Genomic DNA, 72,089 nt, shown 5'->3' with positions numbered 1-72,089 from the left:
CTCAGCCATGTTAAAGGGGCATGATCAGAAATCAGCCTAAACTTCCTCCCCAAAAGGTAATATCTGAGGGATTCCAGAGCCCACTTAATGGCCAGACACTCTCGTTCAATTATAGCGTAGTTTTTCTGGTGTTAACCTCCTACTGAGGAAGACGACCGGGTGCTCCTCTCCACAAACCACCTGTGACAGCACTGCTCCCAATCCTACATCGGAAGCATCAGTTTGGACAACAAACTCTTTTGAAAAATTGGGTGCTACCAGGACAGGGTGTTGGCACAGTGCCGACTTGAGCTCCAAAAAGGCCTTCTCAGCATCTGCATTCCACTCCACCATGACCGATTTCCGACCCTTAGTCAGATCGGTCAATGGAGCCGCCACTGTGGCAAAGTTGGGTACAAACCTCCTGTAGTATCCCACCATGCCCAGGAATGCACGTACCTGCTTTTTTGTGAGGGGATGGGGCCAACTCTGTATAGCCACTACCTTGCTGACCTGAGGTTTCACCACCCCTCTACCCACGATATAGCCCAGGTATTTCACCTCCTCCATTCCCAAAGCACATTTTTCAGGGTTTATTGTAAACCCCTCCTTCCAAAGAGAGTCCAGCACTGCCTGGACTTTGGGCAAGTGTGATTCCCAGTCTCTGATAAAAAATGACTATGTCGTCCAAGTACACTGAGGCATACTTCCAGTGAGGTCGTAAAATCCTATCCATTGCTCGCATACTTTTGTACTGAAAATCTGTCCAGGGCTTTAACAAGTTTACATGATATATTTGATAGGGTTTCCTCTTACCTGGTTGGTGGACTCTATAATTTACCTCTCCCACTTTTTCTACAACTTCAAAGGGGCCTTGCCACCTGGCCAAGAATTTACTTTCCACAGTGGAAATCAACACCGCTACTCGATCCCCCACTTGGAAGTTCCTTATTTTAGCAGCCCTATTATAGACTCATCGTTGAGCCTCCTGGGCTTTTTGTAAATGTTCCTTGACTAGTGGCATCACAGTTCGGATTCTCTCCTGCATTTGGGAAACATATTCAAGAACACTCTTATGCTGAATAGATTCACTTTCCCATTCCTTTTTAACAAAATCCAGTAGTCTGCGAGGTCTTCGCCCATATACCAACTCAAAGGCCAAAACCCAGTGGAGGCCTGGGACACTTCCCAGATAGCAAACAGGAGAGCTGGTAACAGGCAGTCCCAGTCTTTCCCATCCCTTTGTACAACTCTCTTGAGCATAGATTAAAGGGTCTTATTAAAGCGTTCTACCAACCCATCCGTTTGGGGATGGTAGACCGATGTGCGCAGCTGTTTAATCTAGAAGAGCTTGCACACATCGGCCATAACCCTCGACATAAACAGGGTTAAAAAAGAAAGCAACTCCTGCGCACAGGTGGATCACCATATGTAGTAGGCTGAGCACTGGCCTTGCTGCCCTCAAGGATGGGGATCCTAGTGAAAACCGAAATAAAAAGAAGACAAAAGCGCACCAGCCTAGTGCATTAACTTTTAAAACATTTATTTGATAAAAAATAATAAAGGAAATAACTCACAGGCGATTGGTGGAGGAGGCACAACATAAAATCGCACCGGTATACAGTCTGCGATTTGGAATGAGCGGAACCTTCCAGGGGTCGTGGAGGAACGCACAGACGCTGCAATCCGCTAACGCGTTTCGAGGGGAATGTCCCCTCTTCCTCAGAGCTATGCAGTGCAACCTCACTCAGCGAACCTCACTTATAAATGCCTGCAAGCCAATAAGACAGGGGTGGGGTGCGGGGCTCCTCCCCCTTAAGAAATCCCTCCCTCCTAAGTCCTCTGATCAGGCATACCCTATACACATAAGTGCATATGCAGACGTATGCACACACCATATGTACATGTGCATGCATACACACACACACATATATATACACACAAAAAAGCAGCTAGTAAATGACCAATTGATAAATGAAATAGAAAGTAAACAGCAATGTACTGTGCATACGGACTGAAGGGCAACATGTGGTATCTAGACATAGCAGATATACATCACAGTAAACATAACCAGTCGTACTGCCAAATAAAAATGACAGTAAACAATGCACATCGTAATGGGTGAGAGTCACACTTCAAAACATCATACTACACATCTCAGGATGTACACAGTGAATGGACGTGCGCATGTACTTACACTTAGTATTGTGGGGGTCAGTGCCTGTAAAGAGCCTCCACAACAGCTGCACCACGGGCTGGTACATGCAGCGTGTCTGCGATCAGAGAGGAACGCACACCGATGTGCTTGCGTTCCAAGCTACAGGAAGAGAAGGTGGAGTGTGCATGTCACGCTGGAGGAGGGAGGTGGGGTAGACATCTCCCCCTCCGCAGGAAGCACAGCACATTGGCCGTGCGGGCGGCGTGAGAAAGCCTAGTGATGTGCAGCTAGGGGCGGGGCCAACATGTGAAGAGCCCTCCGCCCACCAGAAACATCCTGGTGTCTAGCAAAACGACCAGCTGTCACACAGACCATGAGCCAGGCTACATCTAGACTATAGATTGCCACAATACACAGCCAGCATGTATAAAGATGAAAAAATGCTGAAAAGACTGGAGATGAGAATACAAATACCACTAGAAGAAAATAGACTGTGTAGTAGGAGGAGGAATGATGATGAAATCATTAATAATAATAATAGTAATAATAAGAAGTGTGTTATCTGGTAATAAAAATAGTAGGAATAATAATAATGAAAAATAATAAAAATAATAAAAAATATATATTGTAGTAGATGATAAATCATCCAACCATCAGCGCGACTAGCGCACTGTACATGTAGCTCTTATGCGTATATGGGTGCCCACAGACTCACATGCCACTATTCGGCTACTGATCAGCTCCCATAATAATGGTGGTGCCAATAGTGAATAAAATGAATTTAATTAAATTAAATAAAATTAAGAATTAGGATCACGCTGAGTGAGGTATGCGCATGCAACAACATATTGCGACTGCTATACTTTACGTATTATATAATAACAATACAAATGGTAAATGTAGCATCTTCAGTCGCTATGTGCAAACGATAGTTGTGACAATAACTGTGCAAGCAAAATGATATCTATACTTAACCACTAGATATATATCATGAATGATATCTCAAGTAAAACACTATATTGGTATAAGACCATAAGTGATCCACTAATAATCAACAAAACAGGAAATCGGCTACAACAGATAGATTGGGAAGTACATTGACGCTGTCCTGTGCGTGCGGGACAGCGTAAATGTATACAACCGGGAAAAGGCAGAGAACACAGGGGGGGGGTTTTGGGGCGGGGGGGGTTTTGGGTTGGTTTGGCAGATGAATACTCATCGAAATCTACACGGTCAGACAATTTTATGAACCTCGGGATCCTCATTCAACCCCCCAGGGGCCATACTGCCTAAGGTGAAGATCCAATAGGCCTCGCGTTTGCAGAGTCTCTGGTGTCTTCTACCTCTGTCAACATCACCCCTGATAGATTCGATCCCGAACACTTTCATACCCATGGGGTCTCCATGGTGGACATCTTGAAAGTGCCGAGGGACAGGGTATTTGACCCGTGTGTTAATAATGTCACATTTATGCTCGCCAATGCGCACTCTCATGGGACGGGAGGTGCGGCCAACGTAAAGGCGCCCACACGGACAAATAATGCCATAAACTACATGGTCAGTACCGCAGTTGATGAATTGCTTCAGGTGGTGAGACCTGCCATCTATACCAGTGACAGACTTCTTCCTGTGCCACATGTATTGACAGGTACCGCAGTTCCTAACGCCACACTTGTAACTGCCCTTCTGATCAAAAATAGTCGACCAGACATTGATGGACTTGTTTAAAGGTTTTTTCACCATGCTGGGGGCTATCAGGCTTCTTAGGTCACAAGGTTTTCTATAGACTATATTAGGTCTATCAGGAAGGTGTTTACTCAAAATGGGGTCATGTTTGAGGATACTCCAGTTCTTCCGTAGAATACTTTGTATTTCGAAAGCTCTGTTGGTATATTGGGTGGAGAACCGAGTCTGTATAGTGTCTTCATCACTCGCAGGGGTAGGCTGTGAATCATGTACCAAGGGCTCCTCATATAGATGGACATATTTATTGCAGGCCGTATCAATAAGGGTGGAGTCGTATCCTTTATCAATGAATTTGTTACGGAGGATCCTACTCTGTTCCAGATAGTCGCTTTTTGTTGTGCAAGTGCGCTTAAGGCGACAAAACTGGCCATACGGGACATTCCTGATCCATCTAGGATGATGGTTACTCTCAGCATGTAGAAAAGAATTACCACTGCTGGGTTTGAAATGTGTTTTGGAAATAATTTTCCCATCAAAACCATTCCTGAGCTCCAGATCTAGGAATACGAGATTGTCACTACTGATGACATGCGTGAACTCAATCCCAAACGGATTGCTTCTACAGTGCTCAAGGAATTGTCCTAGCTCCTGGTCGGATCCATCCCAAATGATAAGGATATCGTCTATATTCGCCCCAAAGGGGTTGTTGTTCCAAATGAACAATTCCTCCCAATAACCCATGAAGATGTTAGCATAGCTGGGGGCGAACCTGGCCCCCATCGCGGTGTACTTAATCTGCAAATAGTGTTCTCCAAGGAAGGAAAAATGATTGTGTTTGAGGGAGAATTCGACACAGTCAAGTATAAGCTTAGCCTGTACAGAGTTAAGGCCACCTTCCTTAGACAAATAGTGATTAACAGCTCTAAGGCCATAGACATGATCAATCGACGTGTAGAGCGAAGCTACATCTAAGGAGAGCCATCTATATCTAGGCTGCCATACGTAGTGTGATAAAATATCTAACATGTGGCTCGAGTCCCTAACGAAAGATGGAAGATTCGTAACTATTCCCTGCAGAAAATGATCAATGTAGCACCCTACATTGCTGGTGATGCTATCAACACCCGCAATGATGGGTCTATCAGGGGGGTTCACCTCGCTTTTATGAACCTTCGGGATGTGGTAAAAGTGTGGGGTCAAGGCATGTCTGTTGTAGAGAAATTGAAGCTCATTTTTAGTTAGGACCATGTTCAATAATGCTTGATCCAAAAGTGATTTTAGATCTTTCGTATACTCTACAACAGGGTCACCTTTCAATTTGGTATAAGTGTCTGTGTCCCCCAATAACCTCATAGCTTCGGCTACATAGTCTTCCCTGTTTTGAATCACTAGACTCCCACCTTTATCAGCTTTCCTGATGATAACATCTTGGTTCTGCCTAAGGCTAGTGATGGATAGCCCCAGGGGGTCAAGATGCTTATTGAACTTGTTCCCTTTTTTGTTAGTATGGTGAAAACTGTTTTTGAAAGATTCAAAAACCACATCGTAGAATGTCGAGATGTATTTCCCCTTAGCCCAATGTGGGTAAAAGGAGGATTTGGGGGCAAAGGAGGTGTGGACTATCGCTGTGTCGCTAAGAGGTGCACAAGAAGAGGATGGTGCATCACTATGCTCTGCCTCTATGTAAAGCTCCTCCAAAATGTTCAGGGCAGAGTCATCGTCAAAGCTCTTGTCCGAGAGCGGGGTAGACGGTGGTTCCGCATTACTGATAGTTACCGAGGATTTATCGGTATCTTTTAGTATGTAATACCGCTGCAAAGTAAGTTTACGCACATATTTGTTGAGATCAACAAATAGTTCGAAAGAGGTTAGGGACACTGGGAGGGGCGTAATTAAGACCTTTTCTAAGTAGATCCAGGTCAGTGTCCGTGAACACGGAACTGGATAGGTTAAAGATCCTAATGGTTTCAAGAGTGTGATTCAAACTCTGCCTCTTTTTGTGTCTCTTACCACCTCTTCTACCTCTTCTAGTTCTTCTTCCCTTTTCCTTGACTTCTTTGTTGACATAGTGCATGGCTGAGGGTTCAACGTCTCGTACTCCGTTGCAATCCCCTCTATCCTTGCAACTTCTGTCTCTAAAAAAATCAATGGAGGTGTTATGTTGGCAATGCTGCCATTGTTACAGTAAGATCAGATTCTAGGTTCTCCAAGATAGTAAAAGGATTGTGGGTGACTATGGAGGGGTCAAATGTGATCTCAGGATCAGAGGTGGAAGGGAAGACCGTGGACCTGACAGTGGGGGGCTGTGGTGAGGCTGCATGGGCGGTGGAAGCTCGCCTCACACGAGGTGAGGGGCTGACCGAGCCTCCACCCCCAGCATCCGTCACCATAGTAACAACAGCATTAGATGGTGGGGTAGGATTAGAAACACTTTTCCCATACATACGATCCTCGACAGGGGGTCGCTGTCTGTGAAGTGTGCTCTTACTGTACACTTTGGAAAATGGTTTACGATCTTATTATGTGATCGACCGTTCCTATTGTGACTAAGATCCTCAGGGTACTTAGTACATTGTGGCTGAGATGGATATGCAGCCTGAGATGAATCGGTGGAGTGTTTGTGCTCATTAGTGGTGTTATTCTTCCTGTTTATTTTGTTACGTTAATAGGTATTGTTGTTGTTACTTTTGGACCTATTGTAAGAGACTTTCGCCCCTTTCACCGAATCAGTAGGAGATCTGGGCTTCTTCCAGTTGAATTCCCTATTGTTAAGGTAGTCCAACCGATCACGCTCAAATTTCCCTGATTTTTTGCTGATGAGGTTAGTCTCATACGCCATCATTTGTTCATTGATCTTACGATCCCAACTTTCAAATGTTGCAACATCTAGATATGTGGACAAACTCTCATGTAGAGTGTTAATGTCCACACGAATTCTATCAAGGTTACGTTCTCTCTGAACAATGATGTATTGCAGCCATAGTTGGTTGCAATCATACAAACAGGAGATCCACTTGTCATTAAGATCATCATCAAGGAATGAGCATAGTTTGGTGATTCTTAAGCCCCTGGGGACTCGTTTGAATTCAACATACTTTTGTAGAAGTAAAATGTCCCACCATTGTAACATCTCCTTCTCCAATAAGTCTCTTAGGTTGTGAAACAGAGATATCATTCTGTCCTCTCTCGATGGGGTCGGCTCATCAACTGTATGTGCTGTAACCTCTTCATTGGTGGGGTTCTGTATCTCAAATGAGTCAATGCTGGTAGTGAATCCCTTCGCCAATGAGGATCTTCTTAACTGTCTTTCCTCAATAGATAAAACCATTGTCAGTGAGTCAATATATAAAAAAAGATGATGAAGACCACCCTGCTGCAGGAGACCCCACACCCCACCCCTGTCTTATTGGCTTGCAGGCATTTATAAGTGAGGTTCGCTGAGTGAGGTTGCACTGCATAGCTCTGAGGAAGAGGGGACATTCCCCTCGAAACGCGTTAGCGGATTGCAGCGTCTGTGCGTTCCTCCACGACCCCTGGAAGGTTCCGCTCATTCCAAATCGCAGACTGTATACCGGTGCAATTTTATGTTGTGCCTCCTCCACCAATCGCCTGTGAGTTATTTCCTTTATTATTTTTTATCAAATAAATGTTTTAAAAGTTAATGCACTAGGCTGGTGCGCTTTTGTCTTCTTTTTATTTCGACATAAACAGGGTTCCCTGGTCCGTGAGTATTTCCTTGGGAAAACCAGTCCATGTAAACAACTGGAATAATTCCCAGGCAATAGCCTTAAAGGAGGTATTCCGCAGGGGTAGCCCCTCAGGATATCGGGTGGCATAGTTGAGGATCACCAGTATGTAGGAGTCACCTCGAGCCGACTTTACCAAGGGACCCACTATATCCATGGCTATCCTCTCGAATGGGACCTCAATTATGGGCAGAGGGACCAAAAGACTGCGGAAGTGGGGCACCGGAGCGGTCAACTGACAGGTGGGACAAGAGGTACAGTATCCCCTTACCTCTGCTTTCAGACCTGGCCAGCAAAACTGGTCGGAGATCCGTGCCTCTGTCTTTTCAACTCCCAGGTGTCCCCCTAAAACATCGTCATGGGCCAGGTCCAGGACCTTGCGTCTATACTGTTGGGGTACCAATAATTGCTCTACCACATTTTCTCTCACTTTGGTAACCTGATAAAGCAATTCATTACATATTGCAAAGTGTGGCCACCGCTCATTCCCACCTGGCTCTTGGGGGACCCCATTTACTACTACAACCTATTCCCGTGCATGGGCCAAAGTGGGGTCCTGCATCTGGGCAGTACCAAATGCCCCCTGAGGAACACCCGAATCCGGCCACTTCCTCATCCTCTTCCCCCAGCATTACCTGAAGTGGGGAAGGTTTCCTCCCCTCTTCAGTGTTCAGGTAGGTCTGTGAACCACACATTTTGACATCCTTAACAGTATCAACACTACTTTCATCACCATTAACCAAATCATCAGCATTTTCATCAACTGGATCCACATTAAGAACATTCGGCATTTCAGGGTTATTCCTCTCAACAGCAGGAACAGAGGGACTAGTTTCTCCCCAGTCTCTGGACCGTTCAGGTAGTTCTCCTTGTCCCCACAGTTTTGCAAATAATGGACAGTCTCGTCCTATGATAACATCATGTACCAAGTTCTTTACCACCCCCACCTCTTGAGTACCAGTGCCACATGCTGTGGAGATGGACACCGAGATGAGAGGGTACTCTCTAGTGTCCCCATGAATGCACACAACCCGTAAAGTTTTGCTTACCGGACCGATCTTACCAATTACTCTAGGATGAACCAGGGTTACCATGCTTCTGGAGTCCAGCAAAGCCCCGGGAGGGAGATGGTTCACTTGGACTTCACACTCAAATTTCTCTTCTCCAAGGTCAAGATGTGTTGTACATGCTTCATGGGCATAAAAAGACCCCCTCCGAAAAACCCCGGATTCCATGGGCTCCTCTTGCAGTGGGCCCGGGTATGGCCCCAGGAATGACATCACCAACATTGTACATCCCCTCCTCTCCAAACAGGAACAGATCACTGAGGAGGTATCAGGAGTGACTCTTGACCTTCCGGGGTGTTGGTTTCAGGGCTCCAGGGGACATCCTTTCGAAGGGCAGCAGTCAATCGAATAGGCCGTGGCAGACTGGGTCCTTCGTGATTGGTAGGACCAAGCAGATCCTCCACCACTGTATATCGTTCCACCATCTCGACAAGGAGGTTCACTGTTTTGGGGTTTCCATGGCTGACCCACCGTTGAAGGTCGCCTGACAGTGACCTTAGGTATCGGTCCAGCACGACCCGCTCCACGATTTGGGAGCCAGACAAAACTTCGGATTGCAGACATTTTTTTACCAGTTGCACCAGGTCATGCATTTGAGACCGTGGTGGACGATCTGGATACTTTCATTGGTGCACTCGTTGGGCCCGAACAGCTGTAGTCACCCCTAAACGAGCCAGTATTTCTGCCTTTAATTTTTGATACTCTTTAGCTTCATCCGGTGGCAGGTCAAAGTAGGCTTTTTGAGGATCTCCGGTTAGGAAAGGATCAATTAGGCCGGCCCACTGGTCCTGGGGCCACCCTTTTCTCTCTGCGTCCTCTCAAATGTAGCAAGAAATGCCTCTACATCACCACTCAAGGACAACTTCTGCAAAAAATGGCTTGCCCTCACGGTCACCTGGTTGCCAGGGGCAAAAGCCACTTGCTCACGACCCTGAGAAAGCTGCTGCACTACTTCTTTTAAGGCAGTCACCTGAGCCTGCATAACCCCTTGCTGGGTCGCTTGCTGGGCTGCCAACTGGGCCACCAACAGGCGAGTATTTTCTTGCTGTACCTCCAGCTGGGTTGCTAAGCGCTGATTAGCTTCCTCATGGAGAGTCTGCACTTGTATATTAGCCAAGGACAGCTGTTTAATTAGCTCCTCCATTGCTTCAGCTTTCAGGGTTTGTGCGGCTTTAACCCAGGACACTGTACTGTCCCTTTAAATGTCAGTTTTAGGTCCAATGCAAAAAAAAAACAGCAAGAAAAATGCCTGTTACTCTGTCTTGCCCGCTTTCGAGCACCACTTGTAAAGTTCGGGGAACCATCTAGATCGCAGGACACAGGCTTTTCACTCAGCAAAAACAAAAGAAAGAGATTTCAGTCTCAACAACTTGTAAAGTCCAGAACTGCTATCGCAGATTAAACAGTCCTTGGTTTCTGTTGCAGGTAGCTTCCCCTGCCAGGAGGCTTCCAGGCAGGACACTGCTGTTCACTTCTGTTGCTGCACATCCAAAACACCATCCACCATCCACCATCCACATTCTCCTCTACACTCCTCCACACCCATCTATAACTTCCTGTCTTGTTTTAAACCCACTTCCTCTGACAGGTGAGTTAACCCTTTTTGTTCCCTTAAAGGGACCACAGTCCAAACAGGGGGGAAACATAGCGCCCTTCCAGGACCCAGCTATCGCGTCCTGTACAGTACTCATCGTAAAGTTTATGCTGTGCGGGGGCTTGGTGTTGGGGTTCTTACTTTGACACAAGCCCAGTCCATGAACAGGGCGAGGAGGAGTTCATGGACCAAGAATTGGTTGCTCCAGCGTGACCAATTCTGTCACATGCCTTTGCTCCATGAAATACGTGAGAATAATCCTGACGAATCAAGAAATTTCTCCAGATGGTGGACCCCGTATTTCACCGTTTGTTGGCTTTGCTGACCCCTTATATCAGAAGGTAGGATACCTGCATGAGGCAAGCCATCACTCCGGAGCAGAGGCTAGTCACCACCCTGTGGTACTTGGCAGCGGGGAGAAGCCTACTGGACCTCAAGTTCTCGACAGGCATCTCCCCCCAGGCTCTGGGGATCATTATCCCAGAGACCTGTTCTGCCACCATCCAGGTCCTGCAGAAGGACTATATTAAGGTAACATTTTTATCCTTTAACATCACATTTTATTGTATTTAATGTTTGATAATATATTGTATGTCTTTCCTCATTCCCTAATTACCATGATTGTAATATGCTGTGAATGTCCCCTTTGTCCTCATGCATGCTGGATTTTTTTCAAAAATGTTTTTGTCCTTCATACATATTTGCCTTCACTTACCTCCCCAACATGCTCTCCTGGGCCTAAATCCACCTCGTCTAGTCACTTAATAATGTATTTTGTCAGCTCCATAGTGGTGCTTTACCCTAAATACCCCCTAAAATGTGAAAAATTTGATTTGTGCTTTAAATTCAGGCAGAGTGCCAGAGGTTTTTTTTTTGGGTCCCAAAATCATTTGGAACCCTCCCTCCCCCCCAACTGCTAACTCAGCTGATACCAATTCTCTATCTGCTGACTTTGCCAAACCCATACACACTATATACCTACCTCTTTTGTGGTCAGATTTATGGATGAATTCCCCAAAGCATGTAGTGCAAGGGTCTGCCTGAATACTTTCAAATGGTACTGTTTAAAGTTTTTGTATCCTATTATTATCTTGATAGGTAATAGCAGAATGTGAAAATGTGCTAAAATGTGTACAGTGTGTATTTATATCTTTGTATTATGACACTTCTTACCTGTCCAGTGGGCTGCCAATAGTGTAAGTAAGGAGGGGCTGCTCAAAGTAATACACATTATTTAGGCATTCATCTCTCAATGAAGTGGAGAGGGTTACCTGTCCAGAAAATCCCCCCCCTAAAATTTTGAAAATGGCCCATGAGAGGGGGGAGGAATCTGATAAGTGGCCTATATACCTTTGTCTTTAAATACTCCCTAAAATAAATGTTATACTGATGTTGGCCAAGAATGTTTGTGTCTAATCTGCTTTCCATGTTTTTGTGCAAAATGATTAATTGTCCCAACTGCGTTGGGACAATTGATGAGAAACACGTCCACATAGTCCCACCCCCCAACTCGGGGTCATACTATTATAATTACAAGGGGTTCAATAGTATTGTGATAAAATCGAAATAATGGAAAACTAATGCGCACAACCACGTTCTCAAAAGATCAAGGGTACACAGATTAGAGAAGCTGCCAACATAAGAGGTGGTCTCACCCACCCAAAGGAGTAGCGTAATAAAAGATAGAAATATGTGGCGCTAGTCTAAATTAGCCAATCATCATACCTCTCCGTAGAAATCTCAATGTTTCCTTGATGCACAACAACCAATAATATCTTCTCTCATTAAGGGGCAGCTAAATCAGCCAAAATAATAAATACCATAATCCTCACATTAAATCATCCTAATAAATAATGGGTTCCTCAATCAAACTAAGTATAACAAAAAATGTGGCCAAAATTATTAAGTGATACTAGTGGGAATTCAACAAAGGTTCCTCAAGCTGTGTCATAAATAGTGCTAGATTTCCCTCACCTTGATCCAAAAAAATAAAATTACAAAATACATAAATGATTAATGCTGATAAATAAATAACATGCAATAATAAATATAAAGTGCAACTCAATATCACATATGTGATGCAATAATAAATATAAAGTGCAACTTAATATCACATGTGTGAACAAAAGTGATCAGATGCAAAAAAGTGATGGTAGTGCAAAGCTGTGCATAATATAAAAAATCAGATTCCGAACTGCACTCCAATAATCTATATATAGAACACCTCTTCCGCCTGAAAATTAATTCTTAAAATCTGAAAAACTGTGACATAATCTGTGATCAAGTCCAAAAGTAGTAATGCTTCATGCAGTGTATTTTTAAAATGTCCAACCCAGTGGTTAATAATCAAGTGCCAGTATCGTGACTTTGTGCTGGATTCATTCACTTGACGAAAGCTGGTGCAGCACACAGGTGTTTCCCCCAGCCTCTCACCTTAAGCAGCGGCCCCCATTGGGCCAAGTCAGGCAGATAGTAAATGTTTAGCCGTGAGGGATGATGATCCAGCAGCCGTCCCCTTCCTCCAACGAATGTGCGTGGGTCAGATTTTCACTAACTAATCACCAACACTCTCACCGACCCCAAAATGAAGAAGGAGATGCTTCCATAGTGCAGTAATTTCAATAACGTTTATTGTAAAAACATAGTAACTTACATGTATAAAATGGAACTGTCAGCAGCAGTAAACCACAGAGACAATACAAGCTTCCGGGTACGGCCGTCCCCTGGAAGCGTCGGCACCTGGCTCCTCCTACCCTGACGCGTTGCGTCACACCACGTGACTTTATCAAAGGGTTTGATAAAGTCACGTGGTGTGACGCAATAAACGTTATTGAAATTACTGCACTATGGAAGCATCTCCTTCTTCATTTTGGGGTCGGTGAGAGTGTTGGTGATTAGTTAGTGAAAATCTGACCCACGCACATTCGTTGGAGGAAGGGGACGGCTGCTGGATCATCATCCCTCACGGCTAAACATTTACTATCTGCCTGACTTGGCCCAATGGGGGCCGCTGCTTAAGGTGAGAGGCTGGGGGAAACACCTGTGTGCTGCACCAGCTTTCGTCAAGTGAATGAATCCAGCACAAAGTCACGATACTGGCACTTGATTATTAACCACTGGGTTGGACATTTTAAAAATACACTGCATGAAGCATTACTACTTTTGGACTTGATCACAGATTATGTCACAGTTTTTCAGATTTTAAGAATTAATTTTCAGGCGGAAGAGGTGTTCTATATATAGATTATTGGAGTGCAGTTCGGAATCTGATTTTTTATATTATGCACAGCTTTGCACTACCATCACTTTTTTGCATCTGATCACTTTTGTTCACACATGTGATATTAAGTTGCACTTTATATTTATTATTGCATCACATATGTGATATTGAGTTGCACTTTATATTTATTATTGCATGTTATTTATTTATCAGCATTAATCATTTATGTATTTTGTAATTTTATTTTTATGGATCAAGGTGAGGGAAATCTAGCACTATTTATGACACAGCTTGAGGAACCTTTGTTGAATTCCCACTAGTATCACTTAATAATTTTGGCCACATTTTTTGTTATACTTAGTTTGATTGAGGAACCCATTATTTATTAGGATGATTTAATGTGAGGATTATGGTATTTATTATTTTGGCTGATTTAGCTGCCCCTTAATGAGAGAAGATATTATTGGTTGTTGTGCATCAAGGAAACATTGAGATTTCTACGGAGAGGTATGATGATTGGCTAATTTAGACTAGCGCCACATATTTCTATCTTTTAATAGTATTGTGATGTTGGCGAGTAAGCCAATCACGCAAGCAGGAAATTACATATCTGGGGGGCGCTCTGTACACCATCTGTGTACAGGATGCCTCCAGGTAGTCATATTGCACTGCATTTTACAGAAAAGTACAGCACTGCAGATTGAAAAGGAAAGGTAATGTTTAATAACATTTAATTACAATATGGCTTGTGTCGCAATTGTATAGGCCAGTGGTTCTCAACCCCGTCCTCAAGTACCCCAACAGGCCATGTTTGCTGGTTTTCCTTTATCTTGCACAGGAGCTTTAAATCAGAGTCAATGGCTTGGTATTTTAAACAGCTATTTTATCTAAAAGAAATGACCAAAACATGGCCTGTTGGGGGTACTTGAGGACCCTTTAAAAAATATTTATAATGTTCTTGATGCAAATACCTTTATTCCATAAAAATCAGGGTACAGCAAGCAGATGGAAACTCTAATGCATTTAACACCTGTTAGCACTAATAGGCATGAAACTCAGTAGAGTTTCCATCTGCTTGCTGTACCCTGTTTGCACCGAAAGCTTGGAGTGCTGTCAACCTGACATTTGTTTGGTCTGTATACACAGTAATGGCCTGGATGTGCACCCAAGAAAACTTTTTGCGGACAAGAGTGGACGGCTTAGGGTGGTAACATTTACTTGGTATGCAGCTTTTGGAAAATATGATCCGGTAAAGCACTTTGTCAGCACTTTTGGAAACACTCTTTGCCACATGCATAATGGAATTATTTACATGGCTGCACCCACTGCACTATCATGTAGAATAAACACTTTGCTTTTTTGGGTCGGATGTAATGACATGCACATGCCTTCAATTTAAAAAATCATACTTAACCTTGAATACACCACATTTCTTTAATATACTAGAGAGAGTAGTTAGGAAAAGAATGGGTCATTTGCTATACTGTATTCATCAGCCCACAAATTTCACAATAATATTCCTTTAACCATAACAGAAAAGCACTGACTTAATCCAATTGGTTTTACCTAAACTATGTTACTGACAAGGTCCAACATTAGGATACAGCACAAGTTCATTTGTAATAAAACAGCAACATCGTTCAGACTACTAGTGTAAGAAAAAAAGAGTTAGGTCAAATAACCTGTTCTTGCTGGAAATGGATCCAGAACACCATTCATTCTTCAGAAAACAAAATCCTGTCCTAACTGCTCATAAAATGTCCCCTACAAGTGTTTATAATAGCTATTAAATAGAGCAGCAATGTGTTTCTGTGTAAACAAATCCAAATGGTAAGACATGCACTCAGTTTATCATAAAACCAAAAGGTATGCATAAAAGACTAACTTCAAGCTTTGGTTAACAAAGCATGTTAATTAAAAAGCCATGATAACCACATATTGACTTTTCATAGTAAAAACATGATTTTTATTTTATAGTGGTAAAAAATGTACTCAGTCCAAGCAAATGTCAAGTCTTACTTTAAAATATGGATATTTAAAGAGAGCATAATACCAAGAAGTCACAAACTATTACTGTTTTGTGGTGAAAACATACAGGATTGTTTTATGTAGCATTTGACAGAGGATTTAAATTAGACTTGTAACATGTATGGTGTAACTACTGCCTGGTTAACTAGAAAGGGGAGAGGCTGCAAAGCTTTCACTTACAGCGATGACACTTTGTAGCAGATTAATAAAATATTTGAGGCCATGGCTGTTTCAGCAGTCCTTACGTTTTCCAGGGAAACGTTGAAGTCTTTATAAAGCTTTGTTCTGCTTTTTCTTTGTCAGCCCATTAGATGAGAACTATTATTACTACCATATTGAACTCTTTTATATTGGTTTATTCAGCAAATTATAATCATACACTGGAAGACACAGAATGACTGCAATGCTTCACAATTAACAATTGGCTATACAGGCACTGAATTTGCAGGAACAGGGGATTTTGCAGCTGAAACAGAATGCCAATGTTGGGGCCACAGAGGGCCTTCCTGTTACTAGCTGTGTACAGTTATGTTATTACTTACTAGGGATGGGCAAACGGTTCATCTAGAGCATGAGTTCGGGCCGAACTTTGGCTGTTGAGCCCGAACTTCTAAACCCAAAAAAAAAGAAATTAGTAATTGGTGAAGGGCTGAAAATCCCCAGTCCAGCGGCCTTGTTGGGGGTCTCACTGTCCACCATGCTGCTGTGGTGGATGGGGTGGCTGCAGGGGTGGTGGAGGTGGGGCCTCAAAATCAGAAAAGTGTAATTTTTCAGAAATTTGGCCCCTTCCCCCCTTGTGGAGGAGCTGCAGGATGAGTTCCTCACACCTTCTCCTTTGCTCAACATCCATCTCCCTTAATTTGTTTGCCGTCAGACACCCAAATGCCTCAGCCACATTTGGGTCTGTCCGTATGGCAGTAGTGGCCTGGCTGAGGAAGGCAGCTGTGGCCTCATCCAGATTCCTGCTCTTCCTGGCCCTTTTAGCAGGAGGGTGTAGGGGAGGGATCTGGCTGCTGGCCATGGGCTCCTCCTGACTGACACTTTCCTGTGTATGAAAATGGGACATAATTAGAATCTTTTTTAGGGTTTGGTCATCAATCACACACAATTTTGATCTTCTCACTGTTGCAAATTGAATGTGGACAAATAGAAAAGACTATCATTCTGACCCCAGCATTTTTTATTCTTGTACAAATCATTTTTAGTCACTACTGTCTATTAATATGGAAACCACTTTGTTAAGGCAGAAATATTTTTCCAATAACGTCTAGTTAACATCATTGTATTTTTGGATACAAGTGTGTTCAACAATGCTATACCTGGGTCAAGCTGGGCTCCTCCACATCTTCATCCTGTGCAGCAGGACCTGTGTGGACCTCTGGAGCTGTGGCCTCAACAGATGTCGAAGGGAGTGTAGACAGCGATAGCCTGGGTTCTGTCTGGTTGGACTAAAAACTGCAGGCTGTGGTAATACCACAGCCTGGGGACATACATGTCATCTGCTGATGCTCCAGATCTCTGTGAGTCCATCACCTTGTTGAGTTCCCTTTTAAAAGTACTCCTCAGGTTTGATATTTTTGTCTTGACATAGTTGATATCTGCCCTGGGGTACACTGGCTTCACCAACTCAAGCAGTTTCTCCAACACTGCCTTCCTTAAGATTTTATTTGAGTAGTCTCGATTCTTTCTTGACCTTCTAGAGACAGGGCAGCTCCCGTTACAGGTCCATGAATTGGGGCAAAAAATCAGGCGCAGTAAATGATATGATGCCTGCAAGACAGAACACAAGACAAAACATAATGTCTGGCTTAGTTAATAAGCTGAATCCAATCTAGGCCTCAATCTAAGCAGTAAATGCGACTAACCACCTATGCCCCAATCTCCAATTGTTCCTTCGTTTTCTAGCTCCTTTTGTGTGTTGGTGATGGCGATCGTTCGCCCTCCACTCCTAGATCGTTCCTACGGCCGTTCCATCGACCGTGCATTATGGCTTTATATACACTGCGCATGCGTGAAACTCCTCTCTCAGTGCGTCATGATGCTGGGGCGTGACCATCTCTCTTCTGCATGTGACACACATGGCGGAACATTCGGGAGGGACAACATGGCGGATTCGGTGGATTCCAGGCAGCCCCGCAGTGGTGGAGCTCATAGCAGGCATAAAGCAACCCCCATGAGCAAGGATGATATGGTGCGCATCCTAGAGAAGCATGACTACGACTGCAAGCTGCGCAATTATGAAAGGCCCAACAGCTGAAAGGACAGCATTTTGGAGAAGGTCATCGCCACTTTGCAGAGTGATTTTTCGGTGGAACGATCAAAGGACCAAATCAGAGAACAATGGTCTGATCTCAAACACCATGAGCAAGACCAGATGGAGTACATACATCAGATCATAAAAAAAGTAAGCAAGATTTGTATGTAACCAATATGTATATGTGTAAATTAGCTTTCTGTATAGGTTCTTTCTCCAAGTAGCTCTAGAGAATATATAAGGTCTAAAATCTTTGTATGACTTGGTATTCGAAAGATAAGGGTAAAAATAAAGCAGATAAGAACATTCTTATTTGGTCATGTTTTTGGACATTTCTTTATTTGTGTAACAAATTTTTTTATCTTCTTTCAACAGGGAGGGACCAAAAAAGGAGACACCAGCCAAGCCACCACAGCGCACGAAGGGAGACTACCCTTGCTCTGGCCCCAACAGGGGAGGCAACAAGGGCATCTTCCCCCCAAAAATATAAGTGACAACTTAAAACACACTCATTTAGCCACCGACAGGGGTGCTTTTTGGTGGGCCAAAGGCCATGGGCTTAGGTCAGAACTTAAGGAGTGCCATTCTGGAGCCGCTTGTAGAACTCTGTCTGCATAATCACTCCTCCATCAGAGTTGCGGCCGTTCTTTCCAACATCCAGATACAAAAACTCATAGTTGGCAGACATTACAGCTAGCATTACTATGTTGCAAAAGCCCTTATAATTAAAATAATATGAGCCAGAGTTGGGTGGTGGGACAATCCGGACGTGCTTGCCATCAATAGTAGGGATGAGCCGAACACCCCCCGGTTCGGTTCGCACCAGAACCCGCGAACGGACCGAAAGTTCGCACGAACGTTAGAACCCCATTGACGTCTATGGGACTCGAACGTTCGAAATCAAAAGTGCTCATTTTAAAGGCTAATTTGCATGGTATTGTCCTAAAAAGGGTTTGGGGACCCGGGTCCTACCCCAGGGGACATGTATCAATGCAAAAAAAACTTTTAAAAACGGCCGTTTTTTCGGGAGCAGTGATTTTAATGATGCTTAAAGTAAAAAAAAAAAAGTGAAATATTCCTTTAAATATCGTACCTGGGGGGTGTCTATAGTATGCCTGTAAAGTGACGCGTGTTTCCCATGTTTAGAACAGTCCCTGCACCAAATGTCATTTTTAAAGGAAAAAATCTCATTTAAAACTGCTTGCGGGTTTAATGTCATGTCGGGTCATGGCAATATGGATGAAAATCAGTGAGACAAACGGCATGGGTACCCCCCAGTCCATTACCAGTCCCTTTGGGTCTTGTATGGATATTAAGGGGAACCCCGCACCCAAATTAAAATAAGGAAAGGTGTGGGGCCACCAGGCCCTATATACTCTGAACAGCAGTATACAGGCGGTGCAAACAAGACAGGGACTGTAGGTTTGTTGTTAAGTAGAATCTGTTTGTAATTTTGAACATTTTTAACGTGTTTAGCTCCAGCCAAAAAATCTTTTCTAAGCTTTTTGGAAAACATAGGGAAGGGTTATCACCCCTGTGACATTTGTTTTGCTGTCTTTCCTCCTCTTCAGAAGATTTCACCTCACTTTTTTGTCCCAATGAAAAATGTTTTTTGAAAATTTGGGTTTTTTTGTGGAACAAGGATTGGAAAGCATCAGTGGAAAGGAGAACTTGTTTTCCCATATTAACTCTTACAGGAGAGAATTTCCCTTCCTAGGGGTAGATTTCATCTCACTTCCTGTTGTCTCCTTCCGTTTGCAAGTAGGAGTCGTTTGTAAGTTAGATGTTTGAAAGTAGGGTCCTGCCCTATATACTCAGCAGAAATTTGGGCCTTAGGTGTTGCTGTGGCCACAACACTGTAAGCCCTCACAGGGCCCTGCTGTGAAATATTAGATCAAGAATTGTAATTACATGCCCCTGTTGAACAGCAGCTGAAAAATTAGGCCTTAGGCACTGGTGCTGGTGCCACAACACTGCAACCCCTCACAGACACTCTAGTTGGAACGCAGGAACGAGCCCTGCTGCAAAGTATTGCATCAAAAATTGTAATTACACGCCCCTGTTAGACAGGGGCAGAAAAATTGGGCCCTAGGCACTGGTGCTGGTGCCACAACACTGCAACCCCTCACAGACACTCTAGTTGGAATGCAGGAACGAGCCCTGCTGCAAAGTATTACATCAAAAATTGTAATTACACGCCCCTGTTAAACAGGGGCTGAAAAATTGTGCCTTAGGCACTGGTGGTGGCGCCCAGAACCAAAAATGTTCTTACAAGCTATCAGCGTGATGATTGAGGAGGAAGAGGATAATTACTCAGGGATAGTCACTCAGCATCAGCATAGGCAGTCTTTGAAGGGATCTGAGATTTCAAAAAAAATTATTCGGTTACATCAGCATCAGGTGCTTGGTAGCTGGTGGTGATCCAAGACTCATTCATTTTTATGAAGGTCAGCCGATCGACCGAGTCGGTGGACAGACGCACCCTGTGATCGGTTACCACGCCTCCAGCAGCACTGAATGTGCGTTCCGAAAGAACGCTGGATGCAGGACAGGCCAGTAGCTCAATTGCATACTGTGCAAGCTCTGGCCAGTGATCCATCCTCAAGACCCAGTAACCCAGAGGATTTTCGGTGGGAAAGGTGTCCAAGTCTGATCTTGCCCCTAGGTATTCCTGCACCATGTAAAACAGACGCTGGCGATGGTTGCTGGAACCGATCATACCTTGGGGCTGCGGACCAAAAAATTGTCTGAACGCATCGGTCAGACGGCCACCTTCTCCACCGCTCCTTCTTTGACTGACCGAAGCCTCAGCAACACGTTGTCCAGAAACAGGAGTTTGTAACCTCCCAGTCTCTGGGAACGCGTTGCACAGACCTTTCTGCAAGGCCTCCCGAAGATGTTTCATCCTCTGCTCCCTCTGCGATGGCAAGATAAGGTCCGCAACCTTACCCTTGTAACGTGGATCAAGGAGGGTTGCCAGCCAGTATTGGTCCTTCTCCTTGATACCACGAATACGAGGATCCTTACGCAGGCTTTGCAGGATCAGGGAGGCCATGCAGCGTAGGTTTGCTGAGGCATTCGGTCCGGAGTCCTCTGGGTCACTAAGAACGACATGGTCCGCAGCCACCTCCTCCCAGCCACGTACAAGTCCATGTGTTTCTTGGGACTGATCCCTTAAAGACTGCTGCTGATGCTGAGTGCCAGGCTCCACCTCCATACTGACACAATCTTCCTCCTCCTCCTCTTCCTCCTCGTCCTCTTCCTGTGTGATCGGCGGGCACGCAGGAACACTGTCTGGATAAAGGGGGCCTTGAGAGCTAAGGAAGTCCTCCTCTTCCTGCCTCTGTTCTGCCTCAAGTGCCCTGTCCATTATTCCACGCAGCGTGTGCTCCAACAGGTGGACAAGGGGGACAGTGTCACTGATGCATGCACTGTCACTGCTCACCATCCTCGTGGCCTCCTCGAATGGTGACAGGACAGTGCATGCATCCCTGATCATGGCCCACTGGCGTGGGGAAAAAAAACCAAGCTCCCCTGACCCTGTCCTGGTGCCATAGTCGCACAGGTACTCATTGATGGCCCTCTGCTGCGTGTGCAGCCGCTGCAGCATGGCCAACGTTGAGTTCCACCTGGTGGGCATGTCACAGATTAGGCGGTTCTTGGGCAGGTTAAACTCCTTTTGGAGGTCCGTCAGCCGAGCACTGGCATTATATGACCGGCGGAAATGCACACAGACTTTCCTGGCCTGCCTCAGGACATCCTGTAAGCCCGGGTACCTGCCCAAGAACCGCTGCACCACCAAGTTAAGGACGTGAGCCAAACAGGGCACATGGGTCATTTGTCCCTGTCGGAGGGCAGAGAGGAGGTTGGTGCCATTGTCGCAAACCACCATTCCTGCCTTAAGTTGGCGTGGCGTCAACCACCTCTGAACCTGCCCCTGCAGAGCTGACAGAACCTCTGCCCCAGTGTGGCTCCTGTCCCCCAAGCACACCAGCTCAAGCACCGCATGGCATCTTTTGGCCTGCGTACTTGCGTAGCCCCTTGAACGCCTACGGAGCACCGCTGGTTCCGAGGAAGAGGCCATGGAGGAAGAAGAAGAGGAGGGGGTGGAGGAGAGAGGTGTGTCACAATCAGCATTTTGGAGGCGTGGTGGCGGAACAACCTCCAACACTACTGCACCTTGTCCTGCATCCTTCCCAGCTGCCAGCAGAGTCACCCAATGCGCCGTGAAACTTAGGTAACGTCCCTGTCCATGCCTGCTGGACCATGAGTCAGCGGTAATATGCACCTTACCGCTGACCGCCCTGTCCAGCGAGGCATGGACATTGCCTTCCACATGCCGGTAGAGAGCCGGAATCGCCTTCCGTGAGAAAAAGTGGCGTTTGGGTACCTGCCACTGAGGAACCGCACATTCCACAAACTCACGGAAGGGGGCAGAGTCTACCAACTGAAAAGGCAGCAGTTGAAGTGCTAGCAATTTTGCCAAGCTAGCATTCAACCGCTGGGCATGTGGATGGCTGGGAGCAAACTTCTTTCGGCGGTGCAGCAGCTGGGGCAGGGAAATTTGCCTGGTACAATCTGACGTCGGTGTACCAAAAGCAGATTGCCCACAAGTACTTGGCTGTGACACACCTAATTCTACACCTTCATTCCTCTCACTGTAGGTCTCAGAGAGGACTGAAGGTCTAGTGGGGTTGGAAATCTCAGCTGATGAGGAGCAAGGAGAGATCCTCTTTGTTCTTTGGTGTGGGTCTTTTAGATACGCTTGCCAACGAACTGCATGGCAGGTCAACATATGTCTGGTCAAGCATGTGGTACCCAAGCGGGAGATATTTTGGCCACGCGAGATACGCTTGAGACATATGTTGCAAATAGCAGCGGTGCGATCTGATGCACTCGTCTCAAAAAAGGCCCACACCAAAGAACTTTTTGAATAACGCGCAGAGACTGCAGCGCCCTGCACATGTGGAGCTTTGGGGTGTGATGCAGTCAATGTGCTGCCCTTAGGCTGGCCCCTGGAGGGCATCCTGCCTCGTTGGTGATGTGCTGCCGCCTCCTCCTCCTCCTCCTCCTCCTCCTCCTCCTCCTCCTCCTCCTCCTCCTCTCTCCTATCAGGCACCCACGTTGAGTCAGTGACCTCATCATCCCCTCCCTCCTCATCACTGGAGCAAACCTGGCAGTATGCTGCAGCAGGGGGAGCATGACTGCCAGATTGCTGTCCTTCTTGGGCACCCCCTCTGTCCGCGCTCATGTTACTGCCTTCATCGAGCTCAGTATCGTCATCAGAGCCTTCCAAACGCTGGGCATCCTCCTGGAGCATGTACCCAACACTGTGGTCAAACAGTTCGAGGGAATCCTCATGAGGACATGGTGGAGCTAGGGAAGGAGTCACTGATGACATTGAGCTGAGGGAAGAGGCCGCTGCTTTGCCAGACAAAGCACCCTGGGCATGGGTGAGAGAGGATGAGGAGGATGAGGACGGCTTGGTCATCCACTCGACCAAGTCTTCCGCATGTTGCGGCTCAACATGGCCAGCTGCCGAAAAAAAGGCCAAGCGTGTCCCATGGCCACGTGCTGATGAGGATGCACCGTCTCCACGACCAGCACTAGACACAGAGCCTGCTTGCCCTCTCTTATTGGCTTGTGACTGTCTGCCTCTCCTTCTTGGCCTTCCAGACATACTAATGGCCTGTAGCTGCACTAAGCTGGGATAGAACACCTGTAATTTTCTTCAAGTAGCTTTATATACTGTAACCAGACAAGCCTGCCTGTCAGTAGGAAGATAACAGGAACGGATCTAGCTGAACACTGTGAGCAGGACGCACTGTACTAAATGTAAATAGTCTAGCTGCCTGACCGTGGTACTAATAGGATCAAATAGAACACCTGTAATTTTCTTCAGGTAGCTTTATATACTGTAACCAGACAAGCCTGCCTGTCAGTAGGAAGATAACAGGAACGGATCTAGCTGTACACTGTGAGCAGGACGCACTGTACTAAATGTAAATAGTCTAGCTGCCTGACCGTGGTACTAATAGGATCAAATAGAACACCTGTAATTTTCTTCAGGTAGCTTTATATACTGTAACCAGACAAGCCTGCCTGTCAGTAGGAAGATAACAGGAACGGATCTAGCTGAACACTGTGAGCAGGACACACTGTACTAAATGTAAATAGTCTAGCTGCCTGACCGTGGTACTAATAGGATCAAATAGAACACCTGTAATTTTCTTCAGGTAGCTTTATATACTGTAACCAGACAAGCCTGCCGGTCAGTAGGAATTTAACAGGAACGGATCTAGCTGAACACTGTGAGCAGGACACACTGTACTAAATGTAAATAGTCTAGCTGCCTGACCGTGGTACTAATAGGATCAAATAGAACACCTGTAATTTTCTTCAGGTAGCTTTATATACTGTAACCAGACAAGCCTGCCTGTCAGTAGGAAGATAACAGGAACGGATCTAGCTGAACACTGTGAGCAGGACACACTGTACTAAATGTAAATAGTCTAGCTGCCTGACCGTGGTACTAATAGGATCAAATAGAACACCTGTAATTTTCTTCAGGTAGCTTTATATACTGTAACCAGACAAGCCTGCCGGTCAGTAGGAATTTAACAGGAACGGATCTAGCTGAACACTGTGAGCAGGACACACTGTACTAAATGTAAATAGTCTAGCTGCCTGACCGTGGTACTAATAGGATCAAATAGAACACCTGTAATTTTCTTCAGGTAGCTTTATATACTGTAACCAGACAAGCCTGCCGGTCAGTAGGAATTTAACAGGAACGGATCTAGCTGAACACTGTGAGCAGGACGCACTGCACTAAATGTAAATAGCAGGAACGGATCTAGCTGAACACTGTGAGCAGGACGCACTGCACTAAATGTAAATAGTCTAGAAGATAACAGGAACGGATCTAGCTGAACACTGTGAGCAGGACGCACTGCATTAAATGTAAATAGTCTAGATAGAAGATAACAGGAACGGATCTAGCTAAACTGAATACAGTGTATATATATATATGCAACACCTGGGATGCATATATATACACAATACACTGTAAGTGCAGCTAACTGACTGACTGTTCTGCCTAATCTATCTAACTCAAATCAAATGACACTGTCTCTCTCTCTCTCTATCTCTCAGCACACCGGAACACACACTACACAGGGCCGCCGTGCAGGCGGCCTTATATAGTGTGGGGTGTGTACTAAATGCCCTGAGCCGTAATTGGCCAAAGCCACCCTGGCTTTGGCCAATTACAGCTCTCTCTACTGACAGCGCTGTGATTGGCCAAGCATGCGGGTCATAGTGCATGCTTGGCCAATCATCAGCCAGCAATGCACTGCGATGCCGCAGTGAATTATGGGCCGTGACGCGCCACACGAATTTAGCGCGAACGGCCCATAACGTTCGCAATTCGGCGAACGATCGAACAGCCGATGTTCGAGTCGAACATGGGTTCGACTCGAACACGAAGCTCATCCCTAATCAATAGCACCACCACAGCTGGGAAAATCCCACTGATGGTGGAACTGGGCTGCAAGGACCTGCCATTGCTGTGGGTTTGAAGTAAACTGTGGATTTAAAAAATAAAAAAAATTACTACTTCTGCACATAACATTGCAAGCAGATTTGACACAAACATGCTTAGCCAACATAAGGAGAAAACTTAAAAGAGTATTTAAAGACAAAAGGGTAAGGTCAACTTATGTGATTCATCTCCCCCTCTGGTCGCCCATTAGCAAAATTTTAGGGTTGGGGGGAGGAAATGGGTAGATGTTTTGGACAGATAACCCTCTCCACTTCCATGAGAGCTGTTTGTATAAATAATCTGGGATACTTTAGCCAGTCCCTCCTTACTTACACTATTGGTAGCCCAGTGGACAGGTAAGAAGTATCATAATCTAAAAATATGGATCCACACTGTCCAAATTGCAGCACATTTTGACATTCAGAAAATACCTATCAATATAATAGGAGCCAAAAACTGTCTGCTTTACAATTTGTAGGTAATCAGGCAGGCCCTTGCACTACATGGCTGGGTGAATTTATACAGAAAATTAAACACAAAAGAGCGATAGTGTGTATGGGTTTGGCAAAGTCAGCAAATAGAGTATTTGTATCTGTTAACTTTGCATTTTTGGGGGGGAGGGAGGATTACAAATGAGTTTGTGCCTCAAAAAATGGTCTTTTGCACTCTGCCTGAATTTGAGAACAACAATAACATGTATACACATTTTAGGGGTTGTTTAGGGTAAGCTCCAAAATTTAGCTGACAAAAAACACTGTGAAGTTACTAGGCTAGGTGTGTATGGGCCCAGGATAGCATGCTGGCGAGGTTAGTTATGGAAAATATGCATTTAGGCCAACAAAGGAGCAGGAAAAGCTTATAGCATGCATGAGGACAAAGAGGACATTCACAGCATATTACAATATTGAAAATGATGTAATCAACAAATTAAGACAATACATTAGCAAACATTAATACATAGAATGTGATCTTAAAGGGAAAACCTAACCCGAATATAATCCTTCTGCAGTACTTGAAAAATGGCTGAGCAGGTCTCTGGAATAATGAGTCCCAGAGCCTGGGGGGAGATCCCAGTGGTAAACTTGAGGTCCTGGAGACTTCTCCCCATTGCCAAGTAACGCAAGGTGGCTATGAGCCTTTGCTCTGGAGTGATGGCAAGCCTCATGCATGTGTCCTGCTTCTTAATATAGCCTGCTTCTTAATATAGGGGGTCACCAATGCCAAGAGTTAGTGAAAGCAGGGGTCCGTCAGATAATTCCGACAATCATCCGGATTATTCTCCTGAAGCTCCCGCAGCAAAGGTGTATGACATATTTGGTCACCATTAGCCACTTGCTGAACGCCTAACGCAGATATACTGCAGCAGAATGGCACGGGCAGGCAAAATCACGTACCTGATATGTGATCTGCCTCCCGCAAGCGGGGGGCGCATCACGCCCCCCGGTGGCTGAGGCGGTCAGGGGGAGAGGCTGAGGGGGAGACCACTCTTTCGTGGCCACCCCCTCGCGATCGCTCCCAATGAATGAGATTCTTCCTCTGCTGCTGTATAGTAAACAGCGGCAGAGGAAGTGATGTCATCTCTCCTCGGCTCGCTATTTTCCGTTCCGGTGCCAAGGAGAGAAGACATCGATGTGAGTGCACAAACACTACACACACAGTAAAACACACCAGGCATACTTTACACCCCCCATCACCCCCCGATCGCCCCCTGATCACCCCCTAATCACCCCCCCTGTCACAGTGACACCAAGCAGGTTTTTTTTTTTCCTGATTACTGCATTGGTGTCAGTTTGTGACAGTTAGAAGTGGTAGGGCAGTTAGGGTTAGCCCCCTTTAGGTCTAGGGTACCCCCCTAACCCCTCTAATAAAGTTTTAACCCCGTGATCACCCCCCCGTTGCCAGTGTCACTAAGCGACCATTTTTCTGATCGCTGTATTAGTGTCACTGGTGATGCTAGTTAGGGAGGTAAATATATAGGTTCACCGTCAGCTTTTTATAGCGTCAGGGTTTTAACCCCCTGATTGCCCCCTAGTTAACCCTTTCACCAGTGATCACCGTATAACTGTTATGGGTGATGCTGGTTAGTTAGTTTATTTTTTATAGTGTCAGGGCACCTGCCGTTTATTACCTAATAAAGGTTTAGTCCCCTGATTGCCCGGCGGAGATATAACTTAGGTTTTAGGGCCAGATAGGGTCTGCGTCGCCCCAGGCAGTGTCAGGTTAGCGCCAGTACCGATGACACCCACACACGCACCATACACCTCCCTTAGTGGTCGGATCAATATCTGATCCGATCAGATCTATACTAGTGTCCCCAGCAGTTTAGGGTACCCAAAAATGCAGTGTTAGAGGGATCAGCCCAGATACCTGCTAGCACCTGCGTTTTACCCCTCCGCCCGGCCCAGCCCAGCCCACCCAAGTGCAGTATTGATCGATCACTGTCACTTATAAAACACTAAACACATAACTGCAGCGTTCGCAGAGTCAGGCCTGATCCCTGCGATCGCTAACAGTTTTTTGGTAGCGTTTTGGTGAACTGGCAAGCACCAGCGGCCTAGTACACCCCGGTCGTAGTCAAACCAGCACTGCAGTAACACTTGGTGACGTGGCGAGTCCCATGAGTGCAGTTCAAGCTGGTGAGGTGGCAAGCACAAGTAGTTTCCCGCTGCCACCAAGAAGAAGAAAACACAGGCCCGTCATGTCCATAATGCCCTTCCTGCTGCATTCGCTAATCCTAATTGGGAACCCCCCACTTCTGCAGCACCCGTACCCATTCAAATCCCCAACCAAATGCAGTCGGCTGCATGAGAGGCATTTTCTTTATGTCCTCCTGAGTACCCCTACCCAACGAACCCCCCCAAAAAAGATGTTGTGTCTGCAGCAAGTGCTGATATAGGCGTGACACCCGCTATTATCGTCCCTCCTGTCCTGACAATCCTGGTCTTTGCATTGGTGAATGTTTTGAACGCTACCATACACTAGTTGAGTATTAGCATAGGGTACAGCATTGCACAGACTAGGCACACTTTCACAGGGTCTCCCAAGATGCCATCGCATTTTGAGAGACCCGAACCTGGAACCGGATACAGTTATAAAAGTTACAGTTACAAAAAAAGTGGGAAAAAAAACCACAAAAAAATATATAAAATAAAAAAAACAAAAATAGTTGTCATTTTATTGTTCTCTCTCTCTCTATTCTCTCTTTATTGTTCTGTCCTTTTTTACTGTATTCTATTCTGCAATGTTTTATTGTTATTATGTTTTATCATGTTTGCTTTTTAGGTATGCAATTTTTTATACTTTACTGTTTACTGTGTTTTATTGTTAACCATTTTTTTGTCTTCAGGTACACCATTCAGCTGCAGCGTGGATTTATTTATCTTGACAGCAACAGCATTTGCTCCCACGATATATAAAGCCATGACTCCAGCGGAGGTGATATATGCCGAAGCATGGGGGCAGCAGGGGGGGAGGAGCGATTTGCAAATGCCCCCATGCTTCGGCATATATAAATGGTGCATGTATGCCCATCATTAGAAGTGGGTGGATGAAGGGAGGTATTCTAATGGTGGGCATACGCACCGATCAATCTCTGTTTTTCGTTCAGCCCACAGGCTGCATGAAAAAAAAAAGATTACAATATATGCCCAACAAGGACCAGCAATGTACTGGTATGTTGCTGGACTTTTCGTGGTTATACCAGAATGATGCCTGCAGGTTTAGGTATCATCTTGGTATCATTCTTTTCAGCCAGCAGTCAACTTTCCTGTAAAAGCAATCCTAGCGGCTAATTAGCCTCTAGACTGCTTTTACAAGAATGTCCCCCCCTCCCACCGTCTTCCGTGTTTTTCTCTAGCTCTCCTGTCCCAACAGGGAACCTGAGAATGCACCCGGTGATTCAGCCAGCTGACCATAGAGCTGATCAGAGACCAGAATGGCTCCAATCATCAATATGGCCTAAGAAACTGGAAGCTACGAGCATTTTATGACTTAGATTTCGCCGGATGTAAACAGCGCCATTGGGAAATTGGGAAAGCATTTTATCACACTGATCTTGGTGTGGTCAGATGCTTTGAGGGCAGAGGAGAGATCTAGGGTCTAATAGACCCCATTTTTTTCAAAAAAGAGTACCTGTCACTACCTATTGCTATCATAGGGGATAGTTACATTCCCTGACATAACAATAAAAATGATAAAAAAAATGAAAGGAACAGTTTAAAAATAAAATAAAAAGGCAAAAAAAAACAAATAAAAAAAAAAGCACCCCTGTCCCCCCTGCTCTCGCGCAAAGGTGAATGCAAGCGTTGGTCTGGCGTCAATTGTAAACAGCAATTGCACCATGCATATGAGGTATCACCACGAAGATCAGATCGAGGGCAGTAATTTTAGCAGTAGACCTCCTCTGTAAATCTAAAGTGGTAACCTGTAAAGGCTTTTAAAAATGTATATAGTTTGTCGCCACTGCACGTTTGTGCGTAATTTTAAAGTATGTCATGTTTGGTATCCATGTACTCGCCCTAAGTTCATCTTTTTTATTTCATCAAACATTTGGGCAATATAGTGTGTTTTAGTGCATTAAAATTTAAAAAAAGTGTGTTTTTTCCCAAAAAAATGCGTTTGAAAAATCGCTGCGCAAATACTGTGTGAAAAAAAATGATACACCCACCATTTTAATCTGTAGGACCTTTGCTTTAAAAAATATATAATGTTTGGGGGTTCAAAGTAATTTTCTTGCAAAAAAAAAAATGTTTTCATGTAAACAAACAGAGTCAGAAAGGGCTTTGTCTTCAAGTGGTTAGAAGAGTGGGTGATGTGTGACATAAGCTTCTAAATGTTGTGCATAAAATGCCAGAACAGTTAAACCCCCCCCCAAATTACCCCATTTTGGAAAGTAGACACCCCAAGCTATTTGCTGAGAGGCATGTTGAGTCCATGGAATATTTTATATTGTGACACAAGTTGCGGGAAAAAGGCAATTTTTTTTTTTTTTGCACAAAGCTGTCACTAAATGATATATTGCTCAAACATGCCATGGGAATATGTGAAATTACACCCCAAAATACATTCTGATGCTTCTCCTCTCCTGAGTACAGGGATACCACATGTGGGACCCCAAAATCCAAGCACCGCCTTCAGGGTTTCTAAGGGTGTAAATTTTTGATTTCACTCCTCACTGCCTATCACAGTTTCGGAGGCCATGGAATGCCCATATGGCACAAACCCCCCCAAATGACCCCATTTTGGAAAGTAGACACCCCAAGCTATTTGCTGAGAGGTATGGTGAGTATTTTGCAGACCTCGCTTTTTGTCACAAAGTTTTGAAAATTGAAAAAAGAAAAAAAAACATTTTTCTTTTCTTTCTTCATTTTCAAAAACAAATGAGAGCTGCAAAATACTCAACATGCCTCTCAGCAAATAGCTAGGGGTGTCTACTTTCCAAAATGGGGTCATTTGGGGGGGTTTGTGCCATCTTGGCATTTTATGCCCTTGGAAACTGTGATAGGTAGTGAGGAGTGGAATCAAAAATTTACGCACTTAGAAATCCTGAAGGCGGTGCTTGGTTTTTGGGGCCCCGTAAACAGCTAGGCTCCCAAAAAGTCCCACACATGTGGTATCCCCATACTCGGGAGAAGCAGCAGAATGTATTTTGGGGTGTAATTCCACATATGCCCATGGCATGTTTGAGCAATATATCATTTAGTGACAACTTTGTGCAAAAAAAAAAAAAGTTTGTCATTTTCCCGCAACTTGTGGCAAAATATAAAACATTCCATGGACTCAACATGCCTCTCAGCAAATAGCTTGGGGTGTCTACTTTCCAAAATGGGGTTATTTGGGGGGGGTTGAACTGTCCTGGCATTTTATGGCCTTCAAAATTGTGATAGGTAGTGAGGAGTGAAAATCAAAAATTTACGCCCTTAGAAATCCTGAAGGTGGTGCTTGGTTTTCGGGGCCCCGTACGCGGCTAGGCTCCCAAAAAAGCCCACACATGTGGTATCTCCATACTCAGGAGAAGCAGCAGAATGTATTTTGGGGTGCAATTCCACATATGCCCATGGCCTGTGTGAGCAATATATCATTTAGTGACAACTTTTTGTAAATTTTTTTTTGTCATTATTCAATCACTTGGGACAAAAAAAATTAATATTCAATGGGCTCAACATGCCTCTCAGCAATTTCCTTGTGGTGTCTACTTTCCAAAATGGGGTCATTTGGGGGGGTTTGTACTGCCCTGCCATTTTAGCACCTCAAGAAATGAGATAGGCAATCATAAACTAAAAGCTGTGTAAATTCCAGAAAATGTACCCTAGTTTGTAGACGCTATAACTTTTGCGCAAACCAATAAATATACACTTATTGACATTTTTTTTTTACCAAAGACATGTGGCTTAATACATTTTGGACTAAATGTATGGCTAAAATTGAGTTTATTGTATTTTTTTATAACAAAAAGTAGAAAATATTGTTTTTTTTTCAAAATTTTTGGTCTTTTTCCATTTATAGCGCACAAAATAAAAATGGCAGAGGTGATCAAATACTATCAAAAGAAAGCTCTATTTGTGGGAACAAAAGGACGCAAATTTGGGTACAGCATTGCATGACCGCGCAATTAGCAGTTAAAACGATGCAGTGCCAAATTGTAAAAAGTGCTCTGGTCAGGAAGGGGGTAAATCCTTCCGGGGCTGAAGTGGTTAAGCAACCAATTTTTGGTCCAAGAACTCCTCCTTCTGTTCCTGGACTGGACTTGGGACAAAGCAATAACTCCAAGGCCAATAATAGCAAATGTAAAGAAAAAAATGTGCTAAAATATATATAAATAAATATACATGTGATACTACCACGCAATCATATTTAGGAACTCCTCTAGGGAATTCATATACCATAAAGATTGCAAGCTAATGCGATGATCAAAAAATAATGTCAAAAAACAGTGATGTCCATACATGTAAATGTGAATCAAACAGTGATGTCCATATGATTTACATGGGAATCATTATGCATATGATTTTAACTGGAAATAGTCCCAAAGCAAAGCCCATCAATAAGTGCAACGAGAACTCGGTGGTGAAGATGGAAAAGACACCCCACTCAGTGATCCGCCACCACATAGATTTTACACTTGACTGTATGTAGCATAGCTACGAAGATACAGCAGGGAACCCAAACACTCGACTCAAAGGCATGTGGATAAAAGAAAACTGCCCATAGTGTAAATCTGGCAGGATTGTTTATTTAAAAAAGGTAGAAAACTTACATAAACAAGGTATAAAACAGCAAGTCGCTGGCCGGCATAGCGAGCACCCGTCCACAACAGAATGGCAATGACGTCAAAGCGTCAACCTCCCGACGTACGTTTCACCTACAAATGGCATTGTCTGGGGAAAGGGCGACGCTCAGAGTCATCGCCTTAAATAGAATACAAAAACCACGCCTCGTTCTGAGATCTCAGCGGTGGGAAGGAAAATAGCCTCTTAAATCGCGGCTCAGATTAGAAGAGGAGAGGGGGAAACAAAAAATGCATCATGTACTTAAAACTGTAACCCAATCTAAGGATACAAATATATAAAATAAAAAAAAAATTACAATCTAAAAACCTCGGACCCTTTATCCCTAACCGAAGGGTCAGACCAGCTCATTACCCCTCCATGTTTATGCAAATGGAGTGTAAAACACGACACTCTGCCATCTTGTGGTGATGAAAGGAAAAAACGTATTAATTACTTTATGTCCCGTATGGACCAGGAGGCAGAAACGTCTCAAGGTGTATTATAATAATTGTGTAAATCTATACCTTACATAGTTATAAGGGACAAATTAAAATAATAATAAATATATTGTGCCAAAAATTGCATAAAAAAGGCACAAAATGGAAAAATTTAACTGTAAAATATATATGAAAATAATTATAATAAAAAATAAATAAATGAATAAATAAATAAAACATAAAAAAAATGAATGAATGAAAAAAGAAAAAAGAAAAAAGAGGGGAATTGTGATATAACAACTTCCATAAACACTGAGATGTCACCAATAATAGCACATTCTCTTCTCCGGTTCCTCAACATGGCTGGTTGACGAACGGCCGTTCAGAAACAAACTGAAAAGCACGAACTGAAAAGTGCGAATCAACACTCACCAAACTTCTACTAGCACGAAATTAGCAGAAGGAGCCCAAAGGGTGGCGCATGACAATTGAACTTCCTCTTTATCGGCTCGTAGTATGTCTAGTACATCACTACGTTCGTGTTTGTTGGTCAACAATTGTGTACCATTTGTATGCAAGACAAGTTCTCAGCACAAGCCCTTCAGACAAAAGTCTGATGCTCTGTTGGCCAACAATCGGATCGTGTGTACAAAGCTTAATAGTATTCTTTCCATAGGGCCATTTGTAGTGTGATAGTGGCATGGAGAGAGATAGAAGAGGGCTCTGTTCAGTGCTACGAGACAGTGTGCGATAGTGTGCTATTCTGATTCTATTGTCAGTGTAGAATATCAGTTTAGTGTGCATCTAGGGATAGTTCAGTGTGAGTGTAGTGCGACCATTCATCTTTACATTAGTGTAAATGTAGGGATAGTTCAGTCAGTGTGAGTGTAATACGACCACCATTTATCTTTACATTACTGTGAATGTAGGGATAGTTCAGTCAGTATGAGTGTAGTGACCATTTAACACAGTATATTTTATTGTGTTACTGCAAGTTTAACGCCGTACAGTTCAGTGCGTTACTGTAAGTTTAACAACGTATATTTCAGTGCCATTTAACGCAGAACATTTCTGGGTGTTACTGCACGCTTAACACAGTATATTTCAGTTGCGTTACTGCAAGTTTAACACTGTACAGTTCAGTGCGTTACTGCAAGTTTAATGCCATATAGTTCTGTGTGTTACTGCAAGTTTAAACGCTGTACAGTTCAGTGCATTACTGCAAGGTTAACGCCATATCGTTCTGTGCGTTACTGCAAGTTTAATACTGTTCAGTGCGTTACTTCAAGTTTAACACCATATAGTTCTGTGCATTACTGCAAGTTTAACACCGTATATTTAATTGCGTTACTGCAAGTTTAACGCCATATAGTTCTTTGCATTACTGCAAGTTTAACATTGTATAGTTCTGTGTGTTACTGCAAGTTTAACGCCATACGTTTCATTGCATTACTGCAAGTTTCCCGCCATATAGTTCTGTGCATTACTGCAAGTTTAACGCTGTATACTGTATTTCACATTGAGGAGGTTATCAGGTGTTTAAGTGCTAGAAATAGCCTCTAAATAGCGCCTGAAAACCGCCTCTCATTCATTTCAGCGTGTCTTTTCACACTGGGTCGGTGCGCTTGGGGGACGTTAGGAAAAATCCTGGAAACAGCATCTTTGGGGTGGTTTGGGAGTGTTGTATTTAGCACTCCCAAAATGCCCTGCACATTGAAATGAATTCAGAAGCGCCGCAACCGGGCGCTTTTAACCCCTTCTAAAGTGGCCGCGGCCCCAGTGTGAAAGGGGTCTTACTGCAAGTTTAACGCCATATATTTAATTGCGTTACTGCAAGTTTAACGCCATATATTTCAATGAATTACTGCAAGTTTAATTTCATATATATTTCATTGCGTTACTGCAAGTTTAACGCCATATAGTTCTGTGCGTTAATGCAAGTTTAATGCCATATAGTTCTGTGCGTTACTGCAAGTATAATGCTGTATATTTCATTGCGTTACTGCAAGTTTAACGCCATATAGTCCTGTGCGTTACTGCAAGTTTAACGCCATATAGTTCTGTGCTTTACTGCAAGTTTAACGCTGTATATTTCATTGCATTACTGCAAGTTTAACGCCATATATTTAATTGCGTTACAGCAAGTTTAACGTCATATATTTCATTGCATTACTGCAAGTTTAACCCCATATAGTTCTGTGCATTACTGCAAGTTTAAACGGCGTATAGTTCTGAGGGTTACTGCAAGTTTAACGTCGTATATTTCATTGCGTTACTGCAAGTTTAACGCAATATAGTTCTGTGCGTTATTGCAAGTATAATGCTGTATATTTCATTGCGTTACTGCAAGTTTAACGCCATATACTGTATTTCATTGTGCTACTGCAAGCTTAAAACCATATATTTCAATGTGTTGCTGCAAGTTTAATGCCATATATTTCATTGCATTACTGCAAGTGTAACAACATATATTTAATTACGTTACTGCAAGTTTAACGTTAATATATAGTGTATCCGTGGAGTTTGTCTGTGTAGTGAATACTCAAATTAAAGTGAACCAAACACCACTTTCCATTTATTAAAGTGCATCCATGTACACATTTACACATCTTTATTACATTTTGTTAACAACCACCCCCACTCATGTTTGGGAGGACAGCAAGGAGAGGCAGACATTCCCATGGCACTGTAAGGGGGCCAGCAGCATATGTGTTCACAGGCAAAGGTGGACATGGTCAGGGCATATTTTCCTCTGTTTAGTGATATTGCCCGTACTATCCAGCCACAGCATGCAGAGGAGGTGGTGGACTGGCTTACTAAAACGTCCTCATCCTCCTCATCCTACATCACCCAAGCAGAGACTAGTGCACAGTCCCCTGCAGCTGCCAGAGTGGCAAAACCTGCCGCCTTGTCCACAGCTATTCCTGCCATAACCGCAGCATCAGGCATGGAGGAGTCAGATGAGTTATTTGAACACAGAGTCAGCCACTTGCTCCTTGACAATGCACAGCCATTACTCAATTCAGATGTTAGTTCTGAGGTTGAGGAAGGCAGGAACATGAGCCTACAGAGAGGGGAGAACATTGGTACACAAATTGGCATTCATGTTACCCCAGCTGCAGCATATTGCCAAGTTGTCTCCAGTAGTAATGAGGGTGGAGGAGTTGATGATGAGGTCACTGACTCAACATGTGTGCTGGATAGAGCAGAGGTGGAAAGTGAGGGTGAAGCACAACCCCAATGAGGCAGCCATCATGGAAGAGTAGAGAGCAGCCACCCTATTCTATCACATTCTGGAGCTGTTATCTCCTGGCTGATTTCCCACAGCTCAGCTGTCTGGGCCTTTTTTAGTACATGTGCAGCTGATTGCACTGTTGCTATTTGCAAAGTTTCTCTCAAGCACATCAATCATGGCAAAAACACCAACCATTTGGGTACCACATGCTTAACAAGGTATTCAACCTCCCTCCACTCAGCCCATTGGCAAGAGCACTTAAAAGTCACACAATAGGGGCACAAATCTGTCCCTCCTCCTTACTCACCACAGTCTGTCTCTGCTATACCTCATGACCTCTCAGCAGCCTCCACTGACAGGGATGATAGGGGGTATAGCGCATGTGCCAGCAGCACACCACCAGCTGTAGACTATAGCCGGCAAATTTTTCTGCCCCATCTGCTGCAGCGGAAAAAAAAATACAATCTCTGAATCTCTGCCACCCAGCATCTAAATGCAAACCTGTCAAAGCTGCTGGCTCTACAACTTCTGCCTTTATGCCTGGTGGATTCTGCCCCCTTCTGTGAATTTGCACAATGTGCTGTAACACAATGGCAGGTTCCCAGTCGCTACTACTTCATGTAAGGCCATTCTACCTCTATACCATCACATGGAAGGGAATGTTCTGGCATCGTTGGGCAAGGCAGTCAGCCGCAAAGTCTACGTTACTGCTGACACGTGGTCCAGCAAGCATGGGCAGAGACGATATATTTTGTTCACAGCACACTGGGTAACTCTGCTTGCAACTCAGAAGGATGCAGGACAGGGCTCAGTGCTGCAGCTTGTTGTGCCCCCCACGTCTCCATACAGCTGGTGATGATGCGAGATCTGTCAGCTCCTACCCCCTCCACCTCCTCCTCCATGCCCTTCTCTGTTGAATTTTCCTATGAACCTTAAGTACCTCCTAAGCGTTCAAAGGTCTATTCAATGAGTCAGGCTAAAAGGTGCCATGCAGTGCTTCAGTTGGTGTGTCTAGGGGACAGGAACCACACCAGAGCAAAGATTCTTGCAGCTCTGCAGGGACAGGCCCAGAGGTGGTTCATGCCACGCCAGCTGGAGCCAGGAATGGTGGTTTGTGATAATGACACAAACCATCTTTGGGCAAGGCAGTCAGCATTAAAATCCACCTTACTGCTCACACGTGGTCCATCAAGCATTTGCAGGGACAATATTTTGTTCACAACACATTGAGTAACGCTGCTTGCAACTCGAAAGGATGCAGGACAGGGCTCAGTGCTGCAGCTTGTTGTGCCCCCACGTCTCCATACAGCTGGTGATGATGATGCCAGACCTGTGAGCACTATCCCCTCCTCCTCCGCCACCTCCATGCCCTCCTCTGCAGAATTGTCCTATGAACATCAGGTATACCCTAAGCATTCAAAGGGCTATTCCCAGAGTCAGGCTAAAAAGTGCCATGCAGTGCTTCAGATGGTGTGTTTAGGGGACAGGAACCACACTGGAGCTGAGATTCTTGCAGCTCTGCAGGGACAGGCCCAGAAGTGGTGGTGTGCGATAATGGCTCAAACCTGTTCGCTCTTAGACAGGGAAAGTTGACACATGTGCCATGCCTGGCACATGTCCTCAACTTGGTGGTGAAGCATTTCCTAAATAGGTACCCAGGGTTGCAAGATGTGCTAAAGCTGGCCAGAAGAGTCTGTAGCCATTTCAGACGGTCATACACAGCCAGTGCTCGGTTAGCTGCAATCCAGCGGGAATTCCACCTCCCCGTAACCTGCCAATTTGTGACATGCCCACCTGGTGGAACTCAACTTTGGCAATGCTGCAGCAGCTGCATATGCAGCAGAGGGCTGTCAATGAGTACCTGTTTGAGTATGGCACAACGACAGGCTCAAGCCAACCCTGCTTCTTTTTTCCCTCATGCCAATGGCTGCTTATAAAGGATGCATGCACTGTACTGTCACCATTTGAGGAGGCCACAAGGATGGTGAGTCATGACAATGCATACATCAGTGACACAATCCCTGTTGTGTTCCTGCTGGAGCAGGCTCTGCGTAGCATTATGGACAGGGCACTTGAGGCAGAGCAGCAGGAGTAAGAGGAGGACTTCCTTTCCTCTCAAGGCCCACTTTATGCAGACACCATTGTTCCTATGCCACAGAACACACAAGAGGAGAGAGAGGAGGAGGATTCGGGCAGTTTCGGTGGCATTGAAGCAGAGGAAGACTTACGTCAAACAGTAAAGATGGTTTTCCTTCCCCAGAACCCTTGGGAGTAGTACGTGGCTGGGAGGAGGCAGTTCCAGATACTGGAATCCTCAGTGACCCTGAGGAGTCTGTTTCTCATGCGGTGCATCGGCTCCCTCATGTTTCAAAGCCTGCGAAAGGACCCACGAATACGTGGAGTAAAGGAAAAGGATCACAATTGGTTGGCAACCCTCATTGACCATCATTAAAGGGGGGAGTCTCAGAACTCATCCCTTCCCCACAGAGAATGCAGAAGATTAAATCTCTTGAGGGCACCTTAAAGAGAAGTTTATCAAACACTTTTCCCGACTCCGGTAGGTTACAGTGTCATGGAAAACGTAGTTTTGAGGCTTCTGTTGGTCAAGAGAGAAGTGGTGGAGAAAGCCGCCCCTAAGTGATGCATTTCTGAACTTTTTTAGTCCTCACCACCCAGGGCTGTCAGCTTCCACATCCCTTCAGCAGCGTCTGCATCACATGGTGGCCAATTATCTAGGGGCGAAAACAGAGATGGAGAGCTTTCCATTCAACGATCCACTGGCTTACTGGGTCATGAGAATAGGCCACTGGCCAGAACTTGCCCAGTTTGCTATTGAGTTGCAGGGCTACCCTGCATCCAGCATTCTTTACGAACAGGCATTCAGTGCTGCTGGAGGTTTTGTTACTGATCAGAGAACGTGTCTGTCCACAGACTCCGTGTACTGTCTGACTTTTATCAAAATGAATCAGTCCTTGATTACCAGGAGCTATGAAGCCCCTAATGCCGATGTCACCGATTAAGTGTTTTTGGGATGTGGAATCTCTGCAGGACTTCTAGGCTGCCTAGTGTTGTGGGTGTTGATTTCATCTGGAAGAATGTTTTTGGTGTAGGTTTCATGGGCACAATTAATACCCAAAGACCAATTTTTCTGCACCTGTTTGATGGCGCCACCGACACCCAAAGACCTGTTTGACAGGTGCATATCATTGCAATTTTTGACAGCAAGGACAACTCTTGATTTCATCAAGAGTACCTCTATAGGGTTATGGTGTGAAGGCACCACCGATACCCAAAGACCAATTTTTTCTATCCAAAGTCTGTGGTAGAGACACCAGAATATATCCAAAAAATCTCTAATCTTGTTCCCAGTGCACTATATTGTGGCCTCATCATAAACACTGGCTCCCCAAGCTGTTGCCTACAAAATAAAGAAAGTTTGCAGAGAAAATGTAATTTTTTTGGCTTTATAAATGCACTTATTGCTGCAGCAGCTTCTATACACAGTACAGATGTGCCACAGGTGGACTAAGGGGACCCCTCAGGCACTATATTGAAAGGAATTTTTCATGTTTATGCTTTAACTTTAAGCATTAATAAATCACTGCTCATTTAAAAATGATGTTTTTTGCAAACTTTATTTTTATTGATACATGTCCCAGGGCAGTGCCCGGACCCCCATGACCATTGTATGCTCAATTACGTGCATATAAGCCTTCAAAATGGGCACTTGATTTTTCACGTTTGGGTCCAATAGGGTTTGTTATTTGGTTCCAAACTTTCGCGATGTTCAAAAGGTCTGATGTGAACCGAACAGGGGGTTGTTCGGCCCATCCCTATTAATTACATCATATGACCTTGTGCCTTTATGCAGCTGCCTTTTTAGCTTTTCAGACTCTAAGATGTTAATGTACAAAGATAGAGCAGGGAGGCTATGGTTGCATAGGTGTCAGGAGGCAGAGGAGAGCTGAATGGACTGAAAGTGATGGCTGTGAGGGTACTGGATACAGAAAAGTATTGGGAAGAGTGACATGATGAATGTAGTATGGGTACAGTTGTATTTATCTGCACAGGGGCCCTCTGTAATATCTGTGGGTGAGGGGGTTTATTTAAAAAATATTTATTGTTGTGTATGTCTATATATTGTAATATGGGGAGCCCGAGATGACCAGTCAGCCGCTTGCAAAAGTGAACAGTCCTTATTGCTCTTTCTTCAGCAAAAATAAAGCAAACATTTCATAATCCTGCTACAAAGCGAAAGAATGGCTCACCACCAATACACCAGTCCCATAGGTTTTTTGGTTCCCCTTTGCTTCATAGATACTGCAAATGCCACAGGAACTCAGCACAACTGTCTTAGTCTCCCAAGAGTCCACACCTTCTCACAGCTGTGGACCACTACACGTTCCCTCACAAACAAGTGTGGACTCCTCCCTGCCCTTTTTTAAGATTCCCTTGTAGATAGTTTAACCCCTCCAGGACCAAAGTCCCCAGAATAAGGGTTTGAGTCTCTTTCCCATCTCAGAGTCTCTCCAAGCCCCCAAATTCTGCGTCCCAAATGAGGACTTACCAGTCTAGAGAGTATTGTAAATCAGTCCTCTCCTCTTTCTGAGAGGACCTCTTTGGAATCCCTAACCATGCATGGGTGAGAACCCCGAGTACTAAAAAATGTGTCTAGAACCTGTAATATATATATATATATATATATATATATATATATATATATATATATATATATATATATATATACAATTGTGCTCATAAGTTTACATACCCTGGCAGAATGTATGATTTCTTGGCCATTTTTTAGAGAATATGATGAATGATAACACAAAAACATTTCTTTCACTCATGGTTGATGGTTGGCTGAAGCCATTTATTATCAAACAACTGTGTTTACTCTTTTTTAAATCATAATGGCAACAGAAACTACCCAAATGACCCTGATCAAATATTTACATTCCCTGGTGATTTTAACCTGATAACATGCACACAAGTTGACACAAAGGGGTTTGAATGGCTATTAAAGGTAGCCATCCTCACCTGTGATCTGTTTGCTTGTAATTAGTGTGTGTATAAAAGTTCAATGCGTTTCTGGACTCCTGACAGACCCTTGCATCTTTTATCCAGTGCTGCACTGACGTTTCTGGATTCTGAGTCATGGGGAAAGCAAAAGAATTGTCAAAGTATCTGTGGGAAAAGGTAGTTGAACTGTATAAAACAGAAAGGCATATAAAAAGATATCCAAGTAATTGAGAATGCCAATCAGCAGTGTTCTAACTCTAATCAAGATAGTGGAAAATGAGGGGTTCTGTTGAAACCAAACCACGATCAGGTAGACCAACTAAAATTTCAGCCACAACTGGCAGGAAAATTGTTCGGGATGCAAAGAAAAACCCACAGATAACTTCAGGTGAAATACAGCACTCTCTGAAAACATGTGGTGTGGCTGTTTCTAGATGCGCAATAAGGAGGCACTTGAAGAAAGATGGGCTACATGGGCGAGTCGCCAGAAGAAAGCCATTACTACCCAAATGCCACAAAGTATCCCGCTTACAATACGCCAAACAGCACAGAGACAAGCCTGAAACCTTCTGACACAAATTAATTTGAAGTGATGAGACCAAAATTGAGCTTTTTGGCCACAACCATAAACACTACATTTGGAGAGGAGTCAATAAGGCCTTTGATGAAAGGTACGGAGGTGGATCGCTGATGTTTTGGGGATGTGTGAGCTACAAAGGCACAGGAAATTTGGTCAAAATTGTTGGCAAGATGAAAGCAGTATGTTATCAAAAAATACTGGAGGAACATTTGCATTCATCAGCCAGGAAGCTGCGCATGGGACATACTTGGACATTCCAACATGACAATGATCCAAAATACAAGGCCAAGTCGGCCTGTCACTGGCTACAGCAGAATAAAATGAAGGTTCTGGAGTGGCCATTTCAGTCTCCTGACCTTAATATCATTGAGTCACTCTAGGGAGATCTCAAACATGTAGTTCATGCAGCCCAAGAATTTACAAGAACTGGAGGCTTTTTGCCAAGAGGAATGGACAGCTTTACCATCTGAGAAGATAAAGAGCCTCATCCACAAATACCACAAAAGACTTCAAGCTGTCATTGATGTTAAAGGGGACAATACACAATACATGGTATTAAGAACTGGGGTATGTAAACTTTTGATCAGTTGATTGTTGATTGATAATAGATGGCTCCAGCCAAACACTAACCAAGAGTGAAAGAAAAGTGTTTGTGTTCATCATTCATTTTCTCTGAAAAATGGCCAAGAAATCATAAATTCTGCCAGGGTATGTAAACTTATGAGCACAACTGTGTGTGTGTGTGTGTGTGTGTGTATATATATATATATATATATATATATATATATATATATATATATTTATATTTATTTATTTATTTTTTTTTAGTTATTATCTTTTTTAATAATTAATAGTATCATGGTGTACTTTGTGATGGCTCTAGATCATGTTTTCACTTATTTCATAAATATTTTACACATTGCAGTCATAATCCGGCCAGGTTGAAGTTAAAGTTCATATTCGATGTAAAATGGCCATGTAAACTTATGAGCACAGCTATATATATATATATATATATATATATATATATATATATATATATATAGGAAGGCAATATCACCACAACAGATAAACAAGAAGAACCTGTTGCTCTCTCTCTTTGAGGCCCAAGAGTGTCTACTTTTGCTGTCCAATGTAGCAGGTCACATTGCATAAGAGCATAGCAAGTAAAAAAAAATAGAAACCCTTGGGGACTCTTTTAAAGGTATACAGATAATGCCCCTTTCTCTCCAGTTTAGTTTCCTTTTGAGACTTAAAGCCAAAGACAGTCAACTTTTGCCAAGCATTTTTATTAGAAAAAATTACTTGCTCTGAAAACAATTTAACAAGGAACCATCCTAATTTGCAAGATAAAGACAAATTATATTGGCAAAAAAACATTATATTTATTTTTAAGTGAAGATACAAGCATGATATCTTTGTATTGAAGATGCCTTCCAGTGTTTAGGCTAAATGTTTTTGGCTGTACTGTGTAGCCATAGTTAAGCAGTGCTGCCAAGAATGAATAATGGGGGTATGTTACAGGCCCCCCAACCTGAAGGAGTAGGAGGAGCTGGACCTCTATCACAGTTAGAAATGGAAGCGAGGCAGGGAAATGTCATCATAATGGGGGACTTTAATTATCCCGATATTGACTGTGCAGAGGGGACAGCTCACTCATTAAAGGCTCGTCATTTCATTAATGTCTTACAGGACAACTTCATGTCTCAATTGGTGGATTCTCCAACTAAAAAGAATTCATTGCTAGATTTATTAATTACAAATGATCCAAGTCTGATCTCAGATGTGGCAATACGGGACAACTTGGGATCTAGCGATTACAGAATGATCACATTTAGCGTAAATCATAGGAAAAGGAGGCATGAGGGTAGCACAAGAACTCTACATTTCAAAAGAGCAAACTTTGCTGAACTGTGCTCAATACTACAGGACATCAGTTGGGAGCTAATCCTAGAAACATTGAAAATGGAGGAAAAATGGAAATGCTTAAGGAACATATTAAACAAAGGTATCATACAGTGCATTCTAATGGCTAATAAATATAGAAGAGTGAAGGTTAAATCTGGGTGGCTAAACCGTAATGTAAAAATTCTTATTAGAGAGAAAAAAATGGACTTTAACCGCTTGGCGACCAGCTGTTGTTATTATACTGTGGCAAGGTGGCACGATCCCACGAATCACCATAGCTTTAAGTTGGCTCAGGAACTCACTATTGTGGACATGCGCGCGCTGCTGGTGGCACGATCCCTCAAATCACTGTAGCTGTAAGTCGGCTCAGGAACTCGCTATTGTGGGCATGCGCGCGCTGCTGGAGGCACGAGCACGCTCCCATTCGCCAGCAGGGGAGCCAATCAGCGGGTCCGGTGGACTTGATTTCCACCAGCTACCCGCGATCGTTCCAAAAAACAGAGATGTGCCTGTGTAAACAAGGCAAATCTCCAATCTGACAGGGGAGATCACACAGATCCTGTCTTTCTGCTAAGCAGGAAGATGGATCTGAGTGTTTCCCCAGTCACACAGTCCCCCATACGGTTAGAAAACACCTGCAGGGAACACATTTAACTCCTTGATCGCCCCTGATGTTAACCCCTTCCCTGCCAGTGTCTTTAGTACAATAACAGTGCATATTTTTAGCACTGATTACTGTAATAATGTCACTGGTTTCCAAAAAAGTGTCAGAAATGTCATTTAGGTGTCCGATCTGTTCACCGCAACATTGCAGTCCCACTAAAAATCACTGATCGCCGCCATTACTAGTAAAATTAAATAAATAATAAAAATCCTATAAATCTATCCCCTATTTTGTAAACAGAAAGAAAGGGAGGTGTCATCCCAGTAGGCACTGTAAGTTTCTAAAGGTGGGCCCCCATCCCAATTTCTAGCCAAACACAAGCACCCCCTATCGGAGTGCAATACCTCTAACGGGACTTTATGGCGGGGTCACCTCTGGTAAAGTAGAAAGTAGTAGGAAATTTTTAAATTTTGTATAAAAGTATTAAAGTTTATTCATTAAACATTTCTTAAAAAACATTACCATGACCTAACCGTATATACAGTAAAAATGGATGCGTATAATGGGAAGATACAATTGTAAAGGAAAATTGACCAATTGCAATGATACAGGTAAATAACCAATAATCATAGAAACCCAACGTTTCGAGGTATGTAAAAAAGTTGACCTCTTCTTCAGGGGTAACGATAATTAGTCAGAGTGGGTGTTTCATCTAAGAAGTTAACAAAAAAGCAGAACAGAAATAAGTGAAAGAAATTCTCAGATATTCATAACAGGAGGCAGTAGAAAGCATTTTGGTTTGCATTACAAGGTTCAGTTCACATTTCAACAGTTGTTAACATCATTGGTAAATTCTAGGCATCTATAAGCAAGAAATTCATACTGACCCCTTGAAAATTATGTAAAACTTCCTAAGGACATTTCCAGCATCCAGTGCGACTTAAACAAATTGCCGTCCGTCACGGCCACACAGAAATCGCAAGACCAAGGTTGAAGCAGATAGAGAAAAGACCAAGTAAACCGCAGGAGTGAAAGCCAGGGTGGGCTGAGGTTGCTTCACAAAGGATGTCCCCCAAAAGGCGTAACAGACACAGTCCTCCCCTTTTCCCCTATGAGGGCTGGAAAAACAGCCTGCTTGATGGAGTATGGAAGGTGGGGGGTAATAGCCCGCTGTAATAAAAATATACTTCAATGAGGATCTCAGAGAAGAAACTAGTATAAGTACAATATTCATCTCCAAAGTAGAGGTAATATTGGGGTAAGCAGATACAGACCACCCAGAATTGTACATATCAGACACATACCTAAAAAGATATAAAGGTGAGTGGAATCAGGTCACGGATTCCAGTATTGAGCCAAAAGGAGATATTTTGATAAACCTCAAATTAAAGTGGGCCGAGGTCCAGAGGGGTCTGCAGGTTCCCTGGTTAGGTATAGGCCCGCATAAGTCTGCAGATTGAAGGGCACAACAGGGAAATGTTGTAAGTAAATCAATAATCAGACCTCTGCATGGTTAGCAAGAATCCCAGTCAAAAATAGTCCTAAGGTTTACCTGCTTGTCTTAGCTTCCTCCAGGCACGTCTGTGTGGTATAGGAAACAGCTGATGAGTGCAGCGTCAGCAAGGTTTAAATCTGTGTGTGCTGGAGTGGGAGTTGGTGCCCAATCAGTAGCCTGATTGGCTGAGCCAGGGGTGGGGGGCGGTCTAGAGAAGGGAGGCCAGGACGTGTCTGTAAAGGACATCCCCCGGGCGGAGCGACGTACAGCGTCATCTCCACGATGCACTCCCTGGAGTGGAACCATCCACAACAGGGCGGAGATGGACCAATGCCGAGGCGCAGCGCTCGGCGGGGGGCGGAGCCAGCGCGACGTGGAGAGATCCCCCATACGTCTAAAGGTCCCGCAGCGCAAAGCTGGCGTGCCCGCTGTCATGGAAACCCATGCCACAGACTGCCAGAGAGAGGGGAGGCCGGGTGCGCTCAAAAGAGAGCGCATCTCAGTCTCCCCCGGGTGCGCTGAGTGAGCTGACACACAGCCCAAGCCTGGGAGAATTGAAGGGGAGAGTGAGGGTGATGGATTGTAAAGTAGGAAGGGGGAGGAGCAAACGACCGACAGTTAGAGAGTGCAGGCATGAAGGAAGGAATGAAGGGAGAGATGGAGATGACAGTAAGTGAAAAGAACAAAGGAAAGGGAAAGGGGAAAAAAGGAAGGAAACAAGTTGGGACTCAGAGGAAAAGAAGGGAGAAAAGCTGGTGTAAAGTGCAGGAGAAAAGAAAAGGGAAAAGGGAGGGTGTGTGCAGAGGAGGAAAAGAAAAAAGAGGAAGAAAAGAACCGAAGAGAAAAGGGAAAGGAGAAGAAAGAATGAAAGTGCATGCTGTGAGGATTACCAACACTTGGTGAGTTTATCTGTGTAGTCGAGAGGGGCAGTCCCACTGAATTAGAAAAAGGTCCTAAAATCATAAAACAAGGTTATTGTGTCATACATTGAACAATATGTTACATCAAGGGCCAGACAGAAACAAGCATATTCAAATTAAAGATACAGTCCTAGTGGTTCATGTGTCCTGTTGGTTTTAAGGACTATCCCCAAGAACCTGGGGTATATTGATAGTCCCGTATAGATACCCGATTGCTATATTCTGAATGAGGGGTACCAAAGGTCCAAGTGGGACAAAGGGCTGCATCAGTTTGATTGAGGGGGTGATTTTATTATAAGGACTCCCATTCGGATCCTCCTGAGGAGAATCCCTCCAGGAAGGGTCTGAAGGAAGTAGTAGCATTAAGGCCAGGTGGCATGGTCGCATTTAAGCGAAAAATCCACCTTTGTTCGGCCTGCATTAATGTTTTATTGGTGTCACCCCCTCTTATGCCAGGATGTATTCTGTCTAGGATCAGGAAGGAAATCTTTGGAGTGATTCCTTCATGTAGATCTCTCACATGTCTACCCAAAGGGAGGCTTGGGTTACAAGCCTGCATGGATAAGATATGTCGATAGGCACGTTGCCAGAAGGGCTGAATAGTTTTGCCCACGTAAAAACAGAAGCAGTTACATAGAAGTAGGTACACTACATTAGCTGTTTGGCAATTCGCATAGTGTTTAGGGCGGTAGCGTTCCCCATTTGGGAGTGTTATGTTGCGCGTGGTGTTCATAAACCGGCAGTAGTTACACCCACCACAGGTGAATGTACCAGGATATTTGCATGGATCCTGGTGTCCGGAATCATGATATTCACTGGACACCAGGTAATCCTTGAGAGATCTCGCTCTTTTGAATGTGAAGACAGGGTGTTTACTCACATAGGGGCCTACAGTGGGGTCCATTGAGAGAAGATGCCAGTATTTGTTGGCAATTTTTTTAAAAATTTCATGTTGGTTACAATATTTTGTTATAATCGAGATTGGATTTTTTTTATTAGTGTTTTTAGAAGATGGGTTGTAAAGCAGTTCTTTCCTAGGTCTCATAATTGCCCGATTGTAGGCCTTTTTAAGGCAAGATTTGGAGTAGCCCCGAAGTAATAGTCTCTCTCTCAGGAGATCTGCCTCTCTTTTGAAAATTGTGTCGTCTGTGCAATTTCTCCGTGTCCTCAAATACTGACTGAAAGGGATGGATGCGATTAAGGGTGATGGATGAAAGCTGCTGGCATGTAATATAGTATTGCCCGCTGTTGGCTTCCTATATAAACTGCTGCTAATACGCCCCCTGTCGTCTTTGTAGATAATTACATCTAAGAAGGTTATGGAAGAGTTGTCAAAAGTCATTGTAAAGCTCAAGTTAAAATTGTTTTTGTTTAGGCATTCTAGGAAAGGTTTGAGTAGATCCTGTGGGCCATCCCAGACAAGAAGGACATCATCGATGAATCTGAGCCATAGGCTCACATTCATCATGAAGGGGGCCATATCATCGGATTGGTTGATCATGCGCTCCCACTCCCCCAGGTACAGGTTGGCATACGATGGGGCACAGGAAGTCCCCATCGCTACCCCCTGCACCTGGAGGAAGTGGGAGCCATTGAAAGTGAAGTGATTGTGCCGTAGGATATAGTCCAATGAGTCCAACAAAAAATCGCCCATTTTAGGATTGAATCTATTGTCTTGTAAGATAGCCTGTCTGATACAGCTTAGACCCTTAGTGTGGGGAATTGAGCTGTATAAGGCCTCCACGTCGATTGCCACCAAGGTCGACGTGGGGGGATGGCCATTCCGTCCAAGATCTGGAGTAAGTGGGGGGTATCACGAAGATAGCTGGGAAGGTTGGTCACAAAAGGGCGGAGATGCCCATCGATGAAGGAACTGAGGTTCTCTGTTATTGAGCCATTCCCCGACACTATGGGTCTTCCTGTAGGTCTTTTAACACATTTATGCAGTTTCGGTAGGGCATAAAAAGTAGGGATCTTGGGTTGTTTAGTTCTAATAAATTCCCATTCTGATTTGCTAATCACCTGTTGTTCAAAGGCTAGATCTACTAGGGAATAAAATTCCTGTTTGAACTTGGTAATCTTATTGGCTGCGATCTTACAATACCATTTTTTGTTTTCAAGAATTTTCATGCACATCTCCACATATTGTGTATTATCCATGATTACAATGTTGCCCCCCTTGTCGGAGGGCTTTATTGTTATGTGTGGATGATCACGTAGTTTTTTGAGGGCAGCCCTTTCATCGTTAGATAGATTGTCGCTTTCCTTGGTATTGGTTCTAATCCTACAGATTTCCTTTCCTACCAATTTAACAAACGCTAGGACGTTGGAATTGGTATTCAAGGAGGGAAATTTATCGGATTTCTTCTTAAATTTTGGTATGGGGGGAGGTTCCGTCTGGTCGAAACGACCTAACAGGTGTTCTAGGTCGATCTGGTCGATCAAATCAGGAGATTCGTTCTCCTCCAGTAGACTGACCAAAGTGTCTAGGGCCTTCAATTCCTGTGACTCAAAGTTAGGTTGAGCCGGGATTGACTTAGAGTACATCTGTTTAAGGATCAATTTGCGTGCAAACAATTGGAGATCTTTTATGGCTTCAAATTTGTTGATGTTATGATTGGGACAAAAACTCAGTCCCCGTGAGAGGACTTGCAGTTCAACATAAGAAAGTTCATATGTGGATAAATTTACCACATTTAGGACATTTAAACCTTGGTCAGACATCTTTAAGGCCCTATCATCTCCATTCCCATGTCATAGTGGGCCGGTATTGTTACCGCCCGTTGCTCCACCGCGCTCATGTGTTGTGCTTGGCTGTGTTGCAGTGGTGCCTGTGGTCGTCAATTTAGGGAAGAGGGAGGTGATCTCTTGTTGGGAGGTTGAGGGTACTGTGTGTCTCGTTATTGAATTTTTTTGGGTTCCCGCAGTGCCCTGATGTTGGGAGGGGGTATCATGGGTTTCCGTAATGCGTCTTTTAGGATATTTCCCGTTGGACCCACTTCCATTTGAGCCGCGTTTAGATTTTTGTGATCTATAAGGTCTATTTTGTCCTCCCACAGAGTGTGAGGATATTGAGGAGGCATCTGATAAATCAGACTCGTTAAAGCGTGGTTTGGTTTTAAAGTTAGACTTGGGTCTTGTTTGATTAGTTTTCCAATTGTAAGCTTTGTGTTCGGAGAAAGCTGTGCGGTCTCGTAGGAATTTGTTTTCCTTTTTTATCAGTATATTTCTGTTAAACTGTTCTAGATGTGCGTTTAGGTCATTGTCAAGTTGGATGAAGGAGGTATGAGTTTTGAAAGGTGTCAGAAGAGCATAGAGGGATTCCAGCTCCTTGTCCGTTTGTTTAATAATCCCTCTATATTCCTCTATAAGGAGTACCATCATTTCCTGTGAGCAAGCTGATAATTTGCTTTCCCAGGCTTGTTTGAAGGACGGGTCCACATGTTCCATTGTGGGGAAGATCTGGATCCGCAAACCAAACGGATTAATATTGTTCCTTATGTACAGTTGAAAGAAATGTATGTGCCAATGATTTGTCGATTTTTTTTCCAGGAGTCTTCTGAGATTTGTGAAAATCTGAGATAGCTCCGACTCTTTCTGTTCCTTTTCAGAGAAATTTTTGTATAGCCCAGACATGGTGTTGTCCCAATTTTTCCCAGCATAGTTGGTCATGGTGAAAATTATCAGGTAAGGATAAAGTAGTTAGTGAAGTGGAGCAGCGTCTAAGGGAGACTACCAGGCGAGGAGATGGGTATTTTCTACCCTAATTATATAGAAAGAAAGGGAGGTGTCATCCCAGTAGGCACTGTAAGTTTCTAAAGGTGGGCCCCCATCCCAATTTCTAGCCAAACACAAGCACCCCCTATCGGAGTGCAATACCTCTAACGGGACTTTATGGCGGGGTCACCTCTGGTAAAGTAGAAAGTAGTAGGAAATTTTTAAATTTTGTATAAAAGTATTAAAGTTTATTCATTAAACATTTCTTAAAAAACATTACCATGACCTAACCGTATATACAGTAAAAATGGATGCGTATAATGGGAAGATACAATTGTAAAGGAAAATTGACCAATTGCAATGATACAGGTAAATAACCAATAATCATAGAAACCCAACGTTTCGAGGTATGTAAAAAAGTTGACCTCTTCTTCAGGGGTAACGATAATTAGTCAGAGTGGGTGTTTCATCTAAGAAGTTAACAAAAAAGCAGAACAGAAATAAGTGAAAGAAATTCTCAGATATTCATAACAGGAGGCAGTAGAAAGCATTTTGGTTTGCATTACAAGGTTCAGTTCACATTTCAACAGTTGTTAACATCATTGGTAAATTCTAGGCATCTATAAGCAAGAAATTCATACTGACCCCTTGAAAATTATGTAAAACTTCCTAAGGACATTTCCAGCATCCAGTGCGACTTAAACAAATTGCCGTCCGTCACGGCCACACAGAAATCGCAAGACCAAGGTTGAAGCAGATAGAGAAAAGACCAAGTAAACCGCAGGAGTGAAAGCCAGGGTGGGCTGAGGTTGCTTCACAAAGGATGTCCCCCAAAAGGCGGAACAGACACAGTCCTCCCCTTTTCCCCTATGAGGGCTGGAAAAACAGCCTGCTTGATGGAGTATGGAAGGTGGGGGGTAATAGCCCGCTGTAATAAAAATATACTTCAATGAGGATCTCAGAGAAGAAACTAGTATAAGTACAATATTCATCTCCAAAGTAGAGGTAATATTGGGGTAAGCAGATACAGACCACCCAGAATTGTACATATCAGACACATACCTAAAAAGATATAAAGGTGAGTGGAATCAGGTCACGGATTCCAGTATTGAGCCAAAAGGAGATATTTTGATAAACCTCAAATTAAAGTGGGCCGAGGTCCAGAGGGGTCTGCAGGTTCCCTGGTTAGGTATAGGCCCGCATAAGTCTGCAGATTGAAGGGCACAACAGGGAAATGTTGTAAGTAAATCAATAATCAGACCTCTGCATGGTTAGCAAGAATCCCAGTCAAAAATAGTCCTAAGGTTTACCTGCTTGTCTTAGCTTCCTCCAGGCACGTCTGTGTGGTATAGGAAACAGCTGATGAGTGCAGCGTCAGCAAGGTTTAAATCTGTGTGTGCTGGAGTGGGAGTTGGTGCCCAATCAGTAGCCTGATTGGCTGAGCCAGGGGTGGGGGGCGGTCTAGAGAAGGGAGGCCAGGACGTGTCTGTAAAGGACATCCCCCGGGCGGAGCGACGTACAGCGTCATCTCCACGATGCACTCCCTGGAGTGGAACCATCCACAACAGGGCGGAGATGGACCAATGCCGAGGCGCAGCGCTCGGCGGGGGGCGGAGCCAGCGCGACGTGGAGAGATCCCCCATACGTCTAAAGGTCCCGCAGCGCAAAGCTGGCGTGCCCGCTGTCATGGAAACCCATGCCACAGACTGCCAGAGAGAGGGGAGGCCGGGTGCGCTCAAAAGAGAGCGCATCTCAGTCTCCCCCGGGTGCGCTGAGTGAGCTGACACACAGCCCAAGCCTGGGAGAATTGAAGGGGAGAGTGAGGGTGATGGATTGTAAAGTAGGAAGGGGGAGGAGCAAACGACCGACAGTTAGAGAGTGCAGGCATGAAGGAAGGAATGAAGGGAGAGATGGAGATGACAGTAAGTGAAAAGAACAAAGGAAAGGGAAAGGGGAAAAAAGGAAGGAAACAAGTTGGGACTCAGAGGAAAAGAAGGGAGAAAAGCTGGTGTAAAGTGCAGGAGAAAAGAAAAGGGAAAAGGGAGGGTGTGTGCAGAGGAGGAAAAGAAAAAAGAGGAAGAAAAGAACCGAAGAGAAAAGGGAAAGGAGAAGAAAGAATGAAAGTGCATGCTGTGAGGATTACCAACACTTGGTGAGTTTATCTGTGTAGTCGAGAGGGGCAGTCCCACTGAATTAGAAAAAGGTCCTAAAATCATAAAACAAGGTTATTGTGTCATACATTGAACAATATGTTACATCAAGGGCCAGACAGAAACAAGCATATTCAAATTAAAGATACAGTCCTAGTGGTTCATGTGTCCTGTTGGTTTTAAGGACTATCCCCAAGAACCTGGGGTATATTGATAGTCCCGTATAGATACCCGATTGCTATATTCTGAATGAGGGGTACCAAAGGTCCAAGTGGGACAAAGGGCTGCATCAGTTTGATTGAGGGGGTGATTTTATTATAAGGACTCCCATTCGGATCCTCCTGAGGAGAATCCCTCCAGGAAGGGTCTGAAGGAAGTAGTAGCATTAAGGCCAGGTGGCATGGTCGCATTTAAGCGAAAAATCCACCTTTGTTCGGCCTGCATTAATGTTTTATTGGTGTCACCCCCTCTTATGCCAGGATGTATTCTGTCTAGGATCAGGAAGGAAATCTTTGGAGTGATTCCTTCATGTAGATCTCTCACATGTCTACCCAAAGGGAGGCTTGGGTTACAAGCCTGCATGGATAAGATATGTCGATAGGCACGTTGCCAGAAGGGCTGAATAGTTTTGCCCACGTAAAAACAGAAGCAGTTACATAGAAGTAGGTACACTACATTAGCTGTTTGGCAATTCGCATAGTGTTTAGGGCGGTAGCGTTCCCCATTTGGGAGTGTTATGTTGCGCGTGGTGTTCATAAACCGGCAGTAGTTACACCCACCACAGGTGAATGTACCAGGATATTTGCATGGATCCTGGTGTCCGGAATCATGATATTCACTGGACACCAGGTAATCCTTGAGAGATCTCGCTCTTTTGAATGTGAAGACAGGGTGTTTACTCACATAGGGGCCTACAGTGGGGTCCATTGAGAGAAGATGCCAGTATTTGTTGGCAATTTTTTTAAAAATTTCATGTTGGTTACAATATTTTGTTATAATCGAGATTGGATTTTTTTTATTAGTGTTTTTAGAAGATGGGTTGTAAAGCAGTTCTTTCCTAGGTCTCATAATTGCCCGATTGTAGGCCTTTTTAAGGCAAGATTTGGAGTAGCCCCGAAGTAATAGTCTCTCTCTCAGGAGATCTGCCTCTCTTTTGAAAATTGTGTCGTCTGTGCAATTTCTCCGTGTCCTCAAATACTGACTGAAAGGGATGGATGCGATTAAGGGTGATGGATGAAAGCTGCTGGCATGTAATATAGTATTGCCCGCTGTTGGCTTCCTATATAAACTGCTGCTAATACGCCCCCTGTCGTCTTTGTAGATAATTACATCTAAGAAGGTTATGGAAGAGTTGTCAAAAGTCATTGTAAAGCTCAAGTTAAAATTGTTTTTGTTTAGGCATTCTAGGAAAGGTTTGAGTAGATCCTGTGGGCCATCCCAGACAAGAAGGACATCATCGATGAATCTGAGCCATAGGCTCACATTCATCATGAAGGGGGCCATATCATCGGATTGGTTGATCATGCGCTCCCACTCCCCCAGGTACAGGTTGGCATACGATGGGGCACAGGAAGTCCCCATCGCTACCCCCTGCACCTGGAGGAAGTGGGAGCCATTGAAAGTGAAGTGATTGTGCCGTAGGATATAGTCCAATGAGTCCAACAAAAAATCGCCCATTTTAGGATTGAATCTATTGTCTTGTAAGATAGCCTGTCTGATACAGCTTAGACCCTTAGTGTGGGGAATTGAGCTGTATAAGGCCTCCACGTCGATTGCCACCAAGGTCGACGTGGGGGGGATGGCCATTCCGTCCAAGATCTGGAGTAAGTGGGGGGTATCACGAAGATAGCTGGGAAGGTTGGTCACAAAAGGGCGGAGATGCCCATCGATGAAGGAACTGAGGTTCTCTGTTATTGAGCCATTCCCCGACACTATGGGTCTTCCTGTAGGTCTTTTAACACATTTATGCAGTTTCGGTAGGGCATAAAAAGTAGGGATCTTGGGTTGTTTAGTTCTAATAAATTCCCATTCTGATTTGCTAATCACCTGTTGTTCAAAGGCTAGATCTACTAGGGAATAAAATTCCTGTTTGAACTTGGTAATCTTATTGGCTGCGATCTTACAATACCATTTTTTGTTTTCAAGAATTTTCATGCACATCTCCACATATTGTGTATTATCCATGATTACAATGTTGCCCCCCTTGTCGGAGGGCTTTATTGTTATGTGTGGATGATCACGTAGTTTTTTGAGGGCAGCCCTTTCATCGTTAGATAGATTGTCGCTTTCCTTGGTATTGGTTCTAATCCTACAGATTTCCTTTCCTACCAATTTAACAAACGCTAGGACGTTGGAATTGGTATTCAAGGAGGGAAATTTATCGGATTTCTTCTTAAATTTTGGTATGGGGGGAGGTTCCGTCTGGTCGAAACGACCTAACAGGTGTTCTAGGTCGATCTGGTCGATCAAATCAGGAGATTCGTTCTCCTCCAGTAGACTGACCAAAGTGTCTAGGGCCTTCAATTCCTGTGACTCAAAGTTAGGTTGAGCCGGGATTGACTTAGAGTACATCTGTTTAAGGATCAATTTGCGTGCAAACAATTGGAGATCTTTTATGGCTTCAAATTTGTTGATGTTATGATTGGGACAAAAACTCAGTCCCCGTGAGAGGACTTGCAGTTCAACATAAGAAAGTTCATATGTGGATAAATTTACCACATTTAGGACATTTAAACCTTGGTCAGACATCTTTAAGGCCCTATCATCTCCATTCCCATGTCATAGTGGGCCGGTATTGTTACCGCCTGTTGCTCCACCGCGCTCATGTGTTGTGCTTGGCTGTGTTGCAGTGGTGCCTGTGGTCGTCAATTTAGGGAAGAGGGAGGTGATCTCTTGTTGGGAGGTTGAGGGTACTGTGTGTCTCGTTATTGAATTTTTTTGGGTTCCCGCAGTGCCCTGATGTTGGGAGGGGGTATCATGGGTTTCCGTAATGCGTCTTTTAGGATATTTCCCGTTGGACCCACTTCCATTTGAGCCGCGTTTAGATTTTTGTGATCTATAAGGTCTATTTTGTCCTCCCACAGAGTGTGAGGATATTGAGGAGGCATCTGATAAATCAGACTCGTTAAAGCGTGGTTTGGTTTTAAAGTTAGACTTGGGTCTTGTTTGATTAGTTTTCCAATTGTAAGCTTTGTGTTCGGAGAAAGCTGTGCGGTCTCGTAGGAATTTGTTTTCCTTTTTTATCAGTATATTTCTGTTAAACTGTTCTAGATGTGCGTTTAGGTCATTGTCAAGTTGGATGAAGGAGGTATGAGTTTTGAAAGGTGTCAGAAGAGCATAGAGGGATTCCAGCTCCTTGTCCGTTTGTTTAATAATCCCTCTATATTCCTCTATAAGGAGTACCATCATTTCCTGTGAGCAAGCTGATAATTTGCTTTCCCAGGCTTGTTTGAAGGACGGGTCCACATGTTCCATTGTGGGGAAGATCTGGATCCGCAAACCAAACGGATTAATATTGTTCCTTATGTACAGTTGAAAGAAATGTATGTGCCAATGATTTGTCGATTTTTTTTCCAGGAGTCTTCTGAGATTTGTGAAAATCTGAGATAGCTCCGACTCTTTCTGTTCCTTTTCAGAGAAATTTTTGTATAGCCCAGACATGGTGTTGTCCCAATTTTTCCCAGCATAGTTGGTCATGGTGAAAATTATCAGGTAAGGATAAAGTAGTTAGTGAAGTGGAGCAGCGTCTAAGGGAGACTACCAGGCGAGGAGATGGGTATTTTCTACCCTAATTATATAGAAAGAAAGGGAGGTGTCATCCCAGTAGGCACTGTAAGTTTCTAAAGGTGGGCCCCCATCCCAATTTCTAGCCAAACACAAGCACCCCCTATCGGAGTGCAATACCTCTAACGGGACTTTATGGTGGGGTCACCTCTGGTAAAGTAGAAAGTAGTAGGAAATTTTTAAATTTTGTATAAAAGTATTAAAGTTTATTCATTAAACATTTCTTAAAAAACATTACCATGACCTAACCGTATATACAGTAAAAATGGATGCGTATAATGGGAAGATACAATTGTAAAGGAAAATTGACCAATTGCAATGATACAGGTAAATAACCAATAATCATAGAAACCCAACGTTTCGAGGTATGTAAAAAAGTTGACCTCTTCTTCAGGGGTAACGATAATTAGTCAGAGTGGGTGTTTCATCTAAGAAGTTAACAAAAAAGCAGAACAGAAATAAGTGAAAGAAATTCTCAGATATTCATAACAGGAGGCAGTAGAAAGCATTTTGGTTTGCATTACAAGGTTCAGTTCACATTTCAACAGTTGTTAACATCATTGGTAAATTCTAGGCATCTATAAGCAAGAAATTCATACTGACCCCTTGAAAATTATGTAAAACTTCCTAAGGACATTTCCAGCATCCAGTGCGACTTAAACAAATTGCCGTCCGTCACGGCCACACAGAAATCGCAAGACCAAGGTTGAAGCAGATAGAGAAAAGACCAAGTAAACCGCAGGAGTGAAAGCCAGGGTGGGCTGAGGTTGCTTCACAAAGGATGTCCCCCAAAAGGCGTAACAGACACAGTCCTCCCCTTTTCCCCTATGAGGGCTGGAAAAACAGCCTGCTTGATGGAGTATGGAAGGTGGGGGGTAATAGCCCGCTGTAATAAAAATATACTTCAATGAGGATCTCAGAGAAGAAACTAGTATAAGTACAATATTCATCTCCAAAGTAGAGGTAATATTGGGGTAAGCAGATACAGACCACCCAGAATTGTACATATCAGACACATACCTAAAAAGATATAAAGGTGAGTGGAATCAGGTCACGGATTCCAGTATTGAGCCAAAAGGAGATATTTTGATAAACCTCAAATTAAAGTGGGCCGAGGTCCAGAGGGGTCTGCAGGTTCCCTGGTTAGGTATAGGCCCGCATAAGTCTGCAGATTGAAGGGCACAACAGGGAAATGTTGTAAGTAAATCAATAATCAGACCTCTGCATGGTTAGCAAGAATCCCAGTCAAAAATAGTCCTAAGGTTTACCTGCTTGTCTTAGCTTCCTCCAGGCACGTCTGTGTGGTATAGGAAACAGCTGATGAGTGCAGCGTCAGCAAGGTTTAAATCTGTGTGTGCTGGAGTGGGAGTTGGTGCCCAATCAGTAGCCTGATTGGCTGAGCCAGGGGTGGGGGGCGGTCTAGAGAAGGGAGGCCAGGACGTGTCTGTAAAGGACATCCCCCGGGCGGAGCGACGTACAGCGTCATCTCCACGATGCACTCCCTGGAGTGGAACCATCCACAACAGGGCGGAGATGGACCAATGCCGAGGCGCAGCGCTCGGCGGGGGGCGGAGCCAGCGCGACGTGGAGAGATCCCCCATACGTCTAAAGGTCCCGCAGCGCAAAGCTGGCGTGCCCGCTGTCATGGAAACCCATGCCACAGACTGCCAGAGAGAGGGGAGGCCGGGTGCGCTCAAAAGAGAGCGCATCTCAGTCTCCCCCGGGTGCGCTGAGTGAGCTGACACACAGCCCAAGCCTGGGAGAATTGAAGGGGAGAGTGAGGGTGATGGATTGTAAAGTAGGAAGGGGGAGGAGCAAACGACCGACAGTTAGAGAGTGCAGGCATGAAGGAAGGAATGAAGGGAGAGATGGAGATGACAGTAAGTGAAAAGAACAAAGGAAAGGGAAAGGGGAAAAAAGGAAGGAAACAAGTTGGGACTCAGAGGAAAAGAAGGGAGAAAAGCTGGTGTAAAGTGCAGGAGAAAAGAAAAGGGAAAAGGGAGGGTGTGTGCAGAGGAGGAAAAGAAAAAAGAGGAAGAAAAGAACCGAAGAGAAAAGGGAAAGGAGAAGAAAGAATGAAAGTGCATGCTGTGAGGATTACCAACACTTGGTGAGTTTATCTGTGTAGTCGAGAGGGGCAGTCCCACTGAATTAGAAAAAGGTCCTAAAATCATAAAACAAGGTTATTGTGTCATACATTGAACAATATGTTACATCAAGGGCCAGACAGAAACAAGCATATTCAAATTAAAGATACAGTCCTAGTGGTTCATGTGTCCTGTTGGTTTTAAGGACTATCCCCAAGAACCTGGGGTATATTGATAGTCCCGTATAGATACCCGATTGCTATATTCTGAATGAGGGGTACCAAAGGTCCAAGTGGGACAAAAGGCTGCATCAGTTTGATTGAGGGGGTGATTTTATTATAAGGACTCCCATTCGGATCCTCCTGAGGAGAATCCCTCCAGGAAGGGTCTGAAGGAAGTAGTAGCATTAAGGCCAGGTGGCATGGTCGCATTTAAGCGAAAAATCCACCTTTGTTCGGCCTGCATTAATGTTTTATTGGTGTCACCCCCTCTTATGCCAGGATGTATTCTGTCTAGGATCAGGAAGGAAATCTTTGGAGTGATTCCTTCATGTAGATCTCTCACATGTCTACCCAAAGGGAGGCTTGGGTTACAAGCCTGCATGGATAAGATATGTCGATAGGCACGTTGCCAGAAGGGCTGAATAGTTTTGCTCACGTAAAAACAGAAGCAGTTACATAGAAGTAGGTACACTACATTAGCTGTTTGGCAATTCGCATAGTGTTTAGGGCGGTAGCGTTCCCCATTTGGGAGTGTTATGTTGCGCGTGGTGTTCATAAACCGGCAGTAGTTACACCCACCACAGGTGAATGTACCAGGATATTTGCATGGATCCTGGTGTCCGGAATCATGATATTCACTGGACACCAGGTAATCCTTGAGAGATCTCGCTCTTTTGAATGTGAAGACAGGGTGTTTACTCACATAGGGGCCTACAGTGGGGTCCATTGAGAGAAGATGCCAGTATTTGTTGGCAATTTTTTTAAAAATTTCATGTTGGTTACAATATTTTGTTATAATCGAGATTGGATTTTTTTTATTAGTGTTTTTAGAAGATGGGTTGTAAAGCAGTTCTTTCCTAGGTCTCATAATTGCCCGATTGTAGGCCTTTTTAAGGCAAGATTTGGAGTAGCCCCGAAGTAATAGTCTCTCTCTCAGGAGATCTGCCTCTCTTTTGAAAATTGTGTCGTCTGTGCAATTTCTCCGTGTCCTCAAATACTGACTGAAAGGGATGGATGCGATTAAGGGTGATGGATGAAAGCTGCTGGCATGTAATATAGTATTGCCCGCTGTTGGCTTCCTATATAAACTGCTGCTAATACGCCCCCTGTCGTCTTTGTAGATAATTACATCTAAGAAGGTTATGGAAGAGTTGTCAAAAGTCATTGTAACTGCTTTACAACCCATCTTCTAAAAACACTAATAAAAAAAATCCAATCTCGATTATAACAAAATATTGTAACCAACATGAAATTTTTAAAAAAATTGCCAACAAATACTGGCATCTTCTCTCAATGGACCCCACTGTAGGCCCCTATGTGAGTAAACACCCTGTCTTCACATTCAAAAGAGCGAGATCTCTCAAGGATTACCTGGTGTCCAGTGAATATCATGATTCCGGACACCAGGATCCATGCAAATATCCTGGTACATTCACCTGTGGTGGGTGTAACTACTGCCGGTTTATGAACACCACGCGCAACATAACACTCCCAAATGGGGAACGCTACCGCCCTAAACACTATGCGAATTGCCAAACAGCTAATGTAGTGTACCTACTTCTATGTAACTGCTTCTGTTTTTACGTGGGCAAAACTATTCAGCCCTTCTGGCAACGTGCCTATCGACATATCTTATCCATGCAGGCTTGTAACCCAAGCCTCCCTTTGGGTAGACATGTGAGAGATCTACATGAAGGAATCACTCCAAAGATTTCCTTCCTGATCCTAGACAGAATACATCCTGGCATAAGAGGGGGTGACACCAATAAAACATTAATGCAGGCCGAACAAAGGTGGATTTTTCGCTTAAATGCGACCATGCCACCTGGCCTTAATGCTACTACTTCCTTCAGACCCTTCCTGGAGGGATTCTCCTCAGGAGGATCCGAATGGGAGTCCTTATAATAAAATCACCCCCTCAATCAAACTGATGCAGCCCTTTGTCCCACTTGGACCTTTGGTACCCCTCATTCAGAATATAGCAATCGGGTATCTATACGGGACTATCAATATACCCCAGGTTCTTGGGGATAGTCCTTAAAACCAACAGGACACATGAACCACTAGGACTGTATCTTTAATTTGAATATGCTTGTTTCTGTCTGGCCCTTGATGTAACATATTGTTCAATGTATGACACAATAACCTTGTTTTATGATTTTAGGACCTTTTTCTAATTCAGTGGGACTGCCCCTCTCGACTACACAGATAAACTCACCAAGTGTTGGTAATCCTCACAGCATGCACTTTCATTCTTTCTTCTCCTTTCCCTTTTCTCTTCGGTTCTTTTCTTCCTCTTTTTTCTTTTCCTCCTCTGCACACACCCTCCCTTTTCCCTTTTCTTTTCTCCTGCACTTTACACCAGCTTTTCTCCCTTCTTTTCCTCTGAGTCCCAACTTGTTTCCTTCCTTTTTTCCCCTTTCCCTTTCCTTTGTTCTTTTCACTTACTGTCATCTCCATCTCTCCCTTCATTCCTTCCTTCATGCCTGCACTCTCTAACTGTCGGTCGTTTGCTCCTCCCCCTTCCTACTTTACAATCCATCACCCTCACTCTCCCCTTCAATTCTCCCAGGCTTGGGCTGTGTGTCAGCTCACTCAGCGCACCCGGGGGAGACTGAGATGCGCTCTCTTTTGAGCGCACCCGGCCTCCCCTCTCTCTGGCAGTCTGTGGCATGGGTTTCCATGACAGCGGGCACGCCAGCTTTGCGCTGCGGGACCTTTAGACGTATGGGGGATCTCTCCACGTCGCGCTGGCTCCGCCCCCCGCCGAGCGCTGCGCCTCGGCATTGGTCCATCTCCGCCCTGTTGTGGATGGTTCCACTCCAGGGAGTGCATCGTGGAGATGACGCTGTACGTCGCTCCGCCCGGGGGATGTCCTTTACAGACACGTCCTGGCCTCCCTTCTCTAGACCGCCCCCCACCCCTGGCTCAGCCAATCAGGCTACTGATTGGGCACCAACTCCCACTCCAGCACACACAGATTTAAACCTTGCTGACGCTGCACTCATCAGCTGTTTCCTATACCACACAGACGTGCCTGGAGGAAGCTAAGACAAGCAGGTAAACCTTAGGACTATTTTTGACTGGGATTCTTGCTAACCATGCAGAGGTCTGATTATTGATTTACTTACAACATTTCCCTGTTGTGCCCTTCAATCTGCAGACTTATGCGGGCCTATACCTAACCAGGGAACCTGCAGACCCCTCTGGACCTCGGCCCACTTTAATTTGAGGTTTATCAAAATATCTCCTTTTGGCTCAATACTGGAATCCGTGACCTGATTCCACTCACCTTTATATCTTTTTAGGTATGTGTCTGATATGTACAATTCTGGGTGGTCTGTATCTGCTTACCCCAATATTACCTCTACTTTGGAGATGAATATTGTACTTATACTAGTTTCTTCTCTGAGATCCTCATTGAAGTATATTTTTATTACAGCGGGCTATTACCCCCCACCTTCCATACTCCATCAAGCAGGCTGTTTTTCCAGCCCTCATAGGGGAAAAGGGGAGGACTGTGTCTGTTACGCCTTTTGGGGGACATCCTTTGTGAAGCAACCTCAGCCCACCCTGGCTTTCACTCCTGCGGTTTACTTGGTCTTTTCTCTATCTGCTTCAACCTTGGTCTTGCGATTTCTGTGTGGCCGTGACGGACGGCAATTTGTTTAAGTCGCACTGGATGCTGGAAATGTCCTTAGGAAGTTTTACATAATTTTCAAGGGGTCAGTATGAATTTCTTGCTTATAGATGCCTAGAATTTACCAATGATGTTAACAACTGTTGAAATGTGAACTGAACCTTGTAATGCAAACCAAAATGCTTTCTACTGCCTCCTGTTATGAATATCTGAGAATTTCTTTCACTTATTTCTGTTCTGCTTTTTTGTTAACTTCTTAGATGAAACACCCACTCTGACTAATTATCGTTACCCCTGAAGAAGAGGTCAACTTTTTTACATACCTCGAAACGTTGGGTTTCTATGATTATTGGTTATTTACCTGTATCATTGCAATTGGTCAATTTTCCTTTACAATTGTATCTTCCCATTATACGCATCCATTTTTACTGTATATACGGTTAGGTCATGGTAATGTTTTTTAAGAAATGTTTAATGAATAAACTTTAATACTTTTATACAAAATTTAAAAATTTCCTACTACTTTCTACTTTACCAGAGGTGACCCCGCCATAAAGTCCCGTTAGAGGTATTGCACTCCGATAGGGGGTGCTTGTGTTTGGCTATTTTGTAAACAAATCAATATACTTATTGCAATTTTTTTTTTTTACAAAAATATGTAACAGAATGCATATCGACCTAAACTGATGAATACATTTTTTATTTTTTTTTTATTTTTTTTTTGGAAATGTTTTTTAGCAGAAAGTAAATTTTTTTTTTTAAATTGTCGCTCTTTTTTTGTTTACAGCTCAACAAATAAAAACCACAGAGGTGATCAAATATCACCAAAAGAAAGCTTCATTTGTAGTATAAAAAAGGTCATCAAAGTCATGTTTGGGTACTGCATTGCACGATCGAGCAATTGTCAGTTAAAATTACGCAGTGCTGTATCGCAAAAAATGGCCTGGTCAGAAAGTGGGTAAATCCTTCCTGGGCTGAAGTGGTTAAAAAATATAAAGCGGAGGGGGCATTGTCAGCATTGCAACGAGAGGCTAGAGATACATAGCAGAGGAGAGTAAAAAAATGCCAATAATTTCTTTAGATATAATAACATTTAAGCTTGGTTCACACTTGTACGATGCGGGAACCCTGCAAATCCACTGCTGGTTCCCGCATCGCATCCGACTCGCATAGCAGTTCACGCTGCCATGTGTGAACTACTGGGAGTCTCAATACAATGTTAATGACACCCCCATTTCAGCTCACATATCACACTGCAAACTTTCTGTTCAGACATGAATCGGATCGCATGGGTGATAGATGGAGAAAGATCTGGGGGTCCTAGTGGAAGACAGAGTGAGCAATAGCATGCAATGTCAAGCTGCAGCTTGCAAAACCAGCAGAATATTAGCATGCACAAAAAAGGGATATACTCCAGAGATAAAACTATAATCCTGTCACTTTATAAAACTCTGGTTGGGCCACATCTGGAGTATTCTGTCCAGTTCTGGTCACCAGTCCTCAGAGGGAATGTGCTGGAGCTGGAGAGAGTCCAAAGAAGGGCAACAAGATTAATAAGAGGATTGGAGGACCTCGATTACGAGGAGCAACTACAAGCACTAAATGTATTCTCGCTGGAGAAGAGACACTTGAGAGGGGACATGATAGCTATTTACAAATACCTCAATGGTGATCCCAGCATAGGAAAAAAAGCTATTCAGTCTCAGGGAGTGTAAGAGGACACGTGGTCACACAATGAGATTGGAGGAGAAGCGGTTTAACCTTAAGCTGCGCAGGAGGGGTTTTCACTCTCAGGGCCGTAAGAATGTGGAACTCTCTTCCACATTTGGTGGTGTCAGCGGGGAGTATTGATATTTTTAAAAGACTCTTGGATGTGCATCTTAAAAAAACATACAGGGATATGGGAAATGATTTTCGACACTGACACACACCCCTACACAGGAACTGGATGGACTATTGTCTTTATTCAACCTTACCTACTATGTAACTATGGTAGATAATTTGGCAGAGAGGTACCCTTGTAGACTGCTAAGAAGAGTAATGAAGAACCAGGTGAAAAATCCACAGAGTAGCAGACAGGAACAAGCAGCTGACAAAGGCACCAGAACCCACGACAAGCTGAAGGTGGCCAGTGGCCGACAACCCAGAGACAAATATCAAGCAGGACAGAAGACAGAGGCATGGTCAAGAGGTAAGCCATTGATCTGCTGATTGCAGGTGCAATGCTTGGCAGGCTTCTTAGCAAAAAAAAAAACTAATTTTTACCTGCAAACAAATGTGCATTTATTTTTATTTTTTTCAAGCTGTGAACTTATCCTTTAAAGAGCTTGGAATGGAAGATTATAAAAGAGATCAAAAGCATATCTCCCAGCATTTGAGGGTATTATGTGCTTGTAGGGTTCATTCCAACTAGACTCATTGTTTATTATGTGTCAGATGAAACTAGCCCAACAGTCTTTGTAGTAGGTCTTAGAATCTGGTAAGCCTACTCTACTGTATTACTTCTTCCTAGTCTGGTTTTGATAATTCAATATGGGTCTAGAAGAATACTATATAAACTTGTTATGATTAATTTGCGTCTCCGGAAAAAGTAATTGGATTAGGAACAGTATGTAAAGTAATAAATTGTCTGCATAGGGAGACAATTTTTATTCCCTATCACCAAGTGAAATTCTTTTGATAAAAGTGTTATTCTGTTGGGCCATCGCTAAATGTTCCATTGTTAATACTATAGAGCAACCTTTCATTTTTACCCCAGCAGAACCTTTAAAATAATTTTCAGGTCTCTGGGAACCCCTGCTAAAATTAAATAACTGGAGTTGGATGGGAGAATGTCCTTCACACTGGTGGTCAGTGGAAACAATGCTCCCATTCAGTGGTAATCAGAATGCCACCCTTACAAAAGATCACTAGTGTCATGCTGCTGGCTCTGTCAAGTGGCGCTTGAATTCACCATTAAATGGGGGATAGGGCAGCCACACCTCAGGGAACACCTAAACACTTTTGGAGGAACCCAGGTGGGATGGCTTATACAGAGGATGAAAGATAAGGGGAAGCCTTGGGGTACCATTAGATATCAACAAGGAATTTGGCGGGCTGCCATTTGTCTGAATTTCGGCTGAAGGGTGAGAATACAGGCCATAATTCTGGTGATAAGATTATCTCCCAGGTTCATTTGTATTAGCAAGTATCAAAAAAATTGCCCACTGACCCTGTCAAAAGCCTTCTCAGCATTGAATGACAACAGACTGGCCATCATTTTATATTTTTTATGTTAATTGGTTTATTAGGTTGTGACTGAAATATGCATGGTCAAAGTCTGAGGAGAGAAGAGAAAAGCTAAAACCAGCCATACATGGATTGAAATTCAATCCGGGACTGACCTAATTTCAATCCATGTATGGACAGGCTGCTTGTACATAAGTGGATCTAAGGACCCACTTGTATACAACCAGCCTGTAGGGTTTTTTCTGAGTGATCAGTGCCACCGGCTATAGTCAGCAACAATGATCATTGTATTCTAACGGTGGGCAAGTTTCCCACTGTCTGAATACAATAACTCAGTGGGAGTAATTTCCCCATTCATGTTGAATGTGTTGATGGGGCAATCAGCTCTTTTTTTATGTGTTAAACCTGCTGATTAAAGAAAAAAAATGAATCATGTATGGTCTGCTTCAGAGTCTGAAATTGCATTGCCTTTGTTTTTAATGATCTTAACAACGTGAAAGAATTTTTCAGTGAAGGATGCATCAAGTTCAACTGGGACAGCATTCTGAATATATATGGAGATACTATCATTGGTCTTGGTAGAGGTAGAAGAGTTTTAAGTGGAATGGGGGTTATATACAGTAGGCTACTAAAGTAGTCTTCAAAAGTTTGTAAAATGTCCGAGTTTATATGCACTACCCCTTTTCTAGGTGAGTTAGTAGAGAGGTTATTCAAAGGATGGCAGCAAGGGTGTACAATATGAGCTAATTGAGACCCACTCTAGTTACTGTATTCATAGGACATTCTAAAGAATCTTTCTCTAAGTCTCTGTGAGTTTTGACTGCTGCCAGGTGTTGGATAGTTCCAGATGTATTGCGTCATTGTATGTTGTACACTGTTGGAGATCTAAATCTGTAATTTTCTTTAATATTGATGACTAGGGATGAGCCGAACACCCCCCGGTTCGGTTCGCACCAGAACCCGCGAACGGACCGAAAGTTCGCACGAACGTTAGAACCCCATTGACGTCTATGGGACTCGAACGTTCGAAATCAAAAGTGCTCATTTTAAAGGCTAATTTGCATGGTATTGTCCTAAAAAGGGTTTGGGGACCCGGGTCCTACCCCAGGGGACATGTATCAATGCAAAAAAAACTTTTAAAAACGGCCGTTTTTTCGGGAGCAGTGATTTTAATGATGCTTAAAGTAAAAAAAAAAAAGTGAAATATTCCTTTAAATATCGTACCTGGGGGGTGTCTATAGTATGCCTGTAAAGTGACGCGTGTTTCCCATGTTTAGAACAGTCCCTGCACCAAATGTCATTTTTAAAGGAAAAAATCTCATTTAAAACTGCTTGCGGGTTTAATGTCATGTCGGGTCATGGCAATATGGATGAAAATCAGTGAGACAAACGGCATGGGTACCCCCCAGTCCATTACCAGTCCCTTTGGGTCTTGTATGGATATTAAGGGGAACCCCGCACCCAAATTAAAATAAGGAAAGGTGTGGGGCCACCAGGCCCTATATACTCTGAACAGCAGTATACAGGCGGTGCAAACAAGACAGGGACTGTAGGTTTGTTGTTAAGTAGAATCTGTTTGTAATTTTGAACATTTTTAACGTGTTTAGCTCCAGCCAAAAAATCTTTTCTAAGCTTTTTGGAAAACATAGGGAAGGGTTATCACCCCTGTGACATTTGTTTTGCTGTCTTTCCTCCTCTTCAGAAGATTTCACCTCACTTTTTTGTCCCAATGAAAAATGTTTTTTGAAAATTTGGGTTTTTTTGTGGAACAAGGATTGGAAAGCATCAGTGGAAAGGAGAACTTGTTTTCCCATATTAACTCTTACAGGAGAGAATTTCCCTTCCTAGGGGTAGATTTCATCTCACTTCCTGTTGTCTCCTTCCGTTTGCAAGTAGGAGTCGTTTGTAAGTTAGATGTTTGAAAGTAGGGTCCTGCCCTATATACTCAGCAGAAATTTGGGCCTTAGGTGTTGCTGTGGCCACAACACTGTAAGCCCTCACAGGGCCCTGCTGTGAAATATTAGATCAAGAATTGTAATTACATGCCCCTGTTGAACAGGAGCTGAAAAATTAGGCCTTAGGCACTGGTGCTGGTGCCACAACACTGCAACCCCTCACAGACACTCTAGTTGGAACGCAGGAACGAGCCCTGCTGCAAATTATTGCTTCAAAAATTGTAATTACACGCCCCTGTTAGACAGGGGCAGAAAAATTGGGCCTTAGGCACTGGTGCTGGTGCCACAACACTGCAACCCCTCACAGACACTCTAGTTGGAACGCAGGAACGAGCCCTGCTGCAAAGTATTGCATCAAAAATTGTAATTACACGCCCCTGTTAGACAGGGGCAGAAAAATTGGGCCTTAGGCACTGGTGCTGGTGCCACAACACTGCAACCCCTCACAGACACTCTAGTTGGAACGCAGGAACGAGCCCTGCTGCAAAGTATTGCATCAAAAATTGTAATTACACGCCCCTGTTAGACAGGGGCAGAAAAATTGGGCCCTAGGCACTGGTGCTGGTGCCACAACACTGCAACCCCTCACAGACACTCTAGTTGGAATGCAGGAACGAGCCCTGCTGCAAAGTATTACATCAAAAATTGTAATTACACGCCCCTGTTAAACAGGGGCTGAAAAATTGTGCCTTAGGCACTGGTGGTGGCGCCCAGAACCAAAAATGTTCTTACAAGCTATCAGCGTGATGATTGAGGAGGAAGAGGATAATTACTCAGGGATAGTCACTCAGCATCAGCATAGGCAGTCTTTGAAGGGATCTGAGATTTCAAAAAAAATTATTCGGTTACATCAGCATCAGGTGCTTGGTAGCTGGTGGTGATCCAAGACTCATTCATTTTTATGAAGGTCAGCCGATCGACCGAGTCGGTGGACAGACGCACCCTGTGATCGGTTACCACGCCTCCAGCAGCACTGAATGTGCGTTCCGAAAGAACGCTGGATGCAGGACAGGCCAGTAGCTCAATTGCATACTGTGCAAGCTCTGGCCAGTGATCCATCCTCAAGACCCAGTAACCCAGAGGATTTTCGGTGGGAAAGGTGTCCAAGTCTGATCTTGCCCCTAGGTATTCCTGCACCATGTAAAACAGACGCTGGCGATGGTTGCTGGAACCGATCATACCTTGGGGCTGCGGACCAAAAAATTGTCTGAACGCATCGGTCAGACGGCCACCTTCTCCACCGCTCCTTCTTTGACTGACCGAAGCCTCAGCAACACGTTGTCCAGAAACAGGAGTTTGTAACCTCCCAGTCTCTGGGAACGCGTTGCACAGACCTTTCTGCAAGGCCTCCCGAAGATGTTTCATCCTCTGCTCCCTCTGCGATGGCAAGATAAGGTCCGCAACCTTACCCTTGTAACGTGGATCAAGGAGGGTTGCCAGCCAGTATTGGTCCTTCTCCTTGATACCACGAATACGAGGATCCTTAAGCAGGCTTTGCAGGATCAGGGAGGCCATGCAGCGTAGGTTTGCTGAGGCATTCGGTCCGGAGTCCTCTGGGTCACTAAGAACGACATGGTCCGCAGCCACCTCCTCCCAGCCACGTACAAGTCCATGTGTTTCTTGGGACTGATCCCTTAAAGACTGCTGCTGATGCTGAGTGCCAGGCTCCACCTCCATACTGACACAATCTTCCTCCTCCTCCTCTTCCTCCTCGTCCTCTTCCTGTGTGATCGGCGGGCACGCAGGAACACTGTCTGGATAAAGGGGGCCTTGAGAGCTAAGGAAGTCCTCCTCTTCCTGCCTCTGTTCTGCCTCAAGTGCCCTGTCCATTATTCCACGCAGCGTGTGCTCCAACAGGTGGACAAGGGGGACAGTGTCACTGATGCATGCACTGTCACTGCTCACCATCCTCGTGGCCTCCTCGAATGGTGACAGGACAGTGCATGCATCCCTGATCATGGCCCACTGGCGTGGGGAAAAAAAACCAAGCTCCCCTGACCCTGTCCTGGTGCCATAGTCGCACAGGTACTCATTTATGGCCCTCTGCTGCATGTGCAGCCGCTGCAGCATGGCCAACGTTGAGTTCCACCTGGTGGGCATGTCACAGATTAGGCGGTTCTTGGGCAGGTTAAACTCCTTTTGGAGGTCCGTCAGCCGAGCACTGGCATTATATGACCGGCGGAAATGCACACAGACTTTCCTGGCCTGCCTCAGGACATCCTGTAAGCCCGGGTACCTGCCCAAGAACCGCTGCACCACCAAGTTAAGGACGTGAGCCAAACAGGGCACATGGGTCATTTGTCCCTGTCGGAGGGCAGAGAGGAGGTTGGTGCCATTGTCGCAAACCACCATTCCTGCCTTAAGTTGGCGTGGCGTCAACCACCTCTGAACCTGCCCCTGCAGAGCTGACAGAACCTCTGCCCCAGTGTGGCTCCTGTCCCCCAAGCACACCAGCTCAAGCACCGCATGGCATCTTTTGGCCTGCGTACTTGCGTAGCCCCTTGAACGCCTACGGAGCACCGCTGGTTCCGAGGAAGAGGCCATGGAGGAAGAAGAAGAGGAGGGGGTGGAGGAGAGAGGTGTGTCACAATCAGCATTTTGGAGGCGTGGTGGCGGAACAACCTCCAACACTACTGCACCTTGTCCTGCATCCTTCCCAGCTGCCAGCAGAGTCACCCAATGCGCCGTGAAACTTAGGTAACGTCCCTGTCCATGCCTGCTGGACCATGAGTCAGCGGTAATATGCACCTTACCGCTGACCGCCCTGTCCAGCGAGGCATGGACATTGCCTTCCACATGCCGGTAGAGAGCCGGAATCGCCTTCCGTGAGAAAAAGTGGCGTTTGGGTACCTGCCACTGAGGAACCGCACATTCCACAAACTCACGGAAGGGGGCAGAGTCTACCAACTGAAAAGGCAGCAGTTGAAGTGCTAGCAATTTTGCCAAGCTAGCATTCAACCGCTGGGCATGTGGATGGCTGGGAGCAAACTTCTTTCGGCGGTGCAGCAGCTGGGGCAGGGAAATTTGCCTGGTACAATCTGACGTCGGTGTACCAAAAGCAGATTGCCCACAAGTACTTGGCTGTGACACACCTAATTCTACACCTTCATTCCTCTCACTGCAGGTCTCAGAGAGGACTGAAGGTCTAGTGGGGTTGGAAATCTCAGCTGATGAGGAGCAAGGAGAGATCCTCTTTGTTCTTTGGTGTGGGTCTTTTAGATACGCTTGCCAACGAACTGCATGGCAGGTCAACATATGTCTGGTCAAGCATGTGGTACCCAAGCGGGAGATATTTTGGCCACGCGAGATACGCTTGAGACATATGTTGCAAATAGCAGCGGTGCGATCTGATGCACTCGTCTCAAAAAAGGCCCACACCAAAGAACTTTTTGAATAACGCGCAGAGACTGCAGCGCCCTGCACATGTGGAGCTTTGGGGTGTGATGCAGTCAATGTGCTGCCCTTAGGCTGGCCCCTGGAGGGCATCCTGCCTCGTTGGTGATGTGCTGCCGCCTCCTCCTCCTCCTCCTCCTCCTCTCTCCTATCAGGCACCCACGTTGAGTCAGTGACCTCATCATCCCCTCCCTCCTCATCACTGGAGCAAACCTGGCAGTATGCTGCAGCAGGGGGAGCATGACTGCCAGATTGCTGTCCTTCTTGGGCACCCCCTCTGTCCGCGCTCATGTTACTGCCTTCATCGAGCTCAGTATCGTCATCAGAGCCTTCCAAACGCTGGGCATCCTCCTGGAGCATGTACCCAACACTGTGGTCAAACAGTTCGAGGGAATCCTCATGAGGACATGGTGGAGCTAGGGAAGGAGTCACTGATGACATTGAGCTGAGGGAAGAGGCCGCTGCTTTGCCAGACAAAGCACCCTGGGCATGGGTGAGAGAGGATGAGGAGGATGAGGACGGCTTGGTCATCCACTCGACCAAGTCTTCCGCATGTTGCGGCTCAACATGACCAGCTGCCGAAAAAAAGGCCAAGCGTGTCCCATGGCCACGTGCTGATGAGGATGCACCGTCTCCACGACCAGCACTAGACACAGAGCCTGCTTGCCCTCTCTTATTGGCTTGTGACTGTCTGCCTCTCCTTCTTGGCCTTCCAGACATACTAATGGCCTGTAGCTGCACTAAGCTGGGATAGAACACCTGTAATTTTCTTCAAGTAGCTTTATATACTGTAACCAGACAAGCCTGCCTGTCAGTAGGAAGATAACAGGAACGGATCTAGCTGAACACTGTGAGCAGGACGCACTGTACTAAATGTAAATAGTCTAGCTGCCTGACCGTGGTACTAATAGGATCAAATAGAACACCTGTAATTTTCTTCAGGTAGCTTTATATACTGTAACCAGACAAGCCTGCCTGTCAGTAGGAAGATAACAGGAACGGATCTAGCTGTACACTGTGAGCAGGACGCACTGTACTAAATGTAAATAGTCTAGCTGCCTGACCGTGGTACTAATAGGATCAAATAGAACACCTGTAATTTTCTTCAGGTAGCTTTATATACTGTAACCAGACAAGCCTGCCTGTCAGTAGGAAGATAACAGGAACGGAT

General features: G+C 44.4%; 4 long non-coding RNA genes across 4 annotated transcripts; 1 reads left to right on the top strand and 3 right to left on the bottom strand.

Moving 5' to 3' along the window:
* Window positions 1–45,413: 45,413 nt before the first annotated feature.
* On the bottom strand, window positions 45,414–47,153 carry LOC141123591 (uncharacterized). Its single transcript, XR_012240751.1, has 3 exons — window positions 45,882–47,153; window positions 45,634–45,778; window positions 45,414–45,499 (listed from the first exon to the last, which is right to left on the bottom strand). It is a non-coding gene; the product is annotated as an uncharacterized lncRNA (long non-coding RNA).
* A 3,850-nt stretch (window positions 47,154–51,003) lies between these two features.
* On the bottom strand, window positions 51,004–53,043 carry LOC141123483 (uncharacterized). Its single transcript, XR_012240750.1, has 3 exons — window positions 51,772–53,043; window positions 51,524–51,668; window positions 51,004–51,389 (listed from the first exon to the last, which is right to left on the bottom strand). It is a non-coding gene; the product is annotated as an uncharacterized lncRNA (long non-coding RNA).
* Window positions 53,044–57,194: 4,151 nt separating this feature from the next.
* Window positions 57,195–58,633, bottom strand: LOC141123379 (uncharacterized). The gene is made up of 3 exons (XR_012240748.1): window positions 57,663–58,633; window positions 57,415–57,559; window positions 57,195–57,280 (listed from the first exon to the last, which is right to left on the bottom strand). It is a non-coding gene; the product is annotated as an uncharacterized lncRNA (long non-coding RNA).
* Window positions 58,634–60,490: 1,857 nt separating this feature from the next.
* On the top strand, window positions 60,491–62,230 carry LOC141123275 (uncharacterized). Its single transcript, XR_012240746.1, has 3 exons — window positions 60,491–61,762; window positions 61,866–62,010; window positions 62,145–62,230. It is a non-coding gene; the product is annotated as an uncharacterized lncRNA (long non-coding RNA).
* Window positions 62,231–72,089: the final 9,859 nt, after the last annotated feature.

This window comes from Aquarana catesbeiana, linkage group LG01 (assembly GCF_042186555.1).
Source record: "Aquarana catesbeiana isolate 2022-GZ linkage group LG01, ASM4218655v1, whole genome shotgun sequence".
Classification (NCBI taxonomy): domain Eukaryota; kingdom Metazoa; phylum Chordata; class Amphibia; order Anura; family Ranidae; genus Aquarana; species Aquarana catesbeiana.
This window is presented reverse-complemented; position numbering and strand designations above follow the sequence as displayed.